Source organism: Triticum dicoccoides, chromosome 6A, assembly GCF_002162155.2.
Source record: "Triticum dicoccoides isolate Atlit2015 ecotype Zavitan chromosome 6A, WEW_v2.0, whole genome shotgun sequence".
Lineage (NCBI taxonomy): Eukaryota > Viridiplantae > Streptophyta > Magnoliopsida > Poales > Poaceae > Triticum > Triticum dicoccoides.
Genome location: NC_041390.1, coordinates 579309583 through 579381138, shown reverse-complemented (window position 1 = coordinate 579381138; position 71556 = coordinate 579309583). Strand labels below are relative to the sequence as shown.

At 46.9% G+C, this 71556-nt stretch overlaps 4 protein-coding genes and 1 long non-coding RNA gene across 7 annotated transcripts; all 5 read left to right on the top strand.

Annotated features, from left to right (window-relative positions):
• The first annotated feature begins 25365 nt into the window (after window positions 1–25365).
• On the top strand, window positions 25366–27314 carry LOC119318110 (growth-regulating factor 1-like). The gene is made up of 3 exons (XM_037592634.1): window positions 25366–25748; window positions 25859–26848; window positions 26934–27314. The coding sequence occupies exons 1-3, from the start codon at window positions 25517–25519 to the stop codon at window positions 26939–26941; spliced, it is 1230 nt and encodes a 409-aa protein (XP_037448531.1). The 5' UTR covers window positions 25366–25516; the 3' UTR covers window positions 26942–27314.
• Window positions 27315–30867: 3553 nt separating this feature from the next.
• Window positions 30868–32123, top strand: LOC119315808 (ubiquitin-like protein ATG12). Its single transcript, XM_037590282.1, has 4 exons — window positions 30868–30895; window positions 30983–31041; window positions 31645–31713; window positions 31797–32123. The coding sequence occupies exons 1-4, from the start codon at window positions 30868–30870 to the stop codon at window positions 31944–31946; spliced, it is 306 nt and encodes a 101-aa protein (XP_037446179.1). The 3' UTR covers window positions 31947–32123.
• A 325-nt stretch (window positions 32124–32448) lies between these two features.
• Window positions 32449–34745, top strand: LOC119318109 (ubiquitin-like protein ATG12). Its single transcript, XM_037592633.1, has 5 exons — window positions 32449–32608; window positions 32701–32759; window positions 33430–33498; window positions 33582–33644; window positions 34361–34745. The coding sequence occupies exons 1-5, from the start codon at window positions 32581–32583 to the stop codon at window positions 34418–34420; spliced, it is 279 nt and encodes a 92-aa protein (XP_037448530.1). The 5' UTR covers window positions 32449–32580; the 3' UTR covers window positions 34421–34745.
• A 970-nt stretch (window positions 34746–35715) lies between these two features.
• LOC119318108 lies at window positions 35716–40597 on the top strand. Of its 3 annotated transcripts, none has more exons than XR_005153949.1 (9): window positions 35716–35847; window positions 36626–36830; window positions 36984–37196; window positions 37292–37589; window positions 38202–38463; window positions 38560–38810; window positions 38994–39213; window positions 39306–39417; window positions 39933–40597. It is a non-coding gene; the product is annotated as an uncharacterized LOC119318108 (long non-coding RNA). The 3 variants fall into 3 exon arrangements; XR_005153948.1 differs by having other exon boundaries at window positions 38554–38810; XR_005153950.1 differs by having other exon boundaries at window positions 38554–38810; window positions 39306–39436.
• A 5305-nt stretch (window positions 40598–45902) lies between these two features.
• On the top strand, window positions 45903–49534 carry LOC119318107 (replication protein A 70 kDa DNA-binding subunit A-like). Its single transcript, XM_037592631.1, has 2 exons — window positions 45903–46363; window positions 47583–49534. The coding sequence occupies exons 1-2, from the start codon at window positions 46083–46085 to the stop codon at window positions 49264–49266; spliced, it is 1965 nt and encodes a 654-aa protein (XP_037448528.1). The 5' UTR covers window positions 45903–46082; the 3' UTR covers window positions 49267–49534.
• Window positions 49535–71556: the final 22022 nt, after the last annotated feature.

Sequence of the window (71556 nt, the reverse complement as noted above, 5' to 3'; positions counted from 1 at the left end):
GAACTTATAGCATTATATGCATCAGCTCTGAATCATGTCTTGGGTCAAATGTTGGGTTTGCCCGTCTCCCATGTTTTGCTGCCTTACGTTCCACTATATAGGCTAAGGCGGCACGGGGAGAACTACTCCGATTGTGTCCCAGTTCTTTCGGACGAGCAGCTCAGTAGAGAAAGCCGAAAACTGACTGTCATGATACAGCAAGAGCTGGTCAACTGTTCGAGAGGTTGTAAAATCTTTAAGTATTTCTCCCGCATAATTCCATAAGCAATGCAGTGTGCGATGGATCGGATTTTCTTCCGATCAGGTGCTTATATAGCCCCTCGTGCGGTCTTCCGAACATCAGGGGCTGCGCCTACCTTCCTTTTATAAAGCTCCTATGGCTAAGTCAGAGTGATAAAGCCCTATAGTCTGATTGCCTGGTTTGTTGTGCTGAACACCTCCTTTGAAGGACCCAAAACTAGGATAAAGAGTGATCAGGTTTATCCCGAACACCCCCGTACTTCCTATGTGGGGGCAGAAGCCGATAACTGGCCAACTCTCAGGATTAATATATAAAACGGTCGCGCAGAAGGATAAACTTTTATATAACAGGCAATAAATAATAGAAATGACCTTGTTCAACATTACAAAGGACAACATGATTGTATTCATGGAAATATAATGTCCTTGGTGCATTGCTCCGCCGCTAGGCAGGACCCTTTCAGGACACTTTCATAATATAATTCAGGCTTGCGGTGCTCCTTCCCCTCTGGCGGTCCCTCGGTCATCAGCTTTTCAGCATCCATCTTCCCCCAGTGCACCTTTGCGCGGGCAAAGGCCATTTGCGCACCCTCTATACAGACCAACCGCTTGATGACGTCAAGTCGAGGGCAGGCACTCACAAGCCGCTTCACGAGCCCGAAGTAGCTGCCTGGAATCGGCTCGGCAGGCCATAGCCGGATAATCAAATCCTTCATGGCTAGTTCGGCCGCCCTATGCAGTTCGATCAGCTGTTTCAGTTGGTCGGCAAAAGGCACCGGATAATTCGGTGCCAGATACTGCGACCAAAAGAGCTTATCCGCAGTGTTCCCTTCTTCGGCTCGGTAGAATTGGGCAGCATCCGATATGCTGCGGGGCAGTTTCGCAAATACCCCTGGAGAAATCCGAACTCAAAATTAGAAACATGATTTTCTCCTCAAATACTTGCTTTACATGGAAAATGCCTTACCCGCCGTGATCGTCCTTGCCTCTTGGATCTCCTGCAGGGCGCCTTGGGTTTCCCCCTGGGCATCGCGTGCAGCCTGATGAGCCCTGGCGAGTTCGGATTCTTTCTCCGTTAAACTCTGCTCCAAGGTCTCGCATTTCTTCACGGACTCTTGAAGCTCCTGCTCAGCTTCAATAACCCTGGCCTCGTGCTTCTCACGAAGAGCCTGCTCTGTGGCTGCCTTTTCCTCGACCTCGGCAACAGCCTTCCTCAGAGCCTCGACTTCGGTCATCGCCCCTGGCGCAAATAATGAAACATATTTTATCATACTGAGAATTTGTTCGCACTAAACGCGAACAAGGCTTGCGCATACCTTGCTTATCTTCCAACTGCCTTTTCAACTAGCCAAGTTCTTCTTCGGCCCACTCTAGACTTTGATTCAGTCTGGAGACCTCCGCAGCATGAGAGGCAGCAGCCGCCGCAGACGTCGGCTTATAAAAGAAGAGAGATAGATGTCATCAAGTGAGTCTTCCTGCGAACATAAAATTGATCCTCTGTCTGGTCCTTTCTTGCACCGAACAGTGTATCAGGGGCTACTATCCATACTATGAAACTCTTCGAAACCTCATAAAACATACCTCAAAGCCTCTTATAAGGCTGATACAGGCTTCATTTAGTCCACTCTCAGCAGACTGAATCTCCTTAATCACCGCACCAATCAGGGCACGGTGTTCATCGACGATGGAGGCGCTCTTCAGTGCCGCCAACAAAACATCCGACACCTCTGGCTGGACAGAGATTGCCGGTGGGACAGGCACGCCCCCTCCCGACAAGGGAGGTCGCCTACTTGATTCTGGAGCCGTATTGGTCTCCGGAATTGCGTCCGGATGGGAGCCGAATTCAAGATGGCTCCCGCCGTCGACTCCCATGGGAATCTTCTCCCCCATGTCTCCGGCCCTCAAAGTTTGACCTCCAGGCGCCGCTTTCACGAGCTCTCCCCCCCCCCCTCCTTGGCCGGTGTCCTTCTGGGACGAAGCCTCGGTGTTATGCACATATTTGGGGGAAGGGGCCTTCGGGGGCGTCCTGCTCTCTATAACATCCGAGCTCATTGAATCCTCTGATGAGGATCATTCGGTGCGGGACCTCTTCGGACTACAAAAAATATAGCTCAGGTTAAAATATTATGCCATGATGAGTCTGGACGCATAAACGTGTTCAGATTTTATACTCATGAGTTCACCAGGGGCTGGGCCCTTGGATCCCACGACGGGCTGCTGTCGGCGGCGGCAGTGGACTCTTCCAGAAGAGGAGCCTTTCCCCTTTCGGGCGACTCGGCCTCCAAGTGTATGGAGGCCGCCCTCTTCTTTCTTCCCCCCGCTGGGGATTCGTCTTCCTCCTCCTCCTCGTCATCCTCTTCGGAGGTAGAACAGACATTGGAGCCTTCGGATATTGTGCCCGAAGTGTCACGGCGACAAAGGCCGCCCCGGGTCTTTTTGGCCTCCTTCTCAGTCTTCTTCTTCGGCGCCTTGTACGGCGCCGGGCCAGCATCTTCGTCGGAAGTGGGCCGGCCAGTTCTTCGGGTAACGGGGCTGGACAGTGGATCCGCCCCGCCTTCTTCGTCCAGCCCTAGGGGGGTTGAGGAAAACACATTAAGCATTTCCCTTGGGTTATGCGGGTAAACCGCATAAAAACTTACCAAGCTTGCAGGGCGGGACAGTTGATACCCGCGGTCCTCGGCCGAGTCCGGCCATGATTTTCCGGACTTGAAAAGCACCTTCCAGATGTCTGCATGCGAGGAGCCAAAGAGCTTTCGCAGGGTCTGGTGCTTGGCCAGATCCCGCGAACTAACATCACCTAGACTACATTGACAAGTTCGATGTTCTTGTATTCCATATCTTTAACGCGCGTTTGGAGCATAAACAGTTCGTCGGACGAAGACCAGTTCAGGCCCTTCTTTGGCCAGAACGTAAGCCGTAGAGGGGCTCCGGATCGGAACTCTGGAGCAGCGGCCCATTCCGTGCCACGCGGCTTAGTAATGTAAAACCACTGTTGTTGCCACTCTTTGATGGAATCATTAAAAGTACCTATTGGCCATGTGATGTTGGGCATCTTGCTCACCATGGCGCCCCCGCACTCGGCGTGCTCGCCGCTCACCACCTTGGGCTTCACATTAAAGATCTTCAGCCATAAGCCGAAGTGTAGCGAGATGCGGAGAAAAGCCTCGCACACGATGATGAATGTCGAGATGTTGAGGAAGGAATTGGGGGATAGATCACGAAAATCGATCCCGTAATAATACATGATGCCGCTAACGAATGGGTGGAGGGGAAACCCTAGCCCGCGGACAAAATGAGGGAGGAATACAACCCTCTCTTGGGGTTCCGGAGTAGGAACGATCTGTCCCGCCGTCGGGAGACGGTGGCCGATTTTTTTGGCGAGATATCCGTCCTCCCAAAGCTTTTTGATATGCTTCTCCTGGATGGTAGAGTCCATCCACTTGCCTCCTGCTCCGGATTCGGACATTTTCGGAAGGCCTTTGCGGGCGGAAAAGATGAACGCTCGGGCGCTGGAGCTCAGGCGAAGGGGAATGGATCGGGAAGAAGAAAGCGTGGGTGCGAAAGGGAGTCCTTATCCCCTTATAAAGGCAACAGGGATTCTGCGCCTCCCCACTTGCCTGGTAAACTTGCTTATTCCCCAAGCGCCGTGATTGATGGCGCGGTTGGGTTACCCACATCCGTATTGATGAGAATCCCGTGATAAGGGGACACGATCTCTGCTTCGACAAGACGTGCCAAGAAAACCGCCTCGCAATATGTGCAGTAGCTTGTTGAGAAAAATGGTTCGAATAATGACCGGGTCATAGCGTGATGTCACATTATAAAAAGTTGTTAGAAGATTAGATTTGTGGAATAATATACTCTCTACGGTGGTATGTGGAATTTGTTTTGCAGAGCCGGACACGATCCTTGTGTTCAAAATCTTCTATGGAGTATTCGGAGAAGGAACCCGCCTTGCAATGCCGAAGACAATCTATGCGTCGGACTCATCGTCATTGAAGCCTGGTTCAGGGGTTACTGAGGGAGTCCTGGATTAGGAGGTCCTCGGACTGTCGGACTATATACTTTGGCCGGACTATTGGATTATGAAGATACAAGATTGAAGACTTCGTCCCGTGTCCGGGTGGGACTCTCCTTTGCGTGGAAGGCAAGCTTGGCAATTTGGATATGTAGATCTCCTCCCTTGTTACCGACTCTGTGTAACCCTAGCCCCCTCCGGTGTCTATATAAACCGGAGGGTTTAGTCCGTAGGACAAGAACAATCATAATCATAGGCTAGCTTCTAGGGTTTAGCCTCTACGATCTCGTGGTAGATCAACTCTTGTAATACTCATATCATCAAGATCAATCAAGCAGGAAGTAGGGTATTACCTCCATCGAGAGGGCCCGAACCTGGGTAAACATTGTGTCCCCTGCCTCCTGTTACCATCCGCCTTAGACGCACAGTTCGGGACCCCCTACCCGAGATCCGTAGGTTTTGACACCGACAGTAGCCCTCCCCCTTTTTATTCCCTAGGGCTGGCTAAACAAGGGAGGGGGTGCACCAGCCCCTTATGGGCTGGTATGTCCCCTTCTTTGGCCCATAAGGCCCATATCTTGCCGGGGGGTGCCCGGAACCACTTCCGGTGACCCGATTCCTTCCTGGTACGTCCTGAAACACTTCCGGTGTCCAAATACCATCGTCCTATATATCAATCTTTACGTCTCGACCATTTAAAGACTCCTCGTCATGTCTGTGATCTTATCTGGGACCCGAAAAACATTCGGTCACCAAATCATATAACTCAAATAACACTATATCATCAATGAACGTTTAGCGTGCGGACCCTATGGGTTCGAGAACTATGTAGACATGACCGAGACACCTCTCCGGTCAATAACCAATAGCGGAACCTGGATGCCCATATTGGCTCCTACATATTCTACAAAGATCTTTATCGGTCGAACCTTATGACAACATACGTAATTCCCTTTGTCCACCGGTGTGTTACTTTCCCGAGATTCGATCGTCGGTATCTTCATACCTAGTTCAATCTTGTTACTAGCAAGTCTCTTTACTCATTCTATAATACATAATCATGCAACTAACTCATTAGTCCTTCACTTGCAAGGCTTCTTATGAAGTGTATTACCGAGAGGGCCCAGAGATACCTCTCCGATACTCGGAGTGACAAATCCTAATCTCTATCTATGCCAACTCAACAAACACCTTTGGAGATACCTGTAGAGTATCCTTATGATCACCCAGTTATGTTGTGATGTTTGATAGCACACAAGGTATTCCTCCAGTATTCGGGAGTTGCAAAATCTCATAGTCGAAGGAATATGTATTTGACATGAAGAAAGCAATAACAATAAACTGAACGATCAAAATGCTAAGCTAATGGATGGGCCTTGTCCATCACATCATTCTCCTAATGATGTGATCCCGTCATCAAATGACAACTCATGTCTATGGTTAGGAAACCATAACCATCTTTGATCAATGAGCTAGTCAAGTAGAGGCTCACTAGGGACACGGTGTTTGTTTATGTATTCACACATGTATTTGGGTTTCCGATCAATACAATTCTAGCATGAATAATAAACCTTTATCATGAATAAGGAAATATAAAATAACAACTTTATTATTGCTTCTAGGGCATATTTCCTTCAGTTTTTGTATAACACTTCTATGTATTCAACTTAGGAAGTGATCATGCGAGTGACAACATCGTGGTTGTGTGTGCAGTTGAAGGAGAACGCCTTCATCATGGCAGAGTGAGCCTTGCCGATAAAACGAGAAAAACACCCAAAGGAGGTGGAGCTGGCAGTAGTAGGATGAGACCGAGCAGCAGACCTACGAGTAGGGGCGGACTTGGAGGTACCCTTGGGAGCAAAATCGTTGGCCGTGTGAGGAGGAATAATCCACTTCTCATGCACATGGGTGCGGACAAGAGAGAATGGAGCCACACTCTCAATAAGAGCCTGAATGAATGGAGCATTAGGAAAGGCATGCTTCTACTGAAAGCTAGTAAGATGAATTTCATGCCATAGGACATGAGGAACATTGATCTTGCCTTTGGGAGACTCATGGAGGTGAGACATAAGATCAATGCAATAACTGTTGCAAGATCCCTTGTCCCCCATCTTAGGATATATGGTACGAATGATACATTGGTAGATGATGTAGTAGGCAGGTCTCCAAATAGAAACCTGATTCAGATCCTTCATCTTTTCCTCCTTAGCAAGGTCATCAAGTTCCTTAAGAAGATAGCCACAAGCCTCAACTGCTTTGGGTTTGTGATTTGGGTCCTCCTTATGGATCTTAAATCCACTATTTGGAAACCCAAGAGCAGCAACAAATTGAGCATACGTGGTAGTGAGCTCGGTGTCAGAGGTCATCCAAGTGACGGTCTTGTTAGGAGCAAAGAAGCAGGTGGCATAAAACTGATGGATAGCAGCCTGATTGAAATCATGATGAAATGTGAATGGAGCAGCAATACCGGATGACTCAATGAACTAAATGGCACCCGGATACTTCATGGGATGTTTCCGAATATGAGCCAAGTCAATGTAGTGGTGCAGAGAGAGACCCTTTGGAAGGACAACAAAGGTGTAAATATCTGCCTGAACATTTGTGCGAAAACATTGATCCAGAGAGTCTTGAACCACTTTGAATTGATCAACATCATGTCAGAACTTCAAATATGCAGGCTTGAGCACTTTGGTAAAATCCTTGAGGATACGTCCATGAAGTTGAGGAGCCTCAAGGGGTATGTGTCGACCATCGGCATGCGGCTGATCGGGAGGAGGAGCAGGCATGTGAGTGGCCCTGCGAGAACCGTGGGACGAAAACGTCGCTTGCACACCATGCTCCTCCTCCTCCTCCATCTCTTCTTCATAGTTAGAGCCCTCTGTAGAGGAGGACTCCTCGATCACAGCATGTTTCCTAGGACGCTTGCGTGGACGCAACTCCTCCCGAGAGTCATCAGAACCACCACCACGAGAGGCTGAAACCAGGAGGAGAGGGACATCGAAGCACCATAGTGAGCCCTTGGTATAAACGGAGATGGAGATTAATAAAGGAAAGAGAATGAAAGGATATAAATTACCGCGGACACAGGAATCCCTGGCATCCTTGCGAGCGGTGTGCTTGAATTTTACCATCATGAGACGAACCTCACCTCGGGGATTAACCAAGAGAGAAAGGGAATCACTACCGTGAGTACGAACAAGTGATGGAGACAAGAGAGAGAGCCGAGGAAACACACAGGGGGTACCATATCAAGACAAGGCGAGGAAGAGGAGGTTGGGCGCGGCGAATCGGCAGCCCCCCGGCGAAGGCGAGGGCGAAATCGCCCTCCTGGCAGCGCAGCAGCGGACGTAGTTGAAGGAAGGGGGAACTGGATAGGGCAACCGCACTGACCCGACCCTGAAGATGTTTCTGTGGGCCGCAAACTACGTTGGACGACCGATGGTGGTCGGACGTCCGGGCACTGGAGTACGTACTAGGTGACGGACGGCTAGAGAACCTCGGATGTCCGAGACCTAGGTTTGGTTTTGGGATGTGCATGATTTCTGCACAGCAACTGGACAGCCGAGTGACGTCGGACGGCCGGAAGCTATGAGTCATCGGACGTCCGATAACCGTCGGACGTCGGGGGCAAAAGTTTTTGCCAGATAGCACGAGAAAACCTAGAGGAACCAAAATACAAGAATGGGTATATGACAAAATACTATGGGCAATCAGACATGTAAAATACCACATGGTGAGCAACTAGACACACATGTTAAGACCCCTTAAACATGATTGGACATCCTCTCTTTTGAGAAGAGTCGGTGGCCAATAGACCACCATGTGTGAGTATAGGTGTCGTGAAGCCGCGAAGATAATGTCCCTGGGCTCACTAACACTACCCCATCATTTAAAGTATCGTAGTTTGAAGAACATGGTAACTTTGAGAGTGTTTGTTCTTTTTATGCATTTTATAGGGTGAGAGTACTCATGAGTTGAGTGCCTCCCCCTAAACATATGCCTACATCTAAACAAGATATGAAGTGAATGCATGGATGGATACTAGATTTCACATAATTTTGTCAAGCTTCAAGATACCAAGTTCACGCCTAAGTTGACAAAACCTTGCTTCATCCAATGGCTTGGTGAAAATGTCAGCAAGTTGCATATCTATGCCCACATGAGCAATATCAATATCACCCTTCTCCACATGATCTCGCAAGAAATGATACCTAATATCAATGTGCTTGGTGCGAGTATGATCTTTGGCATTCTCGGCAATATTGATGGCACTTTCATTATCACACAGAAGAGGCACATGTCTATAGGTGATACCGTAATCCTTCAAGGTTTGCCTCATTCGTAGTAATTGAGTTGCACAACTGGCAGTTGCAATGTATTCAGCTTCGGCGGTGGAAAGAGCAACACAATTTTGTTTCTTCGAGGACCAACTTACTAAGGAGCGTCCAAGAAATTGACATGCACCGGAGGTGGACTTACGATCCACTTTGTCTCCAGCCCAATCCGCATATGTGTGCCCAATAAGATTAAACTTAGCATCCTTGGGGTACCATAGACCCAACTTTGGGGTGTGAACAAGGTATCTAAGAATATGCTTAACCGCCTTATGATGACTTTCCCTAGGGGAAGCTTGAAATCTAGCACACATGCATACACTAAACATGATGTCTGGTCTAGATGCAGAAAGATAAAGCAGTGAACCAATCATAGAGCAGTAAATAGATGGGTCGAAAGGGATACCATTTGTGTCTTCAGTGAGTAAAATTTTGGTTGGCATGGATGTCTTACATGGACTAGCATCAGACATGCCAAACTTCTCTAGGATATCCTTGAGGTATTTTTCTTACGACAGGAAAATTCCTTCTTGAAATTGTTGAATTTGGAATCCGAGAAAGAACTTCAAATCCGCATTGAGTGGCATTTCAAAATTCTTGGTCATGGAGGCCGCAAACTTCTTGCACAAATGAATGTTAGGAGAACCAAAAATGATATCATCTACATAGATTTGGCATAGGATCAAATCACCCTTGTCCCTCTTAGTAAAAAGAGTGGGGTCGATCACCCCTCTCACAAAACCATCATCGAGTAAAATCTTCTTAACATGATCATACCAAGCACGAGGTGCTTGTTTGAGGCCATACAAAGCCTTATGAAGTTTATACACATAGTCTTTGTGATCGGGATCAACGAACCCAGGTGGTTGTGATACATATACTTCTTCTTGTAGAGGACCGTTAAGGAAAGCACTTTTCACATCCATTTGATGTAATGTAAAACCATTGAAAGCACCATAAGCAAGTAAGATGCGAATAGATTCAAGACGGGCAACGGGGTCAAAGGTCTCACCAAAGTCCAAACCTTCAACTTGTGAGTACCCTTGTGCCACTAACCTTGCCTTGTTACGGATGATTGCACCATTCTCATCTTGCTTGTTCTTGAAAATCCATTTTGTTCCAATGACATTGTGCTCCGTAGTTGGTATCTCGACTAATGACCCCACTTGGTTGCGTTCAAAACTGTTCAACTCTTCTTGCATAGCAACGAGCCAATCGTTGTCCATCAATGCATCTTGTACCTTGAGAGGCTCAACACTAGACACAAACGAGAAGTGAGCACAAAAGTTTGTCAAATGTTTAAGGGTGACTCTACCTTCCGATATGCCGGTGAGAATTTTGCCAACATCAACTCGACCGGCCACTCGAGGCATGATGGAGGTTAGTGTTTCGCGACGTTCAACTTCATGTCCATCATCCACGTCCTCAACATATGGATCATTAATGTGTGGTGGAAGATATACTTCTTCATATTGCATTTGTTGAGGTTCATCATTAATGATTGCAATTTCTTGTTCTTGCCCTTGATGATGATCTTGTTCTTGAACATTATCATGAAGAGGGACTTGATCATCTTCTTGTACTTGAATTAAGGGCATTGGTTGAACAATAGGAGCTTGTGATGGTATGGGTGTTGAAGTAGTTTGATTATGTGTGAAGCTTCCATCTTCTTCCTCATCATCATGAGGTTCTTGTTCCATTGGAAGAAGTGCACCAACACCCATGGTCAAGATATCTTGAGAAGAGTATTCTTCACCTACATCACTTAGATCAACTTGCTCCCCATTGGAGCCATTAAATTCATCAAACACCACGTCACAAGTTTGTACAACACATCCATTGGATTTGTTATAGACTCTATAGGCGTGAGAGTTTGATCCATAGCCAACAAATATCCCCTCAATTGTTTTGGATTGAAATTTTCCTAACCATTCCCTTTTGTTGAGGATGAAACATTTGCACCCAAATACACGAAAGTACTTGACATTTGGCTTGTTCCCAGTTAGGAAGAGCCAATTTGACGCATGGCATGCAATGTTGACAGCCTCGGCCCAAAAACTATGGGGCGACTTGTATTCATCCAACATGGACCTTGCCATTTCCACAAGTGTATGGTTCTTCCTTTCGGCTACACCATTTTGTTGAGGAGTGTATGGAGCTGAATATTGATGCCCAATCCCTTCATCACTAAGAAATTCTTCCAAGGTATAGTTCTTGAACTCAGAGCCATTATCACTTTGTAACGCCCTCGATGCGGCTATATCTCCTACGTGTCAAAGCACGACTTAGAGGCATAACCGCATTGAAAGCAATGTCGCAAGTAAGGTAATCTTCACACAACCCATGTCATACATAAGGGAAAGAGATACATAGTTGGCTTACAATCGCCACTTCACACAAATACATGAATAAAGCATTACATCATCCAGATACAATCAAGGTCCGACTACGAAACCAAAATAAAAGAAGACTACCCCAAAAGCGACACAGACCCCCGATCGTCCCGACTGGGCTCCACTACTGATCAACTAGAATGAAACAACACAAAGGACAAGATCTTCATCCAGCTCCTCCTTGAGCTTGGTTGCGTCACCTGCTCGGTAACATCGGCACCTGCAAACTGGTTTTGGAAGTATTTGTGAGTCACGGGGACTCAGCAATCTCACACCCTCGCGATCAAGACTATTTAAGCTTATAGGAAGGGTAAAAGGTATGAGGTGGAGCTGCAGCAAGCGACTAGCATATATGGTGGCTAAACATATTTGCAAAAGAGAGCGAGAAGAGAAGGCAAAAGCACGGACGAACAACTAATGATCAAGAAGTGATCCTAGAACAACCTACGTCAAGCATAACTCCAACACCGTGTTCACTTCCTGCACTCCGCCGGAAAGAGACCATCACGGCAACACACGCGGTTGATGTATTTTAATTAAGATCAACTTCAGGTTTTCTACAACCGGACATTAACAAATTCCCATCTGCCCATAACCGCGGGCACGGCTTTCGAAAGTTCAAAACCCTGCAGGGGTGTCCCAACTTAGCCCATCACAAGCTCTCACGGTCAACGAAGGATATTCCTTCTAGCGGGAAGACCCGATCAGGCTCGGAATCCCGGTTGCAAGACATCCTTGACAATGGTAAAACAAGTCCAGCAAGACCACCCGATGCGCCGACATCCCAATAGGAGCTGCACATATCTCGTTCTTAGGTCACACCGGATAAGCTAAGCGTACGGGAGCCAACGTAACCCAAGTTTCCAAGGGACGGCCCCGCACGGTGCTCTGGGTTGGACCAACACTTAGACAAGCACTGGCCCGGGGGTTTAAGAATAAAGATGACCCTCGGGATGCGCGACTCCCAAGGGAAAAAGGCTAGGTGGCGAATGGTAAAACCAAGGTTGGGCCTTGCTGGAGGAGTTTTATTCAAAGCGAACTGTCAAGGGGTTCCCATTATAACCCAACCGCGTAAGGAACGCAAAATCCGGGAACATAACACCGATATGACGGAAACTAGGGCGGCAAGAGTGGAACAAAACACCAGGCATAAGGCCGAGCCTTCCACCCTTTACCAAGTATATAGATGCATTAATTAAATAAGAGATATTGTGATATCCCAACAAAATATCCATGTTCCAAACATGGAACAAGCTCCAATCTTCACCTGCAACTAACAACGCTATAAGAGGGGCTGAGCAAAGCGGTAACATAGCCAAACAACGGTTTGCTAGGACAAGGTGGGTTAGAGGCTTGGCTCAACAATATGGGAGGCATGATAAGCAAGTGGTAGGTATCGCAGCATAGGCATAGCAAAAGAGCGAGCAACTAGCAAGCAAAGATAGAAGTGATTTCGAGGGTATGGTCATCTTGCCTGAGATCCCATAAGGAAGAAGAACGAGTCCATGAAGAATACAAACGGACGTTGTCGAGCGGATCCTCACAAACACGACGTTACCGGATTACCGAGAAAAAGTACATTTGAAAGAAGGCAAACAACATAGTAAACAATCATCACATAAGCATGGCACAATGCGCAAACAAGTATGATGCATGTCCGGTTTAATGAGGCATGGCATGGAAAAAATGCACAAACAATCCTACAAATTAAGTGGAGCTCAAAGTGCATCGGGATGCATATTGACAAAACACCACATCCCATTATTTAGTTCGATCTCGTTTAGGTACTCAACAATATTAAATGTTGTTTAGCATGGCAAGGGGTGAAGCATAAGCAAACTAAACATTTAAGCAAGTTTAAATGAGGCCAGAAACAACAATAGCAACAATTCTGATAAATCCCCATATGCATATATTAGGTTTGGTATTGTTCTGTCATAAACACAATTTTAGAGTTATTAGACATGCAAAGTAAAGCCACCATGTTAAACTAGGCATTTTTCTACCCCAATTACATATAAAGATTATTTAAAACCGAGCTATGGTTAATTAGATATTAAATGCATGAAGCACAAGGGTTTTCCTGTAAAACTGCAATACCCTGGAAAATAGACAAAATCACAGATCTAAAAAAACTACACTGGGCCGAAACAGAGGCTAGCCCAACATGCACAGGGTAGAGGGACTGGAGGGGAACTGCTCAGTTTGGCCCAAGGCCCAGGTCGACGGTGAACAAGGGAGGCGTGCTGGGCCTTGGCGCTAGACGGTGGAGGCGGCCCAGGGGCGATGGTGGGCCAGGAGGCCGAGCACTGGGCCTTGCGCGATCTGGCGCTCGGGCCGCCCAGTCGCTGGCGCTCCAAACGAACAAGGACGCGAGTCAACGCAGGGAAACGAACTGGGCTGGGCGCTGGGTCGTGCTCCTCGCGCAAGGGCGAAGCAGAGGAGGCGAGCAGGGCAGCGGGCAGCTTCACTGGCGTCGGGACTCGACGGAGATGAAGCAGGCAAGGTGGGAGAGGGGCGTGGCCTCGTGGGGGTCGGGAACGGGCGCGGCGGCATCGATTTCCTCCGGATCTAGCGCGACGGCATCGAACGCTGATGAGGGCACCCGGCGGGGTGGTTGCTTCCTCGAGCACCATGAGAGAACTCCTGAGAGAGAGAAAACGGAGAGACATGAGGCAGGGAGGAAGAAGAAGACCGACGGGAGGAAGGGAGCAAGCGGCGGGGCTCATCTGCAGTGGCGGGGCTCTCCTGGAGGGGCTCCGGTGGTCGATCTCACCAGCGGGAGGCGGAGCGAGGGTGCTGGCTAGCACACGGGACGGCGGCGCTGGATCGAGGGACTATTGCTGCTTTGGTGGCCGGCGTCCATGGCTCCCTACGAGGAACAACGAGACGGGGAGGCACGGTCAGGGAGGAACAACACCGAAGAGAGAGCGAGGGAGGCTGGGTTGGAGGAGATCGAGGAGAGGAGTGGTGGCTGCCTGCGGGTGGAATTTGGCGGCGATGAGGGGGTTGGTCCGTTAGAAATTCGAGGAGGATTTTTGGATTTGGGGAGGATCCCGAGGTGGGAGATGCTAGCGGCGGTGGGATGGGACAAGGGTCCTAATTTTTAGGGTTTGTCCAAATAGACTAGGAGTGGAGTATATATATACCTCACATACTAGGTTAGGGGCTACCTCGTCCCTACGATCGCAATCGGACGATCGCGGATAAAATAGCTAGGGAGCCCAATTAACAAAACGGAGATATTTTGTAGACATTTAGGGATGATCCGGGTCCAACGGTGACGACTGCCCGGGTCGGGTCCGGGGCAATTTTTGGACGCGCACGAGGGGGGCTGCGGGCTGAGGAGAGAGGTTAGGTTGGACCTGGCGGTAGGTAGTGAGCTGTGTAGACGGTCTCGAGCTGAGAGAAGAGAAGAGAGGGAGGCTCGGCAACTGTTTTCGGAGACCGAAAACGTCCGACGTGTGACCGGCTATACTGCCACTATAGTTTAACGGTTGGGCTATCAAACGAACTCCGAATGCGATGAAACTTGACAGGCGGTCTATCTACACTAAAATAAGACCGCACGCCAACTTTCAACCCATTCTGAGAACATTTTCCGGCCACTTATAAAAATAATATTTTGGACATGCCGCGGGCGCATGCAAGTGTGTCTTGACTCAGAACGGACAACGGACGGAACTGGGGGAACCCGGGCGGATGCGAGTTTTGAAAACATGATGATGCAATGCACATGATGACATGACATAGATGCAACACGCAAGCGAATGACATGGCAAAGACAACGAATAACTGGACGACACCTGGCACATCGGTCTCGGGGCGTCACAACACTCCACCACTACGTGAGGATCTCGACCCGAGATCCTAGGGATGGCACCCGAGGGAAAAGGAAGAGGAAGAGAAAAAGGTAAAACTAAGTTGCTTGTTTGACAATTGAGTGAAACCAAAGAACCTTGCGAGGTTGAACAAATTCGAGAAAAGAATACAATGAAGGTGAACAAAGTCTCAACACTCCGTTAGAAAAGAGGGACAAAGAACATTGCGAAAAAAACCTTGAGGTTGAAGGGCAAGATATATATTGAAACCACTCCGGTTAAGTCAAGATAGAGAAGGATTAAGAATGATATAATTTTTACAGCACTCCGACTGTAAATGGAAGGAATTGAACGAGATCTTGACAAACAAGATGATGGGTCGAAGAGAGCATCATCACAATGCCTCCGGGAGAAACGAGAGAAAGGAATGGAATGAACGGAGGAGAAAACAAGATCTTCTACCTCAAATGAGCTTGAAAAAGCCTCTTTAGGAGAAGGTTTGAACGGAGTTGTTGGAAAACCAACATTGAAAAGGATAAGCTTGAAGTGGGCTTATGGAAAACATCTCAAAACTATGAGGTGAAATTCTGCCACTAACGGAAACAATAGATTGGATTGATATGAAGAAGAAGATGAGAAACTTATCTCACTGGGAGGATAAATGAAGAACTTGGGTCATTTATAAGCACCATAAATAGCAACAATCCTTAGGGAAAGCTTTAGGTGAAATATAACCCAAGATAACTCCAATGACGAGATTGATGGATTTAAACTACCTCATTCTTGATAACTTGTGCATCATGAAACATGAACTCAAATTTTTCAAGAATGACATAATACCACCTCCAATGATACGTAAGAAAGAATTGCACTCCGGATTGCAAGATGAAGAATGCTTGAGCTCCACCGAAAAGAATCTCAAAGGACACTTGGAGAAGGAATTAAATCCTTGATGAACCATCATGTAGAGCCTCCATGAAGAACTCCGGTAATAAAAGAAATGATCAATTCGAAATGAAAGAGAAGTATAAAAACACAAGGTGAAGACTTGCAATGATTAAATGGAGCTTCATGATGATGAGAGCTTGGAACTCCGGGAAAAAAAGATAAAGCATTTCGAACCGAGAATGTGATATGAAGAACCTCCGGAATAAGGAATTGAATTTACTCGATGAAGCAAGAATAAGAATTATGTTAAGCGTATCCTTCACCAATTAAATTGATGACAAGCAATGAATTTGGCATACTACTTATTCTTCTTGAAAAGGGATTGAGGAGAGATATAGCGCAAACTTTGGAAAATCTTCAATGAACCACCGGTAGAATTGAAAATAAACGCAAAAAAGATAATGAAACAACAGAAAAAAATTAGAGAATGAATGAAGATACTTGACAGAATTTAGATATATGAGAACGAAGAGATCACGAGCTGATTAGAGATCACTTGAACGATGCACCGATAGGGTTTGGAGTACAAGAGCTGAAAGCTGGAATGATTAATTCTTCTGAAGTGATGGTCTTCGGAGGAAAGAAATGAAAACAACTCATGAAATGCTCCGGATAGGTGAAAAGAATTCTCACAATCGAAAACAATTATGAGAGGATGACAACGAGCTAGAATCACGAATCTTGAAGAGAATGGGGCAGATTGAGGAGAAAATCTTCTTCGGTCTTCTAAATCTGAGAATGACGACGAGAAACACCACCAATAATTGTAGAGGCACTCCGGAATTAGAATTGGAAAGGTTGAACCAACGATGAAAAGAATTTAAACGATCTTGGAGAAAGGCATTTGACTGATGATAAATCATTCTTACATCAAACTTTGAAAAGAAATTTGAGGATAACTCCGGAAAAATTAGAAGAGTCAGGTAAGATCCTGGAAAAAGACCTGTGGGTTAGGGCCCACTGAAAAGATACATCGTTGAACGATTTCTTGAAAAGGAGATTGCACCGGTCGAATTAAATGGCTTGAATAAGAAAAGAACCTCGAAATAACTTGAACGGATTAGGAATGAAAACACGAATCTTTGAGATATCTTGAGCACTCCGGAACAATTAAATAGCGAGAAGTGAATGAATATAAGGTGCACCAGCATGAGAAGGTATTTGAAACGAGGAAGAAGATATGATCAACACCGAAAGCTTGAATTGATTCCATCGGAGAAGAAAACGAGTGAAGAGAGACGAACTTGAAGCTCCGTTAGAATATTCATGAGAATCACCGGATAAGAAACATTGACGGAAAAGGAATGAAGAGGCCTCGCATCAATAAGATGGATACTTGATTAAGATATCTGAGTCCTTGAAGAAAAAGGGTGGGTGGGTGGGAAAACAAAGGCAACTTGGGACGAATGAAACAAACACCGTTGAGAAGAACTGATAATTGATCTTGCGGATGTTGAAATGATCGGATCCACTTGAAGAGAAGCACACTGGTTAAAAAGGATTAACAAAACAATCTTGATGATCAAGAAGGATTGGTATTCACATCGGAGTATGAGAACACCATTTGGGGAAGGTATGGAATCAACATTTGACTTCGAAGCAACTCGAATACCACAACTCAAAACAAAACAAAGAATTGACTTGCAGAATAAGCCTGAACAAACATATGATAGAGATTTCGTCCGAAGTTTTCATGGTCGGGCTTACATGGGCTCGATCGTATAGCACCATCATGTACAAGGCAGTGCACATGACATATGAAGCGTCCCCGAGTCGGCATAGCCAAGGACTCTTTAAGACACAACGAGACCACTGTAATACCAACCGCGGATAGGCGGACCACTAGACGTCGAACCCCAATTTCATATCATACATCTGTCGGAAAGATATCCTAAGAGCTACTTGAATTCCCACTTATAAGCTCCCGAAACTTTCCGGTTATGCAATCAGGTGTTGGGGATACAGGGGAAGCATAATATCTCACCCAAAACAAACAAATCCTACATCCAGCTGTATCCATCCTTCAACACATAACCAAGAAACCTTCGGAAATCGTTTACCTCAACCTTCGAAAAAGCATCCGTTATACGAGTTATGGCAATACTCCTGAACTCCCGCCCCAGTACTGGGTGGCGTCGAGGTTATCTCACCAACAACTGCATAAAAGAGATTTTCGATGTCGGCGAAACTAAACTCAGGTATTTCAGAACTGCAACGATAAAATTGTGACGACAACACCTCGGAGCTCAACTCCCTGGGACACTGCCACAACCCCTAAATGTCAGGAGGAACCAAGAACAATGTTCTCGTCACAAAACCATCGGAATGATTCCAAGATACCCGCGTGATCCTAAATTTTTTTAGTGAAATTTGAGAAGAGAAGAGTCAAAACTCTACGTCAGGATGCCTCACCAGAGCGACGAAGGGACTGCGGAGTAAAAAGAATTCCTAACTCTCCGATATATATAATCCTAAATGACTCAAAACATTTCTAGACTCAATAACGCCAGCGATTCGATCGAGCAGGGGCCTCCTAAGGTCGGGGAAGGCTCTGATTACCAACTTGTAACGCCCTCGATGCGGCTATATCTCCTACGTGTCGAAGCACGACTTAGAGGCATAACCGCATTGAAAGCAATGTCGCAAGTAAGGTAATCTTCACACAACCCATGTAATACATAAGGGAAAGAGATACATAGTTGGCTTACAATCGCCACTTCACACAAATACATGAATAAAGCATTACATCATCCAGATACAATCAAGGTCCGACTACGGAACCAAAATAAAAGAAGACTACCCCAAAAGCGACACAGACCCCCGATCGTCCCGACTGGGCTCCACTACTGATCAACTAGAACGAAACAACACAAAGGACAAGATCTTCATTGAGCTCATCCTTGAGCTTGATTGCGTCACCTGCTCGGTAACATCGGCACCTGCAAACTGGTTTTGGAAGTATGTGAGTCACGGGGACTCAGCAATCTCACACCCTCGCGATCAAGACTATTTAAGCTTATAGGAAGGGTAAAAGGTATGAGGTGGAGCTGCAGCAAGCGACTAGCATATATGGTGGCTAAACATATTGGCAAAAGAGAGCGAGAAGAGAAGGCAAAAGCACGGTCGAACAACTAATGATCAAGAAGTGATCCTAGAACAACCTACATCAAGCATAACTCCAACACCATGTTCACTTCCCGGACTCCGCCGGAAAGAGACCATCACGGCAACACACGCGGTTGATGTATTTTAGTTAAGATCAACTTCAGGTTTTCTACAATCGGACATTAACAAATTCCCATCTGCCCATAACCGCGGGCACGGCTTTCGAAAGTTCAAAACCCTGCAGGGGTGTCCCAACTTAGCCCATCACAAGCTCTCACGGTCAATGAAGGATATTCCTTCTAGCGGGAAGACCTGATCAGGCTCGGAATCCCGGTTACAAGACATCCTCGACAATGGTAAAACAAGTCTAGCAAGACCACCCGATGCGCCGACATCCCGATAGGAGCTGCACATATCTCGTTCTCAGGGCACACCGGATAAGCTAAGCGTACGGGAGCCAACGTAACCCAAGTTGCCAAGGGACGGCCCTGCACGATGCTCTGGGTTGGACCAACACTTAGACAAGCACTGGTCCGGGGGTTTAAAAATAAAGATGACCCTTGGGGTGGTCTCCAAACCCTCACAAACTTTTCCGGGGGTAATCAAAATGGTCGATTCCTCTCCAAAAGACTCCTACCGCCTAGGAGTCTCCAACCTCCAAGAGTAACAAGAACGATGCGAAAAGCTCAATACTCGCTCAAATCACGAATTACTTTGGTGAGAAGAAGGGGAAGGAGTGGATCTATCACTTGACTGGACAACTTCTCTTTAATGCTCTCAAATCCCTTAGGGATCCAAGATTTGGTGTGGAAGGGTGAGTGAGAGAGAGAAATGTGTTCTTGAGGATGTTTTAAGTGAATGGTCAACCCTCACACGGGATATGAGGAGGATATTTATTGTATACCTTAATAAGTGGCCGTTGGAGCACAAAACAACACTACAATGTCGGATGTCCGATGTGCAACGGACGATCGAAGGCTCAATAGACACCGGACGTCCGACAGGGACCGGACGTCCGATGTTTTGGCACGGTATAGAAGGTACCGTACAACCGGAGGATCCTGGACGTCCGATGTTTAGGCTCGGTGGAGAAAGTACCGGACGACCGAAGAGTATCGGACGACCGAGGGCTTGGCAGACAATGGACGACCGACAGGGACCGGACGCCCGATGTTTTGCTACTGCATAGAATATACCGGATGACCGGAGGGTACCGGACATCCGATGTTTTGGTTTTGATGTAGATTGTCAGACGTCCGGTGAATACCGGACGTCAGATGTTTTGGCTCTGTCTAGGAGGAGTCGGACGTCCGGTGAGCACCGGTCGTCCGACAGAGGTGAAAACAAGATAATGAATCTGAGATAGATTTTGAGCAAGACTCTCACAAGACCCTATGTTCCCCTCTTAATAGTGCGGGATGCCTATACTCAAGAACAAACATAAATATAGTCTTGTTTCTTCGTTCTTGATGAAGTTAAATATTTCCGAAGACATAATCCACACACACAATTGATTCCGAGGGGACTAAGACCTGAGATATACTTGACAAACCTTGTTAGTCCCCTATGAGTATATTGTCATCAACATCAAAATAATATTAAGGGCATGATTGCACTTTCAACCGAGCAAGACCACCCCCGATGCATCATCGACGAACCACCACCCGCACCGAAGCCCCAACCACCACACCACCATCCCAAGGGGCTTCTTCAGGAAGAGAAACGACGTCGTTGCGCCATTATGCCCAATTCGATGTAATTTTGGGTGTTCATCGGGGACCAGGAGATGGAGGGCCATGGTAGACTCGATGCTGTCTACAGGAATAAGAGCAGCGCATGGAACGTTGCCGACATCGTGACCGTCGTTGTCGGTCAAGAGTTTCTCCCGATCCATAGCCCCAACCCCAATGTCCCGAGCAGCCACTGGATGCGGCAACCCATAGGTCGCCGGCATCCGAGGACGGCAAGGGAAGGACGAAGAACACGAGGAGGATCGTCGGCATCAAATCGGTACCACGGGCTCACAGAGCAGCCAAGGTCCGATATCCACGCTTGCCCACCGTCTCGCTACTCGAGCAGCCAATAACGTCACCCAACAACATATGGCACAACCCCCCGCCGCCGGTAAGGAGGCACCCTTTCGGTCGTGGCTGCCACCATCAGACCAAGTGCTTCAGGCACAAACCACAGCTAGCCAACATCACCGTAGCACGATGCGATTCAGATCGGGGCAAACATGACCTAGGCCCCGCCACCAGCACCACAGGGCCACACAGCCCCCGGATCCGAGTGTCCTCGCCGAACCCTGCGCCCCCACGAGTGGCTAACCCGCATTGTCGCGACCTCGACCAAGGGAGGGATGGTGGAACCCCGCTGCCGCCTGTGTCGCATGGGCTTCGTCCAGCGAACGCCCACCGCCGACGACGAGGAGGAGCAAGGAGAGCACCACCGGCTGAGCTAGGGTCCACGAGCCGCGCGCGAGAGTTTGGAGAGGGGAAAGGTGGTCCGCGTGATAAGTACTTCAGTGCAACTTGCAGCTGTGATGACAAAATATAGGTTGCATTTTTCATGAAACTAAATCACGCCTTTTAGAAAATCAACTTGACACACAAGAGCCTTAGATATGGCTGACGTGGACATGAGATGCACTGTCGTAGATACTTTTTGGCATAGGACGACCTGAACTGTGGATCGTTTGAATGGGTTCCTCGGCGGCACAGACCACCAACGGTGAAGCCACCATACTCTAAAATCCCACCTTAGGCCAACTCCACCACGCAACCCTATCCTATTCGGCATCGTCCGTTTGGGGTAAAAGACACAAAAGAAGCGACCCAGCGCGCGGGATCAAACGGATTTTTGTTCGTTTTGTGTCCGCTTTTGACCCATCCGCGGTCTAAGTTTGCGCCGCTTTTGGGGTGAAACGGACACCACACGGACGCGCGGGTCGTCTGCGCATGTCCTTTCCTGGCCCGCCCGTCGGTGGCACAAGGCGGGACTTTTTCTATCCGCCCCCCTCCCTCCCTCCGGCCGCACCCCCTCCACTCTTCCCCACTCTTTCCCTCGCTGCCGCCGTCGCCGCTGCTATTACAGCCGTGCAGTTCGGACGTGAGCTCGCCCAACCCCTTCCCCTCGGCGCCGCCGAGCTACCCAACCACGGCCACCTAGTTTGCGCACCCGCGGCCGGTTTTGGGGTGGATCCGGTCGGTCTTGAGTTCGGCCGGCTGTGGGAGGCCGGGCCACGCCATGGACTGGCCGGGCACCTCGCCGGAAGGCCCTGGCAGGGCCGCAAGGCCACATGCAGGCAGTGGCTCCTCCTCTAGCCGCTCGGATCTGCATCGTCGGTGGTCCGCCGGCAGATACACGAATGGCGGTCGGCCGGGCTCGGTGCTTGCCCAAAAGCTCGCCGGCGCACCGTTGCCACTCATTAAGTGCGACCACTGCCCAAGGATGGTGGTGCGCCGCGTGTCTACAACGCCGGAACATCCCGGATGGGTGTTCATCAAGTGCTTAAACGAGGGGGTATGCGCTTTTTTAGCTTCGGTTTGTGCTCTAGATTTGACTAGTTGTGTTAACTTCAAATTTTGTTGTGTAGAATGGATGCAAGTTTTGGTATTGGGAAGAAGAGTACATCAATATATTGACAGAGCGAAATTTAGTACATGTTCGTGCACTTTTAACTAGTTTATAGGCTGTAAATGAGACAAGTGCACTTGTTGCTAAATTAGAGGCTAGACATGAGACTAGGTGTGAGGAAGGAACATCTGCATCTGGCTTGAAGAAGAAAGGAGGATGCCAGATCGAGCCTCCTCCACAGATCAACAATGAATGCATCGAAAGGCCCTAACCCAACTCAAGGGGGCAGTTATGGAAGTTGTCTATCTTTTAAAATGTATTTTTGTTGTTCTTATTTTCTTTGGCCTTACTTTACTAGTCAAAATGTGATGATATATTGTCATGTATCAAAAATGAATGATAAAAAAAAGAGTCAATTACACCACAGGTGCCTGAACTTGGCAAAAAAAGTCAGTTTGGTGCTAAAACTTGCGGCATACATTGAACCGGTAACAAAAGTTGGCTTGGGCGTGCATCTACGGTGCTAATCACGTTTGTATATGCATGGTGTGCTGATGAGGCACGCCAACATGGCGCGGGACCTAGTGTCAGTGACTCGAAGGCGGGAAGGAGGTCGTGTGGCTGTTTTTTTACAGAAAACACCCTGGAATTTTTTTTCTTCACAAAAAAGCCCCTGACTGAATACAAATCTTGGAAAAATCCCTCGAAACGTAACTACATCTCTATGACCCTTGGGGCCCACCCATCAGGAAACAGTACAAAAGGATATTAATATCCAAAACGAAGTGCCATTTCGAACCCGCTACCTCACGACAATAAAACTATCATGCTAGCCACAACACCAAGGCCACGTCAATGTTTATAAGTGATAGCAGTACTTAATAACTACAATCACGCACATGCAGCTTAAATGACCTTGAGCGACCGCGCACCATTTTGCACACCATAGCTTTTACAATAGATAAATACTACTCCATCCGTTCCTAAATATAAGTCTTTTTAGACATTTCAAATGAACTACGACATACGGATGTACATAGACATATCTTAGAGTATAGATTCATTATTTTGCTTCGTATGTAGTCACTTCTTGGAATTTCTAGAAAGACTTATATTTAGGAATGGAGGGAGAATTATACTCCCTCCGTTTCTAAATATTTGTCTTTCTAGAGATTTCAACAAGTGACTGCATACGAAGTAAAATGAGTGAATCTACACTTTAAAATGTGTCTATATACATTCATATGTGGTAGTCCATTTGAAATCCTAAAAAGACAAATATTTAGAAACGGAGGGAGTAGTTCATATTTGTTATTTTAGTTTTATAAATAATTTTCCAAGTAATACATAAATATTTTTTAGAATTACATGAACATTGTTTTCAATAATTAATATTTCTCGTAAAAGTAAACACATGCATATTTTTAATGCATGAATACAGCCTAAAAATACTTGAATACATGAATATACTTCTCATAAATTAGTAATATTTCTATGATTCATGAAATTATTATAATTCATAAATAATATTATAATTCATTAATACTATTTTAGTTATATAGATATTTTGAAATAACACTTTCATATATTTTTAGAATTTCAGGAATATTCGTTTAGATAAGAACAGTTTTTTGAATTACATGAATATTATTTTAAATAAGAATATTGTTTCGAATTACATACAAAATAATTTAGAAAATAATGTTTTTCAGAATTACATAAACATTATTTTATTTGTATGTATTTTTTGCGGCTTTATATATATTATTTATAATTTAAAAAAATTAACACGTGAAAAATGGGCTGCAGTTACTGCAGCCCAATTAAGCCATTTGGGCAGCCGACCAGATGGGATCAGGTCTTTGGTTTGAACCTGTGAGGCACAATAGTTTGCATATCAATTTGATCTTTGTAATGTATCCTGCAGCATGGGACCCAAAGGTCATAGAGATGTTTAGCGACGTCTCAGGTTGTTTTTAAAGAAAAATCGAGGGTCTCTTTTGTGCCAAAAATAAAATTCCATCTATTCGCAAAAAAAAAAAATCCATTGCACATGCCCTCGCCTGTGCTGCCCAGTCACTGACACTGGGGCCCGCATGGCAGTCTTGTTAGGGTGAGGTCACGTATATAACTGTCCCCTGTTGACACCAAGCTAGACTTGGTGCGATGGTTAGCATTGCCATCTTCGTAGTGGGATGTCCGTGTTGCGAACCACATCGCACCTCTTTTTCTACATATATTAATATTCTTCCTATTGTTTACTGACGGGTGGGCCCCAAGGGTCATAGAGACGTTGTTAAGTTTCACGGTAGTTTTGGAAGATTTGGTATTCATTCAGGGGCTTTTCTATGAAGAAAAAATGCCAGGGTGCTTTCCGCAAAAATCAGGCCACACGCCCTCCTCCCCGCCTTGCAGTCACCGACGCTGGGTCCGACGCCATGTTGGCGTTCCTCGTCAGCACACTGTGTGTATACAAACGTGATTAGCACCGTAGATGTACGCCCAAGCCAAGTTCTATCACCGGTTCAATGTATGCCGCAAGTTTTAGCACCAAACTGATTTTTCTCGCCAAGTTCAAACACCTGTGGTGTAATTGACTCTAAAAAAAAGTTAAGGACTTGCAAAGAAAAATACGCGGACAGGATATGGCCGGGATGCATCCGCGCGCTGGACGCATGGCCACCGCATTCCAGGACACACTCGGACATAACCCCAAATCCCTACCCAAAATGACAGAATCCGAACAAAACGGATATCCGTTTAAAATCGCGCGATGGAGTTGGCATTAGCGGACCCTCCAACTTTTGGTTGGCCGCGCCACGGGACGGGAACGGTCTCCGTGACTGCGCGCGTCAGCCCTCCTGCTTCCTCCGTCCTACTCCCACTACAAAACCCCCCAGCCTCCCATCCTCAGAGAGTGCTCCCCTCCACTCACCACCTCTCCCTCCTCACAAGAGCATCGCCATTCTCAACAACCGCACCACGTCGATCGCCAAGGTCCGTGCCGCACAACCACAGCGTAGCTAGTAGCTAGCTAGGTTGCTGTGTTCGGGCAGCCGAGCGGGGTACGAGCCGGAGACGATGATGATGATGGGCGGTCGCGCGGGGGCCGGCGGCGTCGGGGCAGGCGGCGGCCGGTGCCCGTTCACGGCGACGCAGTGGCAGGAGCTGGAGCACCAGGCGCTCATCTACAAGTACATGGCCTCCGGCGTGCCCATCCCCTCCGACCTCCTCCTCCCGCTCCGCCGCAGCTTCCTCCTCGACTCCGCCCTCGCCACCTCCCCCTCCCTCGCCTTCCCTCCCCAGGCCGCACGTACGTACCGTGTCTTCTTCACCAACCTGTTTGCTTTGATTTGCTTCCATGTCGACCTTGCTTGCATGCATGTACATGTTGATACTGACTCGTGATGGACGGTGTTGCAGTTGGGTGGGGTTGCTTTGGCATGGGGTTCGGCCGGAAGGCGGAGGACCCGGAGCCGGGGCGGTGCCGGCGGACGGACGGGAAGAAGTGGCGCTGCTCCAAGGAGGCGTACCCGGACTCCAAGTACTGCGAGAAGCACATGCACCGGGGCAAGAACCGTTCAAGAAAGCCTGTGGAAATGTCCTTGGCCACGCCCCCGCCGCCGCCTTCCTCCTCGGCCTCCTCTTCCTCCTCCAACGTCCACTCCGCCGTCAACGTCGCCACCACCACCACCTCCCCAGCGCCGTCCTACCACCGCCACGCCGCTGCGACTCACGACACGACGCCCTACCACGCCCTCTACGGCGGCCCCTACTCCTCCGCCGGCCGCCAGCAGCACGCCAGCGCCTACCACCACGCGGCGCAGGTCAGCCCGTTCCACCTGCACCTCGACACCACCCACCCGCACCCGCCGCCGTCCTACTACTCCACCATGGACCACAGCAAGGACAAATACGCCTACGGGCACAGCGTCAAGGAGGTGCACGGCGGCGGCGAGCACGCCTTCTTCTCCTCCGACGTCAGCACCGACAGGGACCACCACCACCATCAGCACCAACACCACGCTAGCGCCGGCGGCAACGGCCAGTGGCAGTTCAAGCAGCTCGGCGGCATGGAGCCCAAGCAGCACAACCCCACGTCGCTCTTCCCCGGCTACGGCAACAACGCGGCGTACGCCATCGACCTGTCCAGCAAAGAAGAGGACGAGGAGAAGGAGAGGCGGCAGCAGCAGCAGCACTGCTTCCTGCTGGGCGCCGACCTGAGGCTCGACAAGCCGTCGTCGGGGCACGGCGACTCCGCCGACCAGAAGCCTCTCCGGCCGTTCTTCGACGAGTGGCCGCACGAGAAGACTGGCAGCAAGGGGTCCTGGATGGGGCTCGAGGGGGAGACGCAGCTCTCCATCTCCATCGCCAATGAACTCCCCATCACCACCACCTCCCGCTACCACCATGGTACGTTCAGCTCTTCTTCTCTTACACTTTGATGAAACCAGCCATTAGTTTCCTCGGCTCATTAGTTCGCTTTCACGATCTGCAGGTGAATGATCCCAAGTCCCAACGAGAAGACCAAGAACGAAGCTGCAACGAGAGACCATCTCCACGAACACGCACGTACGGAGCGAATCCATTGGTCCTTTCCCGGCGTGCTACTCCAGATGCATGCCGCCGAGACCTGGACCAGCTACCTCGAGGCATGCATGCACAGTTCGAGCGCTGAAGATCTTGAGAGTCCGGAACCTACTACGACCATCATTTTCATTTCTTCTTCCTTCTCCTTCATTTGTAATCTTTGGTTTGGTCAGAGTGTAACATTTCCACGACATCCATGGGGTGGCGAGGCTACTATGTTAATGAGTTGAGGTTGAGGCAATCTGAATCTTTTTCATTAGGGAATAGATCTTCCTTTTCCCTTGCACTACCACCTGTGATATCATGAGATGAGATGCTAGCTTGCTAGCTCAGCCGAGCGTGTTGGCTTTAGTTAATGTCCTTTTTCTTTTCTCTTTCTGATTCCTCTGTGAGTCTGTCTGAGATGGTTTGTCACATCTGCTGATTCTGCCCAAAGCTCAGAAGCCCGCCCACACCACACACACGATGCTCGGCATCAGCAGCTTTACTTTATGCTGCCTGAGACGCTCGTACAGTACTTATTTAGGACAACACAGTACGCCAACTTGGTCACACCATGCCTATGATAAGCGCTAAACATACTGTTACTTTTTCCTCCACGACTGACCTTTTGGCATGGTCTTTGCTTTGCTTTGCTCCTGTCAAGCGCAGGCCTCCTACGCTCTCTAGTCTACCGTTTCTTTCGTGATGTCACGTCACTGGCTAGAGCTAGAGCTAGGTTTCAGTGCTCCACACGCTGCATGGCAAGTCCAAGCTCTATTCAGAGGGTGCTTGGATACAAGGGACTATTTTTAGTCTGACTAAAAATAGTCTTTTTTAGAGGCTAAAGTTCCAAGCACCTCTGACTAAAGAGAGGCTAGGACTAGTCTTGAGGCTAAAATATTTTAGTCATGGGAAACCTACTAAAATATGTATTAGCTCTCTCTCTCTCCTCGTTTAATTCCTCTCCTTAGTTCTGGATTGGAGGGTTTGAAGGATAATAAATGCTCAATAATTAGATTTTAGTCTCTTTAGTATTTGGATCCAAGCATGGGTGAGACTAGCAAGTTTTAGTCCCACTACTTTTAGTCATGGGACTAAAACGTATCCAAGCATGCTCTCAGTCGCTGCGAGAAGCTGGCTGGGTGCAGTGTCACTGGCCGAGCTGCAGGGGGAGGAGGAGACTGACAACGACTCCTGGGCTGGGCTGGGCGAATTGAATGGCTGGCAATGGCAGCCGCAGTGCAATTGCTGCCGGCCGGCCAGCCAGCCCAGCCCCTGAGACGATGTCAGGGCGTGTGTCAGGCGTTGCGCCCATGCGACGGATTGACCGATCTAGGCTCAGATTTGCTGAGTGCTGACCGGCGTCCTGCATCTGCATGCCAGCGCTGCGTGGCCCCTGCATGCATGCATGCATGCGCTCCACAGTGGGTTTGGGTAGGTCGCTGTCTGCCGTAGCAGGACGCCGTAGCACGTCCCCTGACCCCCAGCGGTGCGCCGTGACAGTGTCGCGAGTCATGGGCGCATGTACCGGTTGTGCCGTATGCGCCACTGCCCCGTGGGCCAGCCGATGCGTACGGCAATACTACACTGTGGCCGCAGCTCGAGCCCTTTCAAATGCATATCAACTCGGAGAAACTTGCTAGTAGTAGTAGTACCACTCTAGGGTTAATGGATCGATCCGTTCTCTTCCGGCAGGCAGTTCGTACGACTCGAGCTAGAGGTTAGATTGATTTCAGTGCGTAACCACGAGTTTGTTAGCCGAGAACGGCCAAGAAACCGGTCAGTGAACGTCAGTCGGCCGTACGTACGCGGCCACTAAACATTAGCCCGATACCCCGACGGTAGCATCTCTGCGCCAGCGGCGCCGATTAAACAAAGCCGCGCGGCCAGCGCTGCCACGGCCGCACGCACGCGCGCCCGGCCCGTTCAACACGGAGCCGAGACCGGCCCGTGCGCGGCCACCTGCAGCGCAGCGACGAATCTGCAGCCTGCCGGCAGGGCTCACGTGAGAGGATGCACGAGGAGCTCGACGGTGGCGGTGGGCGTACGGCGCCGTGTCTCCGCCGTGCCCGTGCATGCATCATGTATGTATGTCGCCGTGTCAACTGAACCGGGATAGAGAAATCGGCCTCCGCCGCTTTGGAGTTGGTTAGCAATGGTGGCACCGCATTATTGTGCCGCTGCTGACACTGTCTCCTCCCTCCCTCCCTCTCCCCAGCTGTGGCGCCATGGTCCTGGCTGCCATTTCCGTGTAAGCTTCGCATGTGCTGGCCTGGTCTCTGATCCATGCCTGGTGTGACGCGTAGTATATTGGCGCGGTGACCACTGATTTGTTTTTGCTTTCCTGTTTGGAGCGGGAGGTTCAATGGCGCTGCATGTCTGCATCATGGTATGGGCAGGCACCTGCACCGGCCCCCCGCGACACGGTCGCGAGAAACCCAGGAGATCGATCCACGGAGAGCATGTCTGGCTCCTTTGATGATTATAATCAGAAAGCTGTTACGGTTTCTACGGTGCTTGGTGTAGCACCACCATCAGTATGTTCTTCCGGTTTGTGTAGAAATCATGGCGAAACACGTGTCAAGCTACGTGCACTGACTAACAAGGTGGTAAGTGTAGATGATTCAAGTCAAAGGGCGACAGGCAGATCAAGGGCCTGCTGAGCTGATCAGAGTTAAGTAAAAAAGATATGGAAATTGGCTGGAAAAGCGAGTGTCATGTTGATGGGCAACCTAGAGCTCTGGGATCCTGTCAGGGGCAAACCGGCTAAACAACCGTCATGCGCGGTGCTTAGCTAGCTACGCTAGGCTAGACATGCCGATTTAACTAACCCGGCTGCGCAGTCTGACACCTCGGGATAGCGAGCCCTGCAACGTGCTCACCGCAGACGCAGGGAAGCCGGTAGCGGTAGCTCGCGGCCACAGCTCCATTCCTCCTTTGAATACTCGGATCGGGAGGTCGGTGTGGCGCGGAGATGCCCGCCTCTGCCTCGCCGCGTCGTCACCGCACGCGTTAGTTAGTGCTAGTTCTGTATTCTAGTTCAGTACACTGTGCTACTGTACATCAGTAGTTTAAATTTTGAACCCTCTGCGTCAGTTTTCTTGGGTTATTTTGTCAGTTCAGGGGGATCCGATGCGGGCAGAGGATGTATTTATCTCGGTTTCCCGTGCTCCATCGCCGGTGTCGCGGCTCGTCAGGGCGCTTAAACTAGACGTCGTTCGGGCATGGGGCTCTGGGTGCAGGTGCAGGAGTATCAATCGATGTTCAGACACGTACGCGCCTGCACATTGTCAGCTAAGTCAGTGGTGCACTCCAACTTGACGAGATGCTGCAGGTGGCTCCTCCAATGGCTTGCCTCTGGCATCGGTGCTACTCCTATTACTGTACCGCTGTTACAGACTGGAAGCCTCTGACAGAACGAGGATTAGGGCGTGGCCTGCTTAGTTGGTTTGCCTCAATCTCTGGCCTGTTTTCGCTGCTCCTTCAAGCATGTCTTGTGCAGGCAGCATTGCAGCTCCACAGCGACAATGTGTTGCTCTTGCTTCAGAAAAAGATCAGATGAAAGTTGCGTATGACAGCCCGTTTGTGATGGCTTCCAGGCCTTAATGGGCCTGTGAGGCCCCTTTAGACGTACCCGTTGAGCTTTCTTCGGCCCAGCGTACTGATTGAAAAACCCTCTCCCGGGAACTGGGTTTGCTTACGGACCCAGTCTGCGAATCCGCAACGGAGAAGAACTGATTGTTCGTCAGTTCATCGCAGGCCTACGTATATATGTATCCCCGGTCGCTCGGTTTCTTGTGATTATTATTACGGGATCGCGTCGCCGAACAGGACCTCCGGAATCCCCCACCTCGGCTCGGATGGCCGGCTCTGACGATGACCAGAAAGGTTCGCGACTCTCGCGCCCGTGTCCTCCGCCGCTCTGCTCTGCCTTGCGGGCTTAACAAGTTCTCTTGTTGCTGTGGAATTTTGCAGTCGTGGTGTGCTTACGCTCGCTCGGCAGCGCGCCGATGCTGAGGCGAAACAAGTTCAAGGTGCGGCTCCCGTCTCGTTGACGTTCCTCTTTTTTTGCCCTTCTAATTCTTGTTCCTGCCTGCAAACCGCCTACAGGGGCCTCGCCCCCGCTAGTGGTTTCGGTTTTACTCGGTTTTCCCTGCTGAATTTATTCATCGAGTTCAGATAAACTGAAGAACTTTACCAGTAAGTAGTATAGCCAGATGCATCCTTGCTAAGAAACCAGGGGAGGTTTGCGGGGGAGGCAAATAAGCCAGGCATTTTTTCTCACCTTGATTGTTCCCGTCTGCTTGCTGGTTGTGGAAGGTAGTCTATTTGATGAACTGAATGTCGCAGGTTGGAAACCTTGCTAGGACCTGCACTTGGTTGTAGCCAACTAGAAGGGCGACTCTAGCATGAAATTGACTCGTATATATATGAACTTCACAGAGGATCTAGTGTTTAACCTAGCCTGAGTTACAGTAATCCCGGCGATACATTAGTAGCCTTATAGTTGCTGCTTCAATTGGTTGGCTTTACTGAAATTCTGCTGTCTTTGAAATTGGATTCTGAACTGTTTACCTTGTGTTGTACGCAATGAACTTTCATTAATTTGTTGCTTTTGTATCTGTATCTGCTGCTAGATTTCAGGACGAGAGAAATTCTCGAAGATTATCGAATTTCTTTGCGGACAACTCCATAAGGATACACTGGTACGAACATAGTTGCGAGTTTGATGGAAATTTAATCCATGACACTCTAAATTTTCACTGACAGTTTTGTATGTTGCCCACAGTTTGTCTATGTCCACAGTGCATTTTCAACAAACCCATTTTCACCAAAACCAGACGAGCTGCTAATCGACTTATATAATGTAAGATTCTGCATTCTATCTACTTATAAATACGTTCTTGCATCTTCATCCTTAGCAAACACTTGCATATGATGTGTGTTTACATTATCAATTAGCACCTTATAATGATTCTCTTGCTTGGGTAATCATTTATTTATCACCCCGATTGACACTCTAGGATTTGTCACCATTTATGTTAATGAGCCACATTTCAGTGAGACACAGATTCAATGGGCTGTTAAATTGGCAGATAGTGGATTCTTGCTTAAATCTCTAGTTGGCAAGACCAAACATATTCTTGAAATGTGTGGACAACTTTTTGATTACATGAAGATTGTTTACAAAATACATGAACATTTTATTAATGCATGATAAACTTTTTTATAAAATTTTAAATTATTTATATAAAAAATATTTAGAAATTTCGAAATATATACAAAGAAAAAAATGATCAATCGAAAACAAAAGAGAAAGAAACGAACGAAAATAACATCTTAATGGGCTGGCCCAGTCGAGGTCTTGAGGCGAGACCTAGACGCGCCCGTCGGCCCTTCGGCCCAGAGTACTGATTTGATACCTTCTCCTGGCACTGGGTTTGCTTACGGACCGGTCTGCTGCTAATAATCCCCAACGGAGAAGGTAGGGGTTGTTCATCAGTTCATCGCGTCGCCGAGCAGGACCTCCTGAATCCCCCTCCTCGTCCTCCTCGGCCTTCCCAGCTGCTCCGATGGCGGGCTCCGAGGCTGAGCAGAAAGGTTTGCGACCCCCGCCCACGGGTTCCATCGTTTCCTGCGCCGCTCTTTTTCCCACGGGTTTAATTTCTCTTTGTTCGCGTGGAATCTTGCAGTCGTGGTGCACGTCCGCTCGGCCGGCAACGCGCCGATACTGAAGCAAGACAAGTTCAAGGTGCGGTTCTCGTTTCGCACCCCTTCTTTTCGATCTTGTTCCTGCCTGCAAACCGCCGCTGCTTAGTGGAACCGAGGTTTCGGTTCTACTCGGATCTCGGGGTTTTCTCCGGTGAATTTTGTCAGCGAATTCAGATAAACCGATAAACTTTTCTGGCAGTAGGCTAGTAGCCGCCGGATGTTTAGGTACTATCTCTGCCTAGATGGGGACAGTGAAACCTAGCATATTTTCCATCCCTTGATTGATGGTCCCTTGCAGCAGTTTGGTCTGCTTGCTGGTTGTGGTAGATAATGTATTTAGTGAACTGAATGTCGCAAGCTGGAAACCTTGCTAGGACCTGCTCTTGGTTGTAGCCAACTAGAAGAGCAACTTTAGCAAAAAATTGAGTACTTTGCCTATTCCCGTGGCTCATAGATACTATACATATGAACATTGCAGAGGATCTAATGTTAACCTAGCCTGAGTTACACTACCAGTGCCGGGGATGCATTTAGTAGGCTTATAGACAATTGGTTGGCTTTATTGATATACCACTACTTCAAATTGTTGACTACTGAAATCCTGATATCATTTGTGTTTGTCCTTGAAATTTGATTATGAACTGCTTACCTTGTGTTGCACGCCATGAACTTCATTAATCTGTCGCTTGTGTATCTGTTTCTCCTGCTAGATTTCAGGACGAGATAAATTCTTGAGGGTTATTGAATTTCTTCGTCGACAACTTCATCAGGATACACTGGTAGGAATATAGTCGTGAGTTTGATGCAAATTTAATCCATGACACCCTAGGTTTTCATTGACAGTTTTCTATGTTGCCCACAGTTTGTCTATGTCAACAGTTCGTTTTCTCCAAGCCCAGATGAGCTGATAATTGACTTGTATAATGTAAGATTCTGGATGCTATCTTATTAACATATTTTATCACAATCCCCATCCTTTAATGATTAATGTGTACACTCATGTATGATGTGTGTTTATGTCATCAATTAGCACCTGAATACTCCCTCCATTCCTAAATATAAGACCTTTTAGAGATACCAACATGGACTACATATGGAGCAAAATGAGTGAATCTACTCTCTATAAAATACGTCCATATACACCCATGTGTAGTCTATATTGAAATCTCTAAAAGAGCTTATATTTAGAAACGGAGGGAGTAATTCCTTTCTTCGGAAATCATTTATTTATTATCACCCCGAAGATTGACGCTCTAGGATTTGTCAATCTTTTTATGTGATTGTCATCCTTTGTCTTAATGAGCCACATTCCACCAAGACACAGGGTAATAATGACCTTTTTATGTGATTGTCACCCTTTGTCTTAATGAGCGACATTCCACCGAGACACAGGGTAATAACTCCTAGAGTGTCTATCAGTGGATTGGTTAATTGGCGACTAGTTGTATTCTTTCTTAAATCTCTAGTTGGCAAACTTACATAATACAAAGTCTTGGATCTTTATGGTTCGTATGCATATACTATTTTTAATGGATTCCTTAGTTACCAAGCATCATTTGTTTGCCATTGACTTTCTGTTATTTCAGAAGGCGTATTAATGAAGAAGAACGCTGATCATGTTCTTATGTTATAACTCTGCAGAATTTTGCAATAGACGGGAAGCTTGTGGTAAACTATGCTTTATCGGCAGCGTGGGGTTAAAAGTTTGGATTAGCAGGAAGAACCGAAGAATCGAATGGATTGAAAAGGTCGTTTGAAATTTGACCGTTTTACTGTGTATAGCTGGAGTTGTAGTTGGTCAGTCAAAGAGGCACTAGCTCTCACATATGTTGATGATGAAAGTAAAGGTTCTTGCGAGACTGCCTTTTCTGGCATTGAACTCTCCAAGTGCTCGTACGAAAGAATCGTCAAATGTTTATAATTTGTTTACTAAGGAGTAGGTTAGTTCTGAAAAAATGTTTAGGAAAAATCTGACGGTTGTGGTGTACTAACCAAAAGAAGGTCTATCAAGTATACCGTTTTGATCTTTTTATAGTGTATCTCATTCTTTTTGTGGTATTGGGTTTTTAATATGTACTTTCTCTGCTCCAAATTAATTAAAGTTCTAGGTTTGTCCTAATTTACAAAGTACATTAACATCTACAACACCAAATTACTTGCATTTGGTGTTTTTTAAAATATATTTCCATTTCATATATAATTGATGTTGTAGATCTTAGTTCATTTTTTTTAAGACTTGGCCAAACTTTAAAAAGATTGATTTAGAGCACCTGCAAAACTTCAATTAATTTGAAACAAAAGGAGAAATAGGTATACACTTGACAAAAGATAGATATGCATCTTGTAGATCTTGGGGTTAGGGCAGATGTCACACACTCACATGCCTCTCTACTTATTCAAATGTTTCGACAGCTTGATTCCCACATAATTAATTTCTCGTGAAACGTTTAACTTTCTATTCACCTCCGTGGTTGCGTGTTACATATGCAAGGATGAACTTGACAACTGTGCAAAAAGGAAATAAACTTTAAAACATCAAGAAAATAAAAAATTCATGAGGAAAAGGGGCAAGCCCAACGATGTATGCAGCCCCGTGCAAAAAAGAATAGATAACACAAGAACTCAAAAGGAAAAATCTACATGAATCTTTGCACAAATTCAAACAGTTATATTAACAAGTCCATATTACCAGTAGACAGGAGAAAAACCATGTACTAGCATCCATGTCGCAGATCTTGGGTCGCGGCCGGACAAATTTGACCGGATGCGGACGCCAATAGGGTGTGTGTGTCACTCTCTCCCTCTCTGTAAAAAATGGTGGGTGGCACACATTCACACGTCTCTGCTTATTATTATTGAAATGTTGCGTCAGCAGGATTCCCGCATAATTAACTTTCTCGTGAAGCGTTTAAACAAATTACACTACTGCTACTATCGATGCCCGATCTGGATTTAACCAGCTGAGTTCAAAGAAAATATCTACTATCAGCTCCGTGGAGGTGCCCGTCCCTATATCACACCCCCATCACCCTGTTGGTGAACTCACTCCAGCAACCACATCCCTTCTCCTGCCCCGGACTCCTGCAGCACCTGAAGCTCGCCTTCGCCACGCATCTGCGCTTCTGCAGGTAACTGCGATATTTTCCTTGCTTAAGATCTTATCAGAAAATCAAGTTGGGGTGTTGCTGCAGACTGTGCTGTTCTCTCGTGCTCGCGAGCTTTAGCTCTGAGGACCTTATTGTGCATCGTGGTTAGGATGTTTTGGTACAATCTGCTTGCCTGTGTCGTTGCCCTAGCCCTCTGTGAACTGGTTACCACCAGTTGCTTTGCTTTGCTTCCAGCTTGATGTCAAACGCCTGAAGGGCGTCGACAAATCTAGTTGCGGTGGGGAACGATAGCAAACGAAAGAAAAATTGTTGCTTGGTCTAGGAACGAGATATGCTTGCTCGATCTACGTATTTCACAGTAATGATGTCCATGTTTTATCATTATTATTGTAAGGTGTCTAGCGTTGTGAGGATCTGAGGCTTTGTTTGGGGATCATTCTTTCAGAGATGGTCAACACCTCATGTTGTTAGTCTGGTACGCTGACTGTGCTGCCATCGGGCTGGGAGTTTCTTTTCTGTTTTCTCCGGTGGCTGTGCCTCGTGGGGTGGTGAGCTGGGCCTCTGATTAACAGAGGAAGAGCCTGTCACGTGGTATACATGCACCCTAGTTAGACTCTGTCGGTTCACATCAAGGCGTATTTGAGTAAATCCAGGCCAGCCCCATGGAAGCAAGAGTTCTGTTATGGAACCTATGTGCAGATCAGAGGAGTGATTATTGCATATATAATACTTGAGTGATTCAGGAGTTGGGTTTAGTAGCCTTATAAACCGTGTATGTTTGCTCTACCTTTGGTTGCAGGGTACTACATGAAGTGACCTAGAACACATGGAAGGGGATAAGTTCCAGGAAGAGATCAAATGCCTCATTGAGGTGAAGCGCAAAAACATCACACGGTTTCTAGGATATTGTGCCGACACACAAGGGAGAGTGGTAGACTTTGAGGGAAGCTTTGTAATGGCAGATGTACGACGACAGTTCCTCTGTTTTAAGTATCGACACAAAGGTAGGAACATGTGATGACATCTTTTCTTGGGTCATAATTATTGGTTCCCATCTGATAACAACAATTACTGTGGTGCCATATACTCTAGCATATGAAACTAAAGTACTTCAACTGTTTCGAATACTAACTCCTCTATCTTCTCTTTGTGTATAGATACGTACAGTGGAGTTGAATGGAGAGAGCACTATCAAATAATCAAAGGAAATTGCAAGGGTTTATGGTACCTTCACCGTAATCATATTGTTCATTTGGACCTAAAACCTGATAATATATTGTTGGATGATAATATGGTACCGAAAATAGCTGACTTTGGTCTCTCAAAGTACTTTCGTGCCGGATTATCATTTCAAAATTTGGATGAACATCGTAAGTTGGCTAATCTCTTGAAATCTTGATCTTTCCGTTAGCCATATATGAATCATATTGCATATTTTAGTATTCATCCATCAATTTTCTTGCAGGGGTTATTTGGCACCAGAATTCTACGGTGGAAAACTCACATTCAAGTCAGACATATACAGTTTGGGTGTTATAATCATAGAGATATTAATATGTCATATGAAATATACCAAAGACTGCTCTGCTTTGAGTATATACCCAAAGGGTATCTTTATGATTATATCACCGGTCACATTCAAGTCAGACATATACAGTTTGGGTGTTATAATCATAGAGATACTAACATGACATATGGGATATACCAAAGATTGCTCTGCTTTGAGTATGTACCTAAAGGGAGTCTTCATGATTATATCACCGGTACGATCACCATATCATCTCTCTTTTTTATCAATAAAACTAGCACATTATCTCATGTAACCGTGTGGGAAATATCTTTAATCATTTTCAATCTTTTTGAGACACTGTGGTGTAATAACATTTTGTAAGAACATTAACTAGACTATCAGGCTACCCGCAGAAAAAACTAGGCTATCAGGCAGATGTGTTGTTTCTACGAGATCTTGGATTGATATGCGTAATTTAAGTTTAGGTCATGAGTTGAACAATCATCCATTTGTAGAGAGCCCACAAATGTACATGACATAGGTTCAACTATTATCATTTGCGACATGTTCATATACAATCACAGTGATCTATACATACATGCAATGTTGGGAAAATCTATCAACATGTGGTCATTAATTCATTCATTATGAGATGGTCCACCATGGTCGAATGTTTTGTCTTCTCCTTTCATTTTCTTGCTATCTCTATTTTTACCATCATAATAGAAGATTTGGTTCAAGCATCGGAAGCATATAATAGAATTTACGTATAATGGAAGTTACTTGTTGTGTTGTATCTCTCTACTATTATAAGGACTTCAAGTATCTCAAATACTAAACATACTTTCATCTCCCCCTATTATAGATGCATCTCGTGGACTTGAATGGGGCAAGAGGTATCTAATTGTTAAAGGAATTTGTGAGGGCTTATATTACCTTGAAGAAGAAAGTATTATTCACTTAGATCTGAAACCAGCCAATATATCGATGGACAACAATATGTCCCAAAATTACCGACTTTGGTCTCCCAAGATGTAAGATGTTATGATGAAAATCAAAATTGGATCAATGTAAGCCGATTAAGTGTCTCAAAGCCCATTAATGGTGGCTTTGCAGTGGTTTATAAGGTATGCTAACTCTCAACTACTCTTGGTCTGATAGCTGAGTTTATGCTTTATTAGTAGAAAAGTTGAGTTTATTCTAGCAAGGCATGTTAGCTGCAGGGAATTCTTTAAAATGGGGCAATCGCTGTGAAGAAGCTTTCCAACACATCTTATATTCATGATAGCGAATTCTGATGAGAGGTTGAATGTTTGATGAAGGCCAAGCACAAAAAGTACGGTTTATGAGTTATTTGGCTATGCACATGGGGAAATGGCTTCCTACGAGGGAAAAATTTCCATGGCAGGTGTACAACAGAGGTTGCTCTGCTTTGAGTATCTAACGAAAGGAAGTCTTTGTGACTATATGACCGGTAGGATCACACAACACATAACATGTTTTCCATGTTCATTTTCTTTCTTTTGATCATCCACAATCGGAGTAGTACTAGTATATAAGTATATGCTCTCGTCTACATCTAGCTAGATTTTAAAGATTACGAACTTTAAGTATCTCACACAATAACCTGTTTTAATATCTTCTCTTCCCTGTGTAGAATGCTTATGGATATGAATGGCGAGAGTGCTATGACATAATCGAAGGAATTTGTGAGGGTTTAAGTTATCTCCACAAGAACCATATTGTTCACTTCAACTTAAAACCGACAAATATACTTTATGGAATATACTATGGTTCCTAAAATAACTGACTTTGGTATCTCAAGATGTTTTGATGAAACAAGGACTTGTTATTACTTCAAAAGTGATGGGATTAGTGTAAGCCGGCTAAGCCTCTTGAAAGCTCTCAAGCTCTTTTTTTCAGGGTTCACTTTTAAATTATGTATTCATTATCTTCTCATTTCATGCAGGGAATATTTTTTTCTAAAAGTTCTTTTCAGTGGAATAATCACGTTCAAAACAGACATATACAATCTTAGTCTATATATCAATAGTTATGGAGATATTGATTATGATGAAGAGGTATTTTGAAGTTGATTATGTATGAATTTATATCACCCTTCAATAATAAAATGTTCAAATACTGATGCCATGCCTTTTACTTATGCATACTGTTGGAAGCACATCCAGCAGGGCACAAATTAGCTGCAAAAGACACAACAGACTTATTGTTATGTAAACCTATAGTTATGCAAAGGGGAACACATTCTGCAAAAGACACAACAGACTTATTGTAATGTAAACCTATAGTTATGCAAAGGGGTAAAACGAACACATTCTTTAATACAATTTGACACTACTTTATCTCTGTTTCTTTTTAGTTTTACCAAACAGTAGAACACAGATTACATGGTGCAGTTTTTACATTTTTGTTATAAATTATTGTTAGTCTGATATTGTAATTTAGTAATTTATGTGGTTTGCACATTAACATCATATTTATAGGGTTCATATGCAAAAGATTACACACTTAATTGCTGATTACATAGAGGTTGATCCTTTTCATTAACCCACATCTCACTGTTGCAATTGAGCAGGTACTCAAAATTTGGAGGAATTGATTGGACAGATCACTGGGAGGAAGACAACTGGAACGAGTGATGGAGTGCATTGACACCGAGCTAGCGAGGAAACCAAGTCCTTAGCATATGAGCAAGCACCTCAGCCGCCGGAGGGGTCGATGCTCGTCAACGTGGATGCAGCAATCTTCTCCCAATCTGCAAGAGCGGGCTTTGGTCCGGTGATACATAATCACCGGGGAAGGGTGCACAGGCGGTGAACAGAGGCTACTTTGAATGAGTTCAAATTCCTGAAGGAGCAGAAGCCATGGCACTTCGTCAAGTCTTAATCCTTGCCAGTAACACTGGTATTAGGAAGATCATGGTAGGTTAACAAGATCAAGAGTTTAGGTTTTGATAGGTCCCCTACTGGAGCCATAGTCCATGATATGAAAAAATGTGCCACAAAGTTTGTATCTTGTACTTTTATCCATGTCAATCGTTCTTGTAGTGAGGCAGCACATGTTCTGGCTAAATCGGCGGAGCATGATGTTTGTTAGAGTTGTGTCGAATATTATTGTACAAGTTAGGTTACAGTTGGACTTGGAGTCATACGGTGTGTAAACAGGATATGAAGTCGTGTCCAAGTAGGACACTTGTACCCTATGCCTTTCATATATAGCGAGGATGGACACACGATGTAACCTATGCCAACATAATAGCACGGGCACGCGGGGGAGCCGGCGGCGTGTGCCGGCGCCCGGGCGGCCGGGGTGCGGTATTGTAGCGGTGTCATGGGAAGGAGCGCCTGTAGTCAAGCCGCGGGGATGTAGCCATATCGGTGAACCTCGTTAACAAATCTCGATGTCGTGCCTCGTGTGATTGCTTGGTCTTCGGTAGATCGACGGAGCGCCTCGGATTTATTCTAACAAGTGGTATCATGAGCAAGGTTCGATTTGAGGTTGCAGCTATTGATCTAGAGGTGGAGCAGAATTCGTCGAATTGATCAGTGGTCGAGTAGTGCGACCGGGCAAGATCGATGGGATGGCGGGGGTTCTGTTCGTGTCAAGAAGCAATCGGACCAGCGCGGCGTGTATCTCGACGAGATCGGGAGCGTGCGGCGGCGGTGTAACATGTAGCCGCAAGGGCGCGCAAGCAAAGCGCTAGGGCAGCAGCCCAGCAGGTGCAAGCGCGTGCGGCGGGTGTGTTCGTGGGTCGGGTGTGGGGCGACGTGGTGGCCAGTGCTGGACCAGGCGGAAGCCAGCATCAAGCAGCAGGGCGTGTAGCGGGAGCTGACAGACCTAGCGGACAGCAGCGGGACAAGATCGGCAGATCAAAAGCTGTGCCGGAGTTCGTATCGGGCACATGCGGCGGCAGGAGCGCTAGGGCATGCGGCGGCCGAGCGCGTTGCGCTGACGGGCACGCGCGGCCTGCGGGCCAGGGACCCAAGCGCTGGCGCTGGTGCTACGGGCCCTGCGGGGCTGGAGCTCGGCGTGGCCCATGGCAGGAGGCCTGGAAGAGCAAGGCTCAGTCCGAGCTAGGCAGAGGTTCGCGTGATCGTACATGCTGTATGAAAGGAGCCAGAGCTACATGCGGGAGATTTGTTAAAGGAAAAAAGATGCCGTTCTGCTGCGATCAAAGGGTGTCGCTTGGTGTTGTCTTGTCACCAGGGCGTGAACATTGATGGCCATGGATCGATTGAGTACGTGTGTAAAGATGAAAAAAATAGTTCAGGAAACTTGTGTGTGGTGGCTTGCTACGGGTAAACAAGAAGGTTTCGGGTGCTATTTCTTTTGGAATTCTTTGCTTTGTACATGGATTGAAGATGGTAGGAATGCAGCGACGGCGTTGTTCGGCATTGATGGTCGAATGGAAATCAAGACAGACGACATGCGTATAAGGCTCGGAGGAGTCTGGAGCGCGTCATGCTGGGATCATGCATACACAGGGCGTCAAGGCAATGCACAGAGATGTGTAGAGGCGGACACGACGCAGGGTGGAACATGGTTGCAGTCGGATAATTTCGGCTGGGTCGGACTGGACTGTCTGACGGATCGACGGGGATGTCGGTCAAAGCAGAAGACGGTGGTGATTTCAGCGACGACGACATAGGAGCGTGATGCTGATGGTGGCCGACTTCTGGGGCGTGGAAACACGTGGTGCAGGCCTGAGGGCTTGTGCGGCTTCGGTAAGACTAAGGCGCGGGGTTGATTCAAGGCAGTGTACACATGAGAGCTTGAAGTCGACAGGGCGCGGGGTAGCACGGCCAGCTATATGGAGTCATGTTGAAGATGGAGCTGGAGTCTGATGGACGATTTCACTCTGAGCTGATGGAGGGGCTACGGTGTAAGATATCGGAGAATCGAAGCCTATTTCAGCGGGATAGCGAGAGACACGTGGATTGGACTGGGGCCCAATGGTCTGATGGAGACGTGATACTCGGCATCGGTCGGTGATGATCGGTGGTTCTCTGCACTGGGGGTTGAGGCAGTGTAGGCTAGCTACCCGGGAGACTCGACCAGGACAGCAGAGGCTCGACGCGGTGATAGCGGCGAGGCGTGCGGTAAGCACGGGACACAGCGACAGACCAAGGCACTAATGGTGAGACGTGTGGTCAGACAAAGTGTGCAGGGGATGCTGAAGCAGTGTTGAAGAGTACCGGATTCAAGTTGGTGACTGGGTCTATCGGTGCTAGTTGATGGACAGGAGTTGACCATGGAGAATCTGAGAAAGTGGCGGAAAGTCTGGATTCGTGAAAACAGAGAGAGTACATGGCCGTATATTCTGTGGTGTTTGGTTCACATGGCAAAGTGCGGATGACAAGACAGAAGGAGGCGGAGTGGTATAGCTGTGGGAAATGCCAGAGACTATCCGGGAAAAGGGTGAGACAACTGTGAATTTGACTCAGGGTGACACAGGGCGACGGTGAAATTCCTTCAAGTTTCAGATAGACGGTCAAGAAAGAGCGGTGGCATTGAGTTCAGGTAACTCTTATATGTGGCGTCCAATATGCGAGTTGTTCATTTTCACGCAGACAGTGATCGGTGTGTGATGGTGTTGAACGGATTCTCCGGAAGTGAGGAGCACAAAGTAGAGTAATGAGGAACTTAATTTTGCTCGAGGGTTGACTGTGAAGAAGACGAGAAGGGACTACAATTGCAGGTGGAGTCACATGGAGTCTGAGAGTAGCAGCGGTGCTCATGACGTATCTCAAGTCAAATGTACATGGAGGTTCGACGCACATACGAATTCAAGGTGGTGGAGAATATTCGCCAAGGTGGAGTTTGTTAGAGTTGTGTCGAATATTATTGTACAAGTTAGGTTACAGTTGGACTTGGAGTCGTACGGTGTGTAAACAGGATATGAAGTCGTGTCCAAGTAGGACACTTGTACCCTAGGCCTCTCATATATAGCGAGGGTAGACACACGATGTAACCTATGCCAACATAATAGCACGGGCACGCGGGGGAGCCGGCGGCGTGTGCCGGCGCCCGGACGGCCGGGGTGCGGTATTGTAGCGGTGTCATGGGAAGGAGCGCCCGTAGTCAAGCCGCGGGGATGTAGCCATATCGGTGAACCTCGTTAACAAATCTCGGTGTCGTGCCTCGTGTGATTGCTTGGTCCTCGGTAGATCGACGGAGCGCCTCGGATTTATTCTAACAATGTTTCGTCCTGTTGGCTTAATGGTTTCCCTGATGTAATCAGGACCATTATCTGTAATGAATCAGTTATGAATGAATAAGAGGGTGCAGCTGCCCATTACCTCAAAAATAAATAAATAAAGGATGGTATTTCCTGCAAGAGAAAAGAAGGAAAAAAAGAACCCAAGTACAACAACAATCTTGTGGACTTCACGGGACACGATTGAGAAGCGACGAGCAAAGAACACGGAAACTGCTACTACGGTGAACAGCAACTGTGGGAACAGAGTGTCACTATTTTAGAGAACAACCTCTTCGTTTGTTTTATTTCTTCTCCATTTTCGTCTCTGCAAAACCCGTCACAGGGTTCAAGCACATACCGGAAGCAGGGACAGAACATAGTAGCTCCCAGTGTGTTGTAGTATTTCCTACCATTATTTATTTATTCTAATAATGTGTTGAAATTCAGGCCTTTGTGCTTGCTCTCATGTTTCATTGCACTGTTCAGGCTCTCTTTGGACTGTTAAAATTTATAAAAATGATATTGTATATATACCAGCGATCTATCTAATATAATCTAATACTACCCCGTTCCAAAATAAGTGTCTTAATTTTGTACTAATTTTAGTACAAAGTTGTACTAAAGTTGAGACACTTATTTTAAGACGAAGAAAGTAGTATATATATAACAAGTATGTGATGGACCCAGAAAAAAAACATGCCAGAAAATCCCATTAGAAAGGAGAAACATACATCCATTAATCGACCAGTCATTAAAATAGGACTGGGTTCTTCTTTAACCTAACAAAACACCATCCGAATTGTTATGTTTTGCAATTATAAGCGACCAATGTTTTAAATGTACTTTACCTTCGGTTCATCTCAGTTCCTCCTTCCCCTTCTTCTTCTCACACCCGATCTGGCCCATTCCGACGAGTGAAAGACTTCCAGATGCGATTATGCAATGCGTGCGTCGATAACAGAGGCTTTGTCTTAAGCTTCCGCATCATGTCCACCTCATGTGTGCTCTAAGTGAAAGTCTCGGATCCAACCTTGGATCGGACTACGACAACGCCATTATGTTGTTACTTCATTGGGATTGGACTCTTGGGGCCAATGACCCGTTGTTTTTTTGGATAAAGAATGGATTTTATTAGCTCGAAATAGAGCATCAAGAGGATATAAACACTATGAGCACACACTCGGCCTCTGCATAGTTAGGATGCATACAGCCAATACCGACACACACAAAAACACGTCGACAAGTAGCGAAGTCATACAAGACCAAAGCTATCTGTGGGCGAGGAAAAAAAAACCCAAAGCATTCAGATTCGATCGACAAACTATAGCAATGACTATATCTGCACCAAACATTTCATGACACCGCATGGACGACAACGTTTTTCAACAGCAACGCTTTCAGAAAGGGAGCGACGCTCATGAGCCGCCGTCACCGGATCCAACCATAATGGCTAGAATCTAGGTTTTCACCCTGAGAAATCGATTCAAGTGCACTGATGCGTATCCGCACCAAACATCTCATGACACCGCAATGACCCATTGTTGGTTGTGTATTGCTCATATACACTGATGTGTACTTCTGTACATGAACAAATTGCAAGCCGTGACTGGCAGCACTTTCCACAATGAATGTGCTTCGACCTATGTCCCATTTCAAGTATTTTATGAATTTTTAACGTGTGCCGCTATGAACTAGTTCAACAGGTAGCATACACGTGAGATATAGTTTGATAGTAAACTTGATGAAAAAAGGGAAATAAATTTGAAAATAGAAGAAAACTGAAATGAAGATTAAAAACCGAAAAAGAAGAAACTGCTAGCTTGGGGTTTGGAGCAAACACCCGCGGACATTGTTCGGACGTATGGGCTCTGGCCTGCGGGGGCACACCCTTCATAGGAGTTAAGTGTCAAATGGGTAGTTAAGTTTTCGATTTTGACAAAATGATCATGCACGACTAAATTTATGTCACGCACAAGAAAAAGAAACAAAAAATTTAACCAGGAAATGAAAAGTAAATAATAAGCAAAAACGAAAATAGAGAACGGATCAAAAAGCTGGAGAACTGGATGAGAAAACTAGTAGATAAGAAACAGAAAATGAAAAAATAGCAGAAAGAAAAGAAGAAAATGGGCCGACCCATTCGCAATACCTGTAGAATGGAGAAACCCTCGTTCAGGCCAGTGATTTGTTCTCACAGTCACAGGGCTCCACCAGTAGCCAGCCCAGGCCCAAGTTTATGCCGCGCGCGCTCTCGTTACGTGGGTCGGCCACCGCCGTCCGATCATCTCACCCGGACCCGACCCGACGGTCAGATTCATCGAAGCTCAGTCTTCCCCGGGAAGGAGCCCGCGACGCCACCGAGCAACCGCCTCTTCCCCCCTTCGACTCCCGTCGCCATTTCCGACGCCCCCCCAAACCTCCTAGATTTTCAAATCCGCACCACCATTCGCCTCCCCCAACCCCCCTCCTCCGCCCCATCCCGCCGCAGAGCGCGAAGCCCCCGCGAATCCGGTCCACCGCGAGGCGATGGCGTCGGCGAGGCTGACCCCGAACGGCGTGGGGGCGGCGCTGGCGGGGGAGACGAACCTCAGGCCCATCGTGCAGGTCGTCAACCTGCGCTGCGTCAACGTCGACGGCAAGGGCACGCCCCGGAGCGACAGGTGGCGCGGCCTCGTCTCCGACGGCGCCGAGACCTGCCCCGCGATGTTCGCCGGCCAGCTCAGCGACCTCGCGCGCTCCGGGCTCATCCGCCGCGGCTCCGTCGTGCAGCTCGACGAGTACGTCATCAACATGGTCGGCGGCAGAAGGTTCGCCTCCGCATCCCTCAGCGTACCGTAGATCGATGCTCGATTGTTTGCGCTTGCGACCGGGGCGGTTTCGGCTAGGGTTCGTGCCCGCGCGCGGGTTCTGGCTGGCCATTTATGGTCGCGGTCTGTGATTCGCTGCGATTTCTGTGCCTGTAAGTGTAGTCTAATTGGTCCCTGCGAGTTGCTGTCCCTCAAATTGATTGGGGGTCTCGCTTTAGATTGATACTTTTCTAACTACTTGGAAAATTCAGTGTACGCTGATCCTGATACTCATGTTATGCTTCCTTAGGTACTACTCCGTAGAAGCGAACTAGGTCTTTTCCCTCTAGGATAACAGTACTCAACCAGAGTGGCGCCGAAATTTTGTTCCACTGATCTGCTGCTGATTGAATTGGATTCTGTAATTCCTTTTTAGGACTAGAAGATATCTTATACCAACTGGAATGTGTAATTAAGTTGTGTTGTGAGGTATGATACAGTTTGGTGTTTGTGTAAAAGTTAGTTCATTGGATTATATTTCTGCTACTCATAATGGTCGTAAAATCGTAGATCTGGCTATGGCGCTGTGCGTTTCTGGCTTGTTAAATGATGTTATTTTCTGAATGATCGGGAGAGGAGGTCCTCTACCTTGAATTTCATAAAGCAGTCAATATAAGAGATAAGAGTCAAATAGACTGGGAATAAACCTGCAAAGAGAACTGACATTATGGTCGTTTTGATGATTAGAAGAAGTTAGTTGTGTGCTGTGGTTCATTTAGTTAGTTATGCAGTAAGTTGTTGCTATATACTCTAGTCGACTGGTCATGGTGCTGTGCATCAGCTAGGTTCCTTGTTTACTGATTGGGTCATTTGGTGCATGGAAGTTTGATTTGATCACTGTAGTTTACGTCATGCTCACAGATGTGGACATCTTTATCTGGTTGAATCATTTAGTGGTTTGTGTCTTTCAGCTCTACCCACTTGGTTCAGCAGTATACTTGATGATACAAGTTGTTATTTACCTATTTTAGCTGCCAATTGACTATGTTTCATTGTGTCTTTTCTGATCTGCTCGTCAGTAAATGCTGCTGGCACATAGTTTGTGAACTGAAATGTGCCATGATTCAAGTTTCTCTGTCATATGTCTTAAGTAACTAGTGCAAATGCAAATTTGTCCTTTTGTCTTGTGGGTATGTGAAATTATTTGTTGTTGCTGAGCTGATTGGTTGAATATCTGTAGGGTTATCGTCGTTCTGAATTTGACAGTTCTTCTCGCGGAGTGTGACATCATTGGCAATCCAGTGATTACTCCAGAAAGTGAATCTTCTAATCAAAACAACCCAAGAGTGGAGCAATTTAACGGAACACGTCAATATGGTTTGGCGGCAGGAAACCCAAGTCCCACAAGGCCCAATGGCAATGTTCCAGTCTTCCAACCTTCGGTGTCAGGGAGCTCCTTGAACACACCCACCAGGCTCAGTGACAAATCTCCAGTTTTCCAGCCAACAGCACAGCCATCTTATCGTCCTGCACCCAGTTACAAAAATCAAGGAGCAATTGCGAAAAATGAAGCCCCTGCTAGAATAATCCCCATATCTTCTTTAAATCCTTATCAGGGCCGCTGGGCTATCAAGGGTAGAGTTACTGCAAAGGGAGACATCCGCCGGTACCACAATGCAAAAGGTGAAGGCAAAGTGTTCAACTTTGACTTGCTTGATTCTGATGGGGGTGAGATACGGGTGGCATGTTTCAACACTCAACTTGATCGCTTCTATGAAGTTGTGGAAGTTGGTAAGGTCTATGTGGTATCAAGAGGAAACTTGAAACCTGTACAGAGGAACTATAACCATCTGAACAGTGAGTGGGAGATTACGTTGGAGAGAGATTCATCAGTGGATCTTTGTCCTGATGAGAACAGCTCAATTCCCTCTCAGCAGTTTAACTTCAGACCGATCAGTGAAATTGAGGATACTCCGACCGGTACTATACTTGATATCATAGGTGTTGCTATCTCTGTCAGCCCTTCCACCACAGTACAGAAGAAAAATGGCACGGAAACTCTGAAAAGAATGATTGGCCTGAAGGATATATCTGGTCGAAGTGTTGATCTAACCATGTGGGGTGACTTTTGCAACAGAGAAGGCTCACAGCTGCAAGAAATGGTTGAACGTGGGGTCTTCCCCGTGCTGGGTGTCAAAACAGGAAGAGTGAATGATTTCAATGGCAAGTGTGTCGGCACAATTTCTTCCTCTCAACTCCTCATAGACCCTGATCTCTCTGAAGCTCATACTCTGAGGCAATGGTTCGACGGTGGAGGAAGGGATGCTTCTACTCAGTCCATATCTAGGGATCACACTCCTTCAGCATCAAGGAACGAGGTCCGAATGACAGTTGCTAAAATCAAGGATGATGGTCTTGGAATGGGAGACAAACCTGATTGGGTTACTGTGAAAGCCTCCATTATATTCTTCAAGAGCGACAACTTCTGCTACACAGCTTGCCCTACTAAGGAAGGTGACCGGCAGTGCAATAAGAAAGTGACAAAGGGGACCTCTGGCTTGTGGGTGTGTGACAAATGCGACAAGGAGTTTCCAGAGTGCGACTACAGGTATCTTCTGCAGCTTCAGATTCAAGATCACTCGGGAACAACTTGGGTGACAGCGTTTCAGGAGACCGCGCAAGAGTTACTAGGCTGCTCGGCGCTAGAACTCGTTACATACAAAGAGAACGGAGACCCTCGTTTTGCAGAGACCATGCTCAGCTGTTTGTTCATGGATTATCTGCTCAGGCTGAAAGTCAAAGAAGAAACGTACAGCGACGAGAGGAGAGTGAAGAACACATTGGTCAAAGTGGAGAGGTTTGATCCTGCTGCCGAAAGTAGATATCTGCTCGATTTACTTTCAAGGTCGGTGGCATCATATTGAGCAGCGAGTTTCGCCCGAAGAGGTGTGGCGGTGTCCATAACATGTTCTCTTTTGCTCGGAAGGCCCAAGGTTTACTTACCATATTAGAGATTCAGGATTTATTCAGTTCATACCGATGTTTTTGATGTGATAGTAACAGTAAGCATGCCAATGTCTCGGCCTATGTAGACTTTCTGTCCTTGTTTAATTTTAACGGATCAATTCAGATGTAGCTACTGAATCATATTGATGTCTGTGTTAAGGCATCCCTGCTTTTTAAACTTACCAATGCAGTTGGTGGGCACACTGAGGGGCTGTTTGGTTCTAGGCCTAGCATTGTCACACTTTGTCACACATTTTTGCCAACCTTGCCTAAACTTGCCATACTTTTTATGTGTATGCCATGCAGGACTCAAGTGTGGCTTGCCTGAGATGTAACTTGAACCAAACACTCATCTAAGTTAGTTAAACTTGCCTAAAATATAACAACCTTTGGCAAAGTTAGTCACAAATCAAACAGCCTCTGAGTGACGATGGCACACAACGGCTTGGTTTGTAGCGAGCTGTATGTTCCCGCTGCAGTTCGAATCCCGGCATGACACAGTGCACTCCCCGGCGCTAAGACGTCTAGTTGGGGGCACAGTGTTCGGCCGCGATGGCAGCCGAGGATGGTGACGAGTAGTCACATTCAAGGCGTGTCCAAAAGGACTGGATTGTAATCTTGATTATTTGTTTTAGGTCCATTTTCATAGTACACACGTGAGAAATGTTAGGAATTAAATAGTAGATTAATTAGCACATGCTAATTAATGACTCGTCATTAGCAAAGGGGTGTGTTCAACCCTGAATAGTCATGTCTCTTCTCTCTCTATTGTCAACAGGCACCTGTTCAGGAGGGATGCCTCCAAACATGCACCTTTTCTTCTCACCTTTTTCAGATGTATATATACTTGAGAATCAATAGAAATCAGGACTGATGGTCCATTCATTTTCAATCTCGTTTTACTCTATAAGCAATATCTTTATATTGTTCATCTTGAAAGTCAAATCATGTGACAACCATGAAGTCTCTACCAACTTCAACATTAACATTCTATGAACATGTTCATGGAATTGGTATTCGACGGCTTTAAGATATGCAAGTATCATGGGGAGATCTTCCTGAATTACTCATGTTCAAAGCATCATATTATGCTCTTTTTCTCTTTATAAGTTTATTTTTACAAGTTCTCATCAAGGTCTTTAATGAGGTAATATCAACATGAGATCATATGTCGTACTTTCTGTTTTCCCCCATCGGGTGTTTTAGGAAAATATACATGACATATTTATTGTCCTCCAAACTCTATGGATTTTCCCGTATTGAGTTAAAGAGACAATTATCATGATATGTCATATATCTTTCTTCTTATATTTTTTCCATTGGGTTTTGAAGGAGTTTTCAATGACATATCAGATCACACTCTTTTCCCTTATAAGCTTTCCCTCTTATAAAAGGTTTTAACGATACGACATATGCAATACTTTCTATTTTCCCCACTGGGTTTTCTAAAGGAAAATATACAAAGCATATTTATTGTTCCCAAATTCACCTATGACTTTTCTTCTTTCACAAAGGTTTTCTCATATGAGTTGTCGGGGGATGAACTCCAGACAGGCAACGGAACCCGGATCCTTTTCAAAAACATCGGGGCCAACAACGTCCCTCAATCCGGCTCGCGCTTGGCTGGGTTGCTCAAACCCAGCCAAACTCCTCAACGCGGCCCCAACGACCGGCACAAGACGGTCGAACCCGGCATGACCAAGACTTCTCCAACAAGCCAAGCCATCCCTTGGCGTGTTCCTCGACCCGGCCATGGGTCAGCTCCCGTCCCATCCCGGTTGTACGATGGGACGAGTCCCCACTCAGGGATGAGCGGGGCAACAGTGTCCCACCAACTCCTCTGGTCAGCCGGGGTGTGGCAACAGTGCCCAACCTACCCTGCTGACCAAGGCCAACATGGCTACAGTGCACCCATCTGCACTGCTGATGCCAGCAACCAGCGACCTGACGGTGCGCCACTGTAGCGAAGTCGACTCGGCCACTCCGTGACGATCGACAAGACGGCAAACAGTGCCCCCTGGCACACGGGGCCCGCGCCCGAAGAACCTGGTGAGCCCTGACACCCGGCGGGTCCCAGCGCCGGCTTCCCGGACAATGACAACCCGACTCCATGGCCTTGTAACATTACCATTGTACCCCTGGGGGGTTGACCTATAAAACCCCCCAGGAGCCCTCATGCATACGGGGATGACGCGATCAGTAACACACGCACACACACACACACACACACACCAAAGGAGAGGGAGCAACCTAAGCCTTGGCATGCCTCCCTTCTTCCTCCATACATCTGTAAGAGCAACTCTGTACTGTTACATATAAACCACACTCGGCAGGACTAGGGGTGTTATCTCTCCGGAGAGCCCCGAATCTGGGTATGTCTTGCGTCCCGCGCTCGCTCATGCTGAACTCGCCTCTGGAGCCCACCGATGCCCTTGAGCCTCCTCCTCTCTTTAGCCATCATCCCTTGGCATCTCCCGTGTGCCCACCACGACAGTTGGCACCCACCGTGGGGCAACTCGAGGTTCCGGCCGGAGCCATGTTCCAGACGAGGCCCTTCTCCAACTCTGACGAGCCCGTCATGCTGGCGGACGATGTCATCGACGCGCTCGCTGCCTCCTTCGCCGTGTTGTGCATCTCCGATGCGCTCGCGGCCGACGAGTACCCCAGCGAGATACTTGACATCTCTAACTCCCCCATTTCCCTCGGTAGCGGCGCCCCCGCCGGGTCAATGGACCTCTGCATGGAGGTCTTCGTCACCAACACCAGCGCTTCTTCCTCGTCCAACGTGACGAGGAAGGCCGCCAAAGCCAGGGCCGCAGCGGATCGGGCTGGCTCGCCCAACCCGTTGCACGCCACGATGCAAAGCCTTCGCGTCCCCATGGCCACCGATGTCGACGCCTCCAACGTTGCCGAGGCCCGAGCTCGACTCGAGGAGGACCGCCAGTGCTTGATGGACCTGTCCGAGACGCTCGCTACCATGCAGCGCCGCATGGACTCCGCTCCGCTGGAGCGCAACGCCGCCTATGACTTCATGCCTGCCGTGGTGGAGCCAAGCCGGGTTGATGACGTGCGGGCTCGGGGCGGCGCAATCCCTCCCGTCTACAAGACTCCCGTGAAGAATATGCGCGCCCAGGCGGCCGCGGTTGGCCTGGATCAGCTTGCCAGCGAGGAGCTGAAGGACCGCCTAAAGCGGGTAAACGACCTCCTCGACATGACCAACGCGCAGCAGGACCGCCTCAACCAACTCACCGAGCCGGCGGGGTCCGGCTCGATCCACACCAACGATCCCAAGGACCAGTAGAACAGAGCGTCTTCGCCACCCGGCGAAGCGCACTCCGGCCGCACCCGGACCCGGCGTAACCCCGCCCCGACGACTACTGGCGGCTTGACCGATGAGCCGACCCCGGAAGACCGGCGCCGGCGTGATCCTCCCCCACAACCCGTCCAGTGTCTGGCTTTGGCCGACCCGACCCTCCGTGGCGCAGTCGCCAGCCGGTTGGGCTCGCGCTCCATCGACGACGCTGACGCTCGCCACCGCCTCAACCAACTCGCCCTCTTCTTGGAGCTGGAAGAGAACAACGCCGTCGGACCGGCGTGCTTCGGTCCGCGCATCCAGGATGAGCCCTTCCAATAAGGGTTCACGCTCCCTCGTGACACCCCCAAGTACAACGACATCGTCAAGCCGGAGGACCGGCTCATCGATTACACCACCGCCATCGGCATCGCGGGCGGAAACCACCGTCTCGCCGTGCGCTACGCGCCTCTCATGCTCCAGGGTTCAGCCCGCACGTCGTTGAACAGCCTGCCGGCGGGCAGCATCAACGCGTGGGTCGACTTCAAGCATGCCTTTGTGCGCAACTTCACTGGGACCTACAAGCGACCCGGTCGCCCCAGCCAGCTCGCCATGTGCGTGCAGGGACCGACAGAGACCGTCCGCGAGTACCTCGCACGCTGGACCGAGCTTCGGAACAGCTGCGAGGGCGTCCACGAAGTCCATCCCATCCAGTACTTTGTCAATGGGTGCTGGGATGGCACCCTCCTCAAGCACAAGCTCTTGCGCTTCGAGCCGGCCACCATGGCCGTGCTCATGGTGACGGCGGACAAATACGCCAATGCCGACTCCGCCATGAAGATCCAGGTGGCGCTGGACGAAGCCGGCAAGGCAAAGCCGGTTCCCCTCCCAAGCCGGCCGGCGAAAGCAGTTGGCAGCAGCACAACCAGCAGAACAACAAGCGCAAGGCCGACTAGCCGGCTCAGCGCTATGACAACTGGCTCGTCGCGGCCGCTGAACAGGCGCCCGGAGCCGAGCCGGCCGCCAAACGCCGGCAAACTGGCAAGACGGCGTGGCAACCTGCCATGAGTTTCGAGGAGATGCTCGACGCTCCCTGCAAGCACCACAGCGGTGCGAGGCCGTCCATGCACACGCTTCGGCAGTGCGCCATCACCAAGCGCATCATGCGGGGCGACATCCCGCCTCCTCCGGCCCCGGCTCCGGGAGCAGGGCAGCTGCCTCCGCCTCCCCCCGCCCCCAGCTAGCGGCGCGATGCATGATGACGTCTACGCCGACCAGAACGCGTCCTACGCCATCTTCACCAGCCTCGACGACGATAAGCGCAGCGAACGCCTGCTCCCGCAGGAGGTGAACACCGTCGTCCCGGCCAAGCCGGAGTACTTGCATTGGTCGGATCGCCCGTTCACCTGGACATGGGAAGAGCACCCGACCATCATGCCGGACCCGGGTGGCTACGCCCTTGTCCTCAACCCCACCATTGTCGCGCCTCAGCGCACGTGCAAGTTCTCCCGACTCCTCATCAACGGCAGCAGCATCAACATCCTCTACCGTGACACCATGACCAAGCTCGGCCTTGAGGCCAAGGACCTAGAGCCGATCCAGACGATCTTCCACGACATCGTCCCCGGCCTCTCCTGCTCCCCGATCGGCCGGATCCGGTTCGACGTTCTGTTCGGCGACAACAACCACTTCCGACGCGAGCCGCTCTGGTTCGAAGTGGTGGACCTATCCAGCGCTTACCATGCACGACAGGGCTGACCCGCGCTCGCCAAGTTCATGGCGGTTCCCCACTATGCTTATCTAAAGATGAAGCTGCTGGGTCCGAAAGGCCTCATCACCATCACCGGCGATTACCGCAAGTCCCTGGAGTGTGCCCGAGACGGCGCCAAACTGGCCGAGTCGCTGGTAGCCGAGGAGCATCGCCAGCTCGACCGGATCATCGCCTTGGCCAGCGAGATGCCGGCCGTGCCGGTTCTGGCCGAGGAGCCGGCCGATGAGGCCTCGTTCAAGCCCTCCAAGGAGACCAAGAAAGTCAAGTTGAACCCGGAAGACCCCAGTTGCAGCAAGTACGTTGTTGTGGGCACCCGCCTCGACAGCAAATAGGAAGGGGAGCTCGTCGACTTCCTCCTGAGAATCAGGATATCTTCGCATGGATCCCAAAGGACATGCCGGGTATCCCGAGGAAGTACGTCGAGCACAAACTCCATGTCCGCAAGGACGCCAAGCCTGTCCGCCAACCCCTACGTCGTTTCTCCGAGGAGAAGAGAAGAACCATCGGTGAAGAAGTCACCAAGCTTTTGGCGGCCGGCTTCATCATGGAAGTGTTCCATCCCGAGTGGCTGGCCAACCCAGTCCTCGTCCTGAAGAAGAACAAGACCTGGCGTATGTGTATCGACTACACCGGCCTGAACAAGGCCCGCCCCAAGGATCCGTTCGCCCTCCCGCGGATCGACCAAGTCATCGACTCCATCGCCGGCTGTGAGCTCCTGTCCTTCCTGGATGCTTACTCCGGCTATCATCAGATAAAGCTGGACCTGGCCGACGCCCTAAAGACGTCCTTCATCACGCCCTTTGGGGCGTATTGCTACATCACCATGTCATTCGGCCTGAAGAACGCCCGTGCACATTCTAGCGCTACATGCAGAAATGCCTGCTGCCGCAACTCGGCCTCAACATCCACGTCTACGTGGACGACATCATGGTGAAGACCAAGCAGCACCTCACGCTCCTTGACAACCTGAAGGAAACCTTCGCCAACCTGCGTGAGTACCGAGTGAAGCTCAACCCGGAGAAATGCGTTTTCGGCATGCCAGGCCGGAAAGCTACTCGGTTTCCTCATCTCAGAGCGCGACATTGAGGCAAACTCGGAGAAAATCAAGGCCATCGAGCGCATGCGCAAGCCAGCTCGGCTGCGCGATGTCCATAAGTTTACCGGCTGCTTGGCCTCGGTCAACCGTTTTCTCAGTCGGCTGGGCGAGAGGGCCTTGCCACTGTATCAGCTGATGAAGAAGACGACACCGTTCGAATGGAATGACCAGGCGGACGAAGCCTTCCGGGACCTCAAGCTATAGTGACCCGACCTCAAACGGTCAAGTCTCTATGCTTCAGTGTCATCCCTGGATCGGTAATGCTGACACACACAATACTCGAGGATTTATAGCAGAGTAGCAATCACACACTTATTACATCGAATGTCTCCAAAGAGAACTTATTACAATAAATATGGCTTAAGGCCATCTAATACGATAACAGCAGAAGGCTTGGAAGATAAAGTGAGTCCATCAACTCCAACGACATAGTTGAGCTGCACGACAACGACCTAACGAACCTTACTCCTCGTCTGAAAAGTCTGCAACATAATACGTTGCAGCCCGAAAATGGGTCAGCACATGGAATATGCTGGCAAAGTAACACAGTAGAGAAAGAACAGAATAATGCTATCGCTACATGCATATTTGGCTGGTGGAAAGCTCTATGGTTACATTTTTTTGTGAAAAACCATTTTTTTCCCTAAAACAAAGGAATATATTTTAATTTAACTCTCATGGTAGTTGAAACATCATTGAGAAGGTTCCTCCAACTCAATCCCAATTAAAGTAATTATCAACCCAACAATATTAATTTACAGAGATACTTAAGATATTCCAAGTACTAGATACTCAAGATGTCCATAACCGGGGACACGACTAACCATGATCAGTTTGTACACTCTGCAGAGGTTTGCGCACTTTTCCCCACAAGACTCGATCGCCTCCATTGAATTTCTCGCACTACATGGTGTTTGAGAAATGGATGACTGAGACACAGTCTTTCAGAAACATTAACTCTCTACTCCGGGCAGACCATACCAAACCTACAACCCACTACCTGCTGATCCACCTCTTCAAGAGCTTCACGTAACTTACTCAACTATGCTAGAGCCCATAATAGCTTGTGGCTGCACACGGAAGTTTCTAGCATGAATCATCTCAGTTCCCTTTGAGCCTGGGTGGCGGTCCATAGGAAGATCACACGGGTACTCCGGGATTTCCAAAAAATACAGGCAACACTGGGTACTCCAGGTGCCTCAGTCCACCCAGATGTGTATTTAAGTTGCCACCTTAAGTTGAACCATTAATTAACAATCTCACATCTGTCATGGATTTCACTCACCCAAACCATGTCTACGAGCATAACATAGCAATATAAGCAACGTGTAGAAGTAACTCCCAAGGGTTGGATGTAACAGGGCAATAGGTTCTACCTCATCAACTACTTCCCAATCCACATGTTAATAACATCGTAATCATGCAATGTTTGAGGATTGGAACTAATGCATAAAAACTGGGTGATAAAGGGGTATGATCAAAGTGTTACTTGCCTTGCTGACGATCCGCGTAACCTAGAGACTCCAAATAACACGCTTCACACTTCGGGAATTCTATTGCAAACAAACAATAACATACATAAGCAATCAAGCATAGAAACACGGGTAAAACTCAAGTAAGAAGATCTAACCAGAAAGTTCAACTTAAGAACTCCGGTTTGCAAAAAGAATCAAATCAAACGGAGCAATGAAACTCAAACGGCGAAAGAAACAAGATCCGTTTACTAATCTGGACCTAGGTCAAATTTTACAGTAGCAAAAGCTTGTTCAAGTTGGTTAAACGGAAAGAGGGTCTCGATACGAAGATCCAGGTGCTTGAATCGCCTGATTCTGACTAACGAGCGAAAAGATAAACTAGAACGAAAATCGGATCAGAAATCACGATCAGAAATAATCGCAGAAAAATCCGATTAAAGAAAACTAACGAACAGGCTAACGAACGAGCGTTCACTGTCTGCGGCTAAACGGTGAAAACCGTTCGTAAAAACGAACGTACGGGCGAACGTTCGCTAAATAACTAAACCGAAAAAATAAACCAATCTACTAAAAAAACTGCGGGTTCTAAAAAAACCGATTGGTTTTTCTGTAGAAAACTGACGGCGGCGGCGGCGGTTACCGGCAGCGGCGGCGTGTGGGCGGCGAGGCTCCATCGTGCGGGGCGTGCAGCGGCGGACGGCGGCTGCGGCGCGCAGCTCGGGCAGGCTAGGGTTTCAGCAGGGGTGCGGGTGGGCTGAGGGGGTGGCTCCCTCGGCTTATAAGGCCGGCCGGGCCGAGAGTCCTAGACGGACAAGGCCGGGTTAGGTCAGTTCGCGTTTTTTTGTTGGGGAACGTAGTAATTTCAAAAAATTTCCCACGCACACGCAAGATCATGGTGATGCATAGCAACAAGAGGGGAGAGTGTTGTCTACGTACCCTCGTAGACCGTTCGCGGAAGCGTTATATCAACGCGGTTGATGTAGTCGTACGTCTTCACGTCCGACCGATCCAAGTACCGAAAGCACGGCACCTCCGAGTTCTGCACACGTTCGGCTCGGTGACGTCCTCGCCTTCTTGATCCAGCAAGAGGGGCGAAGTAGTAGATGAGTTCCGGCAGCACGACGGTGTGGTGACGGTGTTGGTGAAGAACAATCTCCGCAGGGCTTCGCCTAAGCACTACGAAAACTATGACGGAGGATAAACTAGAGGGGACGGGGTTGCCGGCACACGTCTTGGTGTTTCTTGATGTGTCTTTGGTGCTAGCCCTACCCCTCTATTTATATGTTGAGCCCTGGGGTCGAAACTTGGAGTAAAAGCCTCCTCAAAGTCGGTTTCACCCGAAAGGCAAGAGTCCTTCTCGGACTCTAGGGCTAGACGCCAGGGTTCCTGGCGTCTAGCCTCTGGTCTCCGCAAAACTTCCTTTTGCACTTTCCAAAAGCCTCGTGGGCTTTCCCCTTTGGCCCAGATAAAGTGTTCTGGTGCCCAAACATTTCGGGAAACATGCGGAACCCCTTCCGGTGAATTCCGGAACCCTTCCGGAGATCAAACACTACTATCCCATATATCAAACTTTATCTCAGGACCATTCTGGAGTTCCTCGTCATGTCCGTGATCTCATCCCGGACTCCGAACAACATTCGGTCATCAACATACATAACTCATATAGTACTATATCGTCAACGAACGTTAAGCGTGCAGACCCTACGGGTTCGAGAACTATGTAGACATGATCGAGACACCTCTCTGGTCAATAGCCAATAGCGGGACCTGGATGCCCATATTGGCTCCTACATATTCTATGAAGATCTTTATCGGTCAGACCGCATAACAACATACGTTGTTCCCTTTGTCATCGGTATGTTACTTGCCCGAGATTCGATCGTCGGTATCTCAATACCTAGTTCAATCTCGTTACCGGCAAGTCTCTTTACTTGTTCCGTAATACATCATCCTGCAACTAACTCATTAGTTGCAATGCTTGCAAGGCTTATAGTGATGTGCATTACCGAGTGGGCCCAGAGATACCTCTCCGACAATCGGAGTGACAAATCCTAATCTCGAAATTCGCCAACCCAACAAGTACCTTCGGAGACACATGTAGAGCACCTTTATAATCACCCAGTTACGTTGCGATGTTTGGTAGCACACAAAGTGTTCCTCCGGTAAACGGGAGTTGCATAATCTCATAGTCATAGGAACATGTATAAGTCATGAAGAAAGCAATAGCAACAAACTAAACGATCAAGTGCTATGCTAACGGAATGGGTCAAGTCAATCACATCATTCTCCTAATGATGTGATCCCGTTAATCAAATGACAACTCATGTCTATGGTTAGGAAACATAACCATCTTTGATCAACAAGCTAGTCAAGTAGAGGCATACTAGTGACACTCTGTTTGTCTATGTATTCACACATGTATTATGTTTCCGGTTAATACAATTCTAGCATGAATAATAAACATTTATCATGATATAAGGAAATAAATAATAACTTTATTATTGCCTCTAGGGCATATTTCCTTCAGTCTCCCACTTGCACTAGAGTCAATAATCTAGTTCACATTGCCATGTGATTTAATACCAATAGTTCACATCACCATGTGATTAACACCCATAGTTCACATCGACATGTGACCAACACCCAAAGGGTTTACTAGAGTCAATAATCTAGTTCACATCGCTATGTGATTAACACCCAAAGAGTACTAAGGTGTGATCATGTTTTGCTTGTGAGGGAAGTTTAGTCAACGGGTCTGCCACATTCAGATCCGTAAGTATTTTGCAAATTTCCATGTCAACAATGCTCTGCACGGAGCTACTCTAGCTAATTGCTCCCACTTTCAATATGTATCCAGATTGATATTTAGAGTCATCTGGATCAGTGTCAAAATTTGCATCGACGTAACCCTTTACGACGAACCTTTTGTCACTTTCATAATCGAGAAACATATCCTTAATCCATAAGGATAATTTTGACCAATGTCCAGTGATCTACTCATAGATCACTATTGTATTCCCTTGCTAAACTCAGGGCAGGGTGTACAATAGGTCTGGTACACAGCATGGCATACATTATAGAATCTATGGCTGAGGCATAGGGAATGACTTTCATTCTCTCTCTATCTTCTGTCGTGGTCGGGTTTTGAGTCTTACTCAACTTCACACCTTGTAACACAGGCAAGAACTCCTTCTTTGACTGTTCCATTTTGAACTACTTCAAAATCTTGTCAAGGTATGTACTCATTGAAAAACTTATCAAGCATCTCGATCTATCTCTATAGATCTTGATGCTCAATATGTAAGCAGCTTCATCGAGGTATTTCTTTGAGAAACTCCTTTCAAACATTCCTTTATGCTTTGCAGAATAATTCTACATTATCTCCGATCAACAATATGTCATTCACATATACTTATCAGAAATGTTGTAGTGCTCCCACTCACTTTCTTGTAAATACAGGCTTCACCGCAAGTCTGTATAAAACTATATGCTTTGATCAACTTATCAAAATGTATATTCCAACTCCGAGATGCTTGCACCAGTCCATAGATGGATCGCCGGAGCTTGCATATTTTGTTAGTACCTTTAGGATCGACAAAACCTTCTGGTTGCATCATATACAACTCTTCTTTAATAAATCCATTAAGGAATGCAGTTTTGTTTATCCATTTGCCAGATTTCATAAAATGCGACAATTGCTAACATGATTCGGACAGACTTAAGCATAGATACGATTGAGAAACTCTCATCATAGTCAACACCTTGAACTCGTCGAAAACCTTTTTGCGACAATTCTAGCTTTGTAGATAGTAACACTGCTATCAGTGTCCGTCTTCCTCCTGAAGATCCATTTAATCTCAATGGCTCGCCGATCATTGGGCAAGTCAATCAAAGTCCATACTTTGTTCTCATACATGGATCTCATCTCAAATTTCATGGCCTCAAGCCATTTCACGGAATCTGGGCTCATCATCTCTTCCTCATAGTTCGTAGGCTCGTCATGGTCAAGTAACATGACCTCCAGAACAGGATTACCGTACCACTCTGGTGCGGATCTCACTCTGGTTTACCTACGAGGTTTCGGTAGTAACTTGATCTGAAGTTACATGATCATCATCATTAGCTTCCTCACTAATTGGTGTAGTAATCACAGGAACAGATTTCTGTGATGAACTACTTTCCAATAAGGGAGAAGGTATAGTTACCTCATCAAGTTCTACTTTCCTCCCACTCACTTCTTTCGAGAGAAACTCCTTCTCTAGAAAGGATCCATTCTCAGCAATGAATATCTTGCCTTCGGATCTGTGATAGAAGGTGTTCCCAACATTTTCTTTTGGGTATCCTATGAAGACGCACTTCTCCAATTTGGGTTTGAGCTTATCAGGTTGAAACTTTTTCACATAAGCATTGCAACCTCAAACTTTAAGAAACAACATCTTAGGTTTCTTGCCAAACCATAGTTTATACGGTGTCGTCTCAACGGATTTAGATGGTGCCCTATTTAACGTGAATGTAGCTGTCTCTAATGCATAACCCAAAACGATAGTGGTAGATCGGTAAGAGACATCATAGATCGCACCATATCTAATAAAGTACGGTTATGATGTTCGGACACACCATTACACTGTGGTGTTCCAGGTGGTGTGAGTAGTGAAACTATTTCACATTTTTTTAACTGAAGGCCAAACTCGTAACTCAAATATTTGTCTCTGCGATCAGATCGTAGAAACTTTATTTTCTTGTCATGATGATTTTCCACTTCACTCTGAAGTTTTTTGAACTTTTCAAATGTTTCAGACTTATGTTTCATCAAGTAGATATACCCATATCTTCTCAAATCATCTGTGAAGGTCAGAAAATAACGATACCCGCCGCGAGCCTCAACATTCATCGGACTGCATACATCAGTATGTATTATTTCCAATAAGTCAGTTGCTTGCTCCATTGTTCCGGAGAACGGAGTCTTAGTCATCTTGCCCATGAGGCATGGTTCGCAAGCATCAACTGATTCATAATCAAGTGATTCCAAAAGCCCATCAGCATGGATTTTCTTCATGTGCTTTACACCAATATGACCTAAACGGCAGTGCCACAAATAAGTTGCACTATCATTATTAACTTTGCATCTTTTGGCTTCAATATTATGAGAATGTGTATCACCACAATCGAGATCCAACAAACCATTTTCATTGGGTGTATGACCATAGAAGGTTTTATTCATGTAAACAGAACAACAATTTATTCTCTTACTTAAATGAATAACTGTATTGCAATAAACATGATCAAATCATATTCATGCTCAACACAAACACCAAATAACACTTATTTAGGTTCAACACTAACCCCGAAAGTATAGGGAGTGTGCGATGATGATCATATCAATCTTGGAACCACTTCCAACACACATCGTCACTTTACCCTTAACTAGTTTCTGTTCATTCTGCAACTCCCGTTTCGAGTTACTACTCTTAGCAACTGAACCCGTATCAAATACCGAGGGGTTGCTACGAACACTAGTAAAATACACATCAATAATCTGTATATCAAATATACCTTTGTTCACTTTGCCATCCTTCTTATCCGCCAAATACTTGGGGCAGTTCCGCTTCCAGTGACCAGTCCCTTTGCAGTAGAAGCACTTAGTCTCAGGCTTAGGACCAGACTTGGGCTTCTTCACTTGAGCAGCAACTTGCTTGCCGTTCTTCTTGAAGTTCCCTTTCTTTCCCTTTGCCCTTTTCTTGAAACTAGTGGTCTTGTTAATCATCAACACTTGATGCTCTTTCTTGATTTCTACCTTCATCGATTTCATCATCATGAAAAGCTCAGGAATCGTTTTCATCATCCCTTGCATACTATAGTTCATCACGAAGTTCTACTAACTTGGTGATGGTGACTAGAGAATTCTGTCAATCACTATTTTATCTGGAAGATTAACTCCCACTTGATACAAGCGATTGTAGTACACAGACAATCTGAACACATGCTCACTGCTTGAGCTATTCTCCTCCATCTTTTAGCTATAGAACTTGTTGGAGACTTCATATCTCTCAACTCGGGTATTTGCTTGAAATATTAACTTCAACTCCTAGAACATCCATATGATCCATGACGTTCAAAACGTCTTTGAAGTCCCGATTCTAAGCTGTTAAGCATGGTGCACTAAACTATCAAGTAGTCATCATATTGAGCTAACCAAACGTTCATAACGTCTGTATCTGCTCCTGCAATAGGTCTGTCACCTAGTGGTGCATCAAGGACATAATTCTTCTGTGCAGCAATGAGGATAAACCTCAAATCACGGATCCAATCCGCATCATTGCTACTAACATCTTTCAACTTAGTTTTCTCTAGGAACATATCAAAAATAAAACAGGGGATCTAAACGCGAGCTATTGATCTACAACATAGATATGCTAATACTACCAGGACTAAGTTCATGATAAATTTAAGTTCAATTAATCATATTACTTAAGAACTCCCACTTAGAAAGACATCCCTCTAATCTTCTAAGTGATCACGTGATCCAAATCAACTAAACCAAAACCGATCATCACGTGAAATGGAGTAGCTTTCAATGGTGAACATCAATATGTTGATCATATCTACTATATGATTCACGCTCGACCTTTCGGTCTTAGTGTTCCGAGGCCATATCTGCATATGCTAGGCTCGTCAAGTTTAACCTGAGTATACTGCGTGTGCAAAACTGGCTTGCACCCGTTGTAGATGGACGTAGAGCTTATCACACCCGATCATCACGTGGTGTCTGGGCACGACGAACTTTGGCAACGGTGCATACTCAGGGAGAACACTTTTATCTTGAAATTAGTTGAGAGATCATCTTATAATTCTACCGTCAATCAAAGCAAGATAAGATTCATAAAAGATAAACATCACATGCAATCAATATAAGTGATATGATATGGCCATCATCATCTTGTGCTTGTGATCTCCATCTCCGAAGCACTGCCATGATCACCATCATCACCGGCACGACACATTGATCTCCATCGTAGCATCGTTGTTGTCTCGCCAATCTTATGCTTCCACGACTATCGCTACCGCTTAGTGATAAAGTAAAGCATTACAGCGCAATTGCATTGCATACAATAAAGCGACAACCATATGGCTCCTGCCAGTTGCCGATAACTCGGTTACAAAACATGATCATCTCATACAATAAAATTTAGCATCATGTCTTGACCATATCACATCACAACATGCCCTGCAAAAACAAGTTAGACGTCCTCTACTTTGTTGTTGCAAGTTTTACGTGGCTGCTACGGGCTTAAGCAAGAACCGTTCTTACCTACGCATCAAAACCACAACGATAGTTTGTCAAGTTGGTGCTGTTTTAACCTTCGCAAGGACCGAGCGTAGCCACACTTGGTTCAACTAAAGTTGGAGAAACTGACACCCGCCAGCCACCTGTGTGCAAAGCACGTCAGTAGAACCAGTCTCGCGTAAGCGTACGCGTAATATCGGTCCGGGCCGCTTCATCCAACAATACCGCCGAACCAAAGTATGACATGTTGGTAAGCAGTATGACTTATATCGCTCACAACTCACTTCTGTTCTACTCATGCACAACATCAACGCATAAAACCTAGGCTCTGATACAAATGTTGGGGAACGTAGTAATTCCAAAAAAAATCCTACGCACACGCAAGATCATGGTGATGCATAGCAACGAGAGGGGAGAGCGTTGTCTACGTACCCTCGTAGACCGTTCGCGGAAGCGTTATATCAACGCGATTGATGTAGTCATACGTCTTCACGTCCGACCGATCCAAGTACCGAAAGCACGACACCTCCGAGTTCTGCACACGTTCGGCTCGGTGACGTCCTCGCCTTCTCGATCCAGCAAGAGGGGCGGAGTAGTAGATGAGTTCCGGCAGCACGATGGCGTGGTGACAGTGTTGGTGAAGAACAATCTCCGCAGGGCTTCGCCTAAGCACTACGAAAACTATGATGGAGGATAAACTAGAGGGGACGGGGTTGCCGGCACACGGCTTGGTGTTTCTTGATGTGTCTTTGGTGCTAGCCCTACCCCTCTATTTATATGTTGAGCCCTGGGGTCGAAACTTGGAGTAAAAGCTTCCTCAAAGTCGGTTTCACCTGGAAGGCAAGAGTCCTTCTCGGACCATTCCGGAGTTCCTCGTCATGTCCGTGATCTCATCCCGGACTCCAAACAACATTCGGTCATCAACATACATAACTCATATAGTACTATATCGTCAACGAACGTTAAGCGTGCGGACCCTACGGGTTCAAGAACTATGTAGACATGACCGAGACACCTCTCTGGTCAATAACCAATAGCGACACCTGGATGCCCATATTGGCTCCTACATATTCTACGAAGATCTTTATCGGTCCGATCGCATAACAACATATGTTGTTCCCTTTGTCATCGGTATGTTACTTGCCCGAGATTCGATCGTCGGTATCTCAATACCTAGTTCAATCTCATTACCGGCAAGTCTCTTTACTCGTTCCGTAATACATCATCCTACAACTAACTCATTAGTTGCAATGCTTGCAAGGCTTATAGTGATGTGCATTACCGAGTGGGCCCAGAGATACCTCTCCGACAATCGGAGTGACAAATCCTAATCTCGAAATACGCTAACCCAACAAGTACCTTCGGAGACACATGTAGAGCACCTTTATAATCACCCAGTTACGTTGCGACGTTTGGTAGCACACAAAGTGTTCCTCCGGTAAACGGGAGTTGCATAATCTCATAGTCATAGGAACATGTATAAGTCATGAAGAAAGCAATAGCAACAAACTAAACAATCAAGTGCTATGCTAACGGAATGGGTCAAGTCAATCACATCATTCTCCTAATGATGTGATCCCGTTAATCAAATGACAACTCATGTCTATGGTTAGGAAACATAACCATCTTTGATCAACGAGCTAGTCAAGTAGAGGCATACTAGTGACACTTTGTTTGTCTATGTATTCACACATGTATTATGTTTCCGGTTAATACAATTCTAGCATGAATAATAAACATTTACCATGATATAAGGAAATAAATAATAACTTTATTATTGCCTCTAGGGCATATTTCCTTCATTTTTAAACAATTCAGACATGCAGAAAAAAAAGAAATACCAAACGGACTCCAAAAATCCCAAAATAAAATTTCCCCATCCTCTAAAAATAAGCCAGACAAAGTGAACATTTATTTGGGCCTAAAATGCAATTTTCAGAAACGCGTATTTTTCCTAATTTAAATGAAATAGTAATAAAACTCTGAAATGAAAACTTATTTGATTTTAATATTAAATCTCTGGTATTTCTTTATTTTGAGGAAGTCATTTTATCCTCTCTCTTTTATTTTTTATAAAAGAAATATTTCATAGAAATAAAATTAAAATCAAACGATCATCTTTTCATAATTCAAGAAAAGCTCAAATATGAAAATAACGAAATCCCCAACTCTCTCCGTGGGTCCTTGAGTTGCTTAGAATTTTTAGGATCAACCAAAATGCAATAAAATATGGTATGCAGTGATGATTTAATGCATAACATTTCCAAATTGAAAATTTGGGATGTTACAAACCTAGCCCCCTTAAGATGAATTTCGCCCTCGAGATTTGGGTTGGCTAGAAAATAGGTGTGGGTGGTCTCTGCGAAGGTCATCCTCTCGTTCCCAGGTGGTTTCATCCTCGGTATGGTGGCTCCATTGAACTTTGCAAAACTTAATAACCTTGGTGCGGGTGACTCGACTGGCAAACTCCAAAATCTTGTCTGGTTTCTCCTCATAAGTCAAATCATTGTCCAACTGAATCGCCTCCAAGGGTACGGTATCTCTTAGTGGTGTATCGGCGATCTCAGCATGGCACTTCTTCAACTGGGAAACGTGAAACACATCGTGAAATCCTGAAAGTCCTTCAGGTAACTCCAACTTGTAGGCAACTTCTCCCATTCGTTCCAAAACACGATACGGTCCTACAAATCTTGGGGCTAACTTTCCCTTAACTCCAAAACGTTTCACTCCTCGCAAAGGTGATACTCGCAGGTATGCTCTATCTCCAGTTTCATAGGTTACCTCCTTGCGTTTTGAATCTGCATAACTCTTCTGTTTGGACTGAGCTATCTTCAGTCTATCTCAAATCAGTTTAACTTTCTCCTCAGACTCTTTGATCAAGTCTGGTCCAAACAATTGTCGGTCTCCAACTTCATCCCACATTAACGGTGTTCTGCACCTTCGTCCATACAGGGCTTTGAACGGTGCCATCTTCAAACTGGCTTGGTAACTATTGTTGTATGAGAACTCTGTGTAAGGTAAATTGTCATCCCAACTAGATCCATAATCTAGCGCACAGGCTCTCAACATGTCCTCTAGAATCTGATTGACTCTCTCGGTCTGTCCATCCGTCTATGGGTGAAATGCTGTACTGAACTCCAATCTCGTTCCCAAAGTCTGGTGTAACTAATGCCAACACTTTGAGGTAAACTGTGTCCCTCTATCCGATATGATGGTCCTCGGAACTCCATGCAGACATACGATCCTGGTCATATATATCTTGGCCAATTTTGCACTAGTATAAGTTGTTTTCACTGGGATAAAGTGTGCCACTTTGGTCAAGCGGTCAACTACTACCCATATAGAATCATAACCTGATTTGGTCCTGGGCAATTCGGTGATAAAATCCATGCCAAGTTTATCCCACTTCCATTCGGGTATCGGCATAGGCTGTAGCAATCCCGCTGGCTTTTGATGCTCGGCCTTCACTCTCTGACATACATCACATACGGCTACATACTCGGCGATATCCTTCTTCATCCCTATCCACCAGAAACATTCCTTCAAATCCAAATACATCTTGGTGTTTCCGGGGTGTATCGAGTATGGTGAGTCATGAGCCTCCTATAGTATTAATTTCCTGATCTCTGTGTTATTGGGCACATAAACACGGTCCTCAAACCACAAGGTGTCGTGCTCATCCTCATGAAAACCTTTGGCCTTTCATTCGCTCATTTTCTCTTTATCTCGGCAATCTCTTCGTCATCCGTCTGAGCTTCTCGAATCTTTCCTAACAATGTAGAATGAGCCTCCATTGTTGCAACAAAACCTCTAGGAACAATCTCCAAACGTAGTTCCCGGAGATCCTCTGCTAACTCCTTCAGCAATCCCGTGCTCTCTAGGGTATTAGCATAACTCTTCCGGCTCAAAGCGTCTGCTACGACATTGGCCTTTCCTGGATGATAGTGCAGCTTCATGTCATAATCTTTTATGAGCTCCAACCATCTCCTCTGCCTAAGGTTCAGTTCCTTCTGTGTGAAGATGTACTTCAAACTCTTATGATTCGTGTACGCATCACAATGGTTTCCAATAAGGTAACGTCTCCAAGTCTTCAACGCATGCACTACGGCTGCTAACTCTAATTCATGCGTGGCATAATTCAACTCGTGCGGTTTCAGTTGCCGCGAGGCATACGAAACAACTCTTCCGTCCTGCATAAGCACACTTCCAAGTCCTAAGCGAGAGGCATCGCAATACACTTGGAAATCCTTACGTATATCTGGCAGTGTCAGCACTAGGGCTGTAGTCAAACGTTTCTTCAGCTCCTGGAAACTTGCCTCGCAATCTTCCGTCCATTTAAACTTGGTATCATTCTTCAATAATTCTGTCATTGGCTTCGCGATCTTGGAAAAATTCCCAATGAATCTCCGGTAGTATCTTGCGAGTCTAAGAAAACTACGGATCTCGCTAACTGAAGGGTGCCAACCATTAGTGACTGACTGAACCTTGGTGGGATCTACTGCTATACCTTCTCCTGATATAACATGTCCAAGGAATCCGACTTCCTTCAACCAAAACTCGCATTTGCTAAACTTGGCATACAACTGATGTTCCCTGAGTTTCTCGAGAACTAAACGTAAATGCTCCTTGTGTTCCTCTTCATTCTTCGAATATACCATTATATCATCAATGAACACCACTACAAACTTATCCAAATATTCCATGAACACCTTGTTCATCATGCTCATGAAATAGGCAGGGGCGTTAGTCAGTCCAAATGACATGACCGTATATTCGTATAACCCATACCGTGTGGTGAAGGCTGTCTTTGGTATATCCTTCTCTCGTATCTTCAACTGATGATATCCTGATCGCAGATCGATCTTCGAAAACACCTTAGCTCCTTGTAGCTGGTCAAACAGATCATTGATCATCGGCAATGGGTACTTGTTCTTAATCGTCACTTCATTCAAGGCTCGATAATCAACAACCATTCTTAGGGATTTATCCTTCTTCTCAACCAAAAGCACCGGGGCTCCCCATGGTGATGAACTCCGTCGAATGTAACCTTTCTCCAATAACTCCTTGATCTATTTCTTGATCTCCTCCAGATCATTCACAGGCATCCTATAGGGTCTCTTGGATATTGGCCCTGTGCTTGGCAATAGCTCTATCAAAAAATCAATATCCCGATCCGTGGCATGCCTGGTAACTCCTCTGGGAAAACATCCGGGTAATCCTTTACTACAGGCACTTCCTCCTGAACAACTCCCGTGAGGGTATTTACTTGGCTACTTCTTGGCGCATGCCTAGATATATACTTGATCCTTTTTCCCTCCGGGGTGGTGAGACAAATTGACTTACTAACACAGTCAATGCTTCCTCCGTACGTTGACATCCAGTCCATTCCTAATATCACATCCAATCCTTGTGACTCCAAGATAATTAGGTCGGACGGAAAAACATGGCTACCAATGGTTAAGGGTATCTGATCGCACCATCGACTAGCCATATACTCTGCTCTAGGTGAGCTTACTAACAGAGGGGTCCTAAGGGTTTGTGTCGGTAGTTTAAACTTATCCACGAATTCCCTTGATATGTATGAATGCGATGCACCAGTATCAAAAAGAACAAGAGCGGTAAATGACTTAACCAAAAACTTACCTATAACCGCGTCTGGCTGCTCTTCAACCTCCCCCATGTTAACGTGGTTCACTTGTCCTTTGTTGAATGGATTTGGATTCTTCCCAGCGCTCCCATTTCCATTTCCATTCTTCCCTTCAGGGCACTCCGTGGCATAGTGTCCAGTCTTCCCGCACTTGAAACAAGTAACGTGGCTTCGGTCTCTCTTGGTAGGTGTGGCTGGATTGGGGCGGTTCTGATTGTTGCTTGCTCCATTCCCATTCCCATTCCTTGGGCCAGTATGATTATGGTTACTTCCTCCATTATGGGTGTGGCCTCCATGGTTATGAACAAGTCCTCCCAAGTTCGGGGTTAGGTGAGGCTTCTGCTGAGCTCCTGAGTTATACCTCCCTTGTCCATACTTCCTCTTACGGCTCTCAATCTGCTGCTGCTTCCCTTCAATCATAAGAGCCTTATCTACCAACTCCTGATAGTTGGTGAATGTTGCCACCATCAACTACATGCTCATCTCATCATTTAGCCCTTCCATAAACTTCTCCTGCTTTGCGGCATCTGTGGCCACATCATCAGGGGCATAGCGAGATAACTTGCTAAACTCATCCGCGTATTGTGCCACAGTATGGTTCCCCTGGCGTAAGTTGCGGAACTCACGCTTCTTCATACTCATTGCTCCAGTTGAGACATGGGCTGTATGGAAGGCTTGCTGAAACTGGTCCCATGTCACCGCAGCTATAGGGTAGGTGACAGTGTAATTCTCCCACCATGATGCTGCTGGTCCATCCAACTGATGTGCGGCAAAACGCACCTTCTCAGCATCAGTACATCCTGCAGTGGTTAACTCCCTTCCAATCCTGCGGAGCCAATCATCTGCTACTATGGGCTCGGTGCTACTGGAAAACACCGGCGGCTGCAACCTCAGAAAACGGGCTAAGTTGTCAACTGGTGGTGGTGGTGGATTGTTGTTGTTGCCTTGGTTCTGAACTAACAACTGCATCAGGGTATTCTGTTGCTGGATCAACTGAGTGAGCTCCGGTGGGAAAGCAAATCCGGGGTCACGTCTCGGAGGCATCTGATGGGTTTAGAGGGGAGAGATTAGAATAGAATGAGGTATAATGAGAAAGCACTACCCATATGCACATGAGACAAACACAATCATTTCACTCAATCAATCAAGAAAGGTATACAATCAATCTAACTATTGCAAAAGTGCTCGGACTACTCTATTTACATGCTGGAATACTACTACTGATGTGGTGGTCTACTAAAAATATTCCTCGATTAAGACTCCATGATATCCGCTCCAGCTTCGTCTTTAAAGTCATCATCACTAAGGTCGGAGTCAGTGTCGTCGATGATGATGTAGTCCTCCGGGCGAATCTCCTTGGGTTCTTCGTCTTCTCCTCCTGGTGCGGGGTCTCCTAGGAACACTCCTATCTTCTTAATCAGGTCGTCATTCTTCTCCACTATTACGACAATTTCCTCCTCATAATCTTCACGTGTAGCCTTAAGTTCTTCCTCCATTTCCGCGATCCTTGTCATCGCCTTCTTCAGATCTATCATTCCTGCGCACATTTGATTCTCTTGGCGTCAAATGTGCTGGTTTAGTTCCTGGATGAAAGCTGCAATTGATCTATCCTTCCTGGTGCTGATCATCTCCCATTGCTCAT

Bases quoted from the DNA above. Each gene is read 5' to 3' on its own strand.
- LOC119318110 (XM_037592634.1), top strand. From the start codon at position 25,517: ATGATGATGATGGGCGGTCGCGCGGGGGCCGGCGGCGTCGGGGCAGGC. The intron at 25,749-25,858 runs GTACGTACCGTG...ACGGTGTTGCAG, and splicing joins CTTCCCTCCCCAGGCCGCAC to TTGGGTGGGGTTGCTTTGGC.
- LOC119318109 (XM_037592633.1), top strand. From the start codon at position 32,581: ATGGCGGGCTCCGAGGCTGAGCAGAAAG. The intron at 32,609-32,700 runs GTTTGCGACCCC...GGAATCTTGCAG, and splicing joins CTCCGAGGCTGAGCAGAAAG to TCGTGGTGCACGTCCGCTCG. The intron at 33,499-33,581 runs GTAGGAATATAG...TGTTGCCCACAG, and splicing joins AACTTCATCAGGATACACTG to TTTGTCTATGTCAACAGTTC.
- LOC119315808 (XM_037590282.1), top strand. From the start codon at position 30,868: ATGGCCGGCTCTGACGATGACCAGAAAG. The intron at 31,042-31,644 runs GTGCGGCTCCCG...ATCTGCTGCTAG, and splicing joins TGAGGCGAAACAAGTTCAAG to ATTTCAGGACGAGAGAAATT. The intron at 31,714-31,796 runs GTACGAACATAG...TGTTGCCCACAG, and splicing joins AACTCCATAAGGATACACTG to TTTGTCTATGTCCACAGTGC.
- LOC119318107 (XM_037592631.1), top strand. From the start codon at position 46,083: ATGGCGTCGGCGAGGCTGACCCCGAACGGCGTGGGGGCGGCGCTGGCG. The intron at 46,364-47,582 runs GTTCGCCTCCGC...GAATATCTGTAG, and splicing joins AACATGGTCGGCGGCAGAAG to GGTTATCGTCGTTCTGAATT.